Genomic DNA, 72,089 nt, shown 5'->3' with positions numbered 1-72,089 from the left:
CAGCAGATAGTTAAAATAAACTTATTTTACATTACAAAACATACACACGATTAACGGTTCCATTAGATCCAATTACACCACTAATAATTACCAAAATATATAAATTCACAAAGTGAGTAAACGATATACCTTTCCTGAAGAAACGGATTGTAGGAGAGAAACTTACGATCAATAGTATGACCGTCTCTTTGGATAGTCCACACTACACTTCAAACAATCGCCAATGGATGCTAGTCCAAACTCAAGTAATAAATTAATCAACCCTTGATTAATTGTGTGAGACAATTAATATAATGATACTCCGTATATATATTAAGACTTCTCAAAATGAATCAAAAGAAACTTGAAGTTTTATTTGTGTTTGTTTACGTTGAACAAAGACAACATAAAATAGATCACCTTATTATTTTCTTTCCTTGACTCTCTCATTTAAAACCAAAGGCCACATATATCTATATATATGTAATAAAGTGGTATACTTTTAGTCAGTTGATAATCAACTGATGGAGCAAAATAACATTATTAATTTCTATATTATGGAGTAAGTAATCAACTTTAAAATTGGTTGAAAAGAAATTGTCACTAACAATTGCATATCTTATCTTTAGCTTTTCCTTTTTGCTTTTCACTTTTGCATTAACTTTTGTTTGCCACCAACGAATTGACATTTATTTTGACAAACAAAATTGCATTTATTTTGTTACTTGATTATATATATACATCATATATATATTTCATTTGACGTCTAGGTGTATATGTGTGTGACTCCGAATGCTCAAATAAATTTAGCCATATAGTTATATGTTGTACCTTGCACATTAATCTTACACCGGTTACTAAAACGGTATTGGAAACTAATACGGTTAAGGTGTCTATAGCTAATGTGGCAGGTACACGTGGTGAAGCTAAGATGACTATAGAAAATCCTTCTTGCTGGACTAGATGAGAATAACATGGATGATGAGTAGTATACTAGATTACACCTAAATGATGATGATGTGTACTGTGTGATGATACAAGTGAAATGAATGAGACTACTAAGTTTATGAAAATAAAAGATTCTAAGGGAGCAAGCACTCTCGATACGAAGGTCTCTAATGATTAGTTTTGTAACATGGAATATACGGGTTTTAAACCTAATCCCGAAACAAGAGGAGGTTCGTGATGTAGTGGTGAGTAATAGTTTACGTGTGTGTGCTATCCTGGAGTCTCACATGAACATAAATAATCTTGCTGACATTTTTAATAAAGTTTTTGCTCGATGGATGTGGACCTCAAATAATAGCACATGTGTGAGTGGTACGCATATTATATTGGGGTGGGATCCTTACATTGTTGATGTTATGGTCCTAAATATCGCTAACCAACTCATGCATTGTTTAATTAAGACAGTGGTTGATGATGAGCGCATTTTTGTGTCTTTTGTGTATGCTAATAATCATTATGTTGATAGACGTGTTTTATGGAAAGATCTTGACATGCATATAAGGTTTGTTGGCAATTACCCATAGGTGATGATTGGCGACTTTAATGTATCTCTGAGATTAGAGGACTCATCGATGGGGTCATCAAATCTACTATATCGATGAGAGAATTTAAATAGTATTGATTCTATTGGTATGTTGGATGTCAATCATATAGGCATGCACTTTACATGAAATCAGAAGCCAAATGCGACCTCAATATTACTAAGGAAGTTGATAGGGTTATGGAAAATGGCATATTCCTTCAACGATATGCAAATGCATATGCCATATTCCAATCATACAACATTTCGAATCATTCTCCAGTATCTTAAAAATCCCTAAAGAAGTTAAGCAACGTACGAAACAGTTCAAATTTACAATTTCATTACTTAAAATGGGGAATTTAATGATAAGTTGGCGAAGGGGTGAAAAACTAAGGTTGCTGGTTGCGCCATGTATAGAGTTGTTAAGAAAATGAGCTTGTTAGAAAAACCGTTGAGAAAAATTGCATGGAAGAAATGTAACCTTCATGGTTGAGTTATCAAACTTCGTTCTAACCTTAATGAAGCGCAAACCAAGTTGGATAAAAGCCCAGATTCTGTGAATGCTAGAGAGTGAGTGATGTGCGTAGAGGTGTATACGAAATAGCTTATATTTTACTAAGAAATACTATTAAAGACGATACAATTTTACACAAGTTATTTATTTATTTATAAAGTGGATATACCTAAACCTTGCTACAACACTTATAGGCAGTGTACCTAATCGTACAGTAGTGTAGTTTTTAGTAAGTCCGGTTCGTTCCACAGGGAGCTAGCCAAGTTTAACGCTATATTTTTAAAACTATATATATATATATATATATATATATATATATATATATATATATATATATATATATATATATATATATATATATATATATATATATATATATATATATATATAAGTAGTATTATTATTATAAAAGGGGGTTTTTACCGTTTAATGACCGGTTTGTCGATTTTAAAACTTTAGTCGCAGTTAAAACCTAATGTAAAATATTAAAAATATAAAAAACTTAATTTAAAGCGTAAAGTAAATGACAATAATTAAAGTGCGATAATTAAAATGGCGATAAATAAAATGACAATAAATAAAAGTGCGATAATTAAAAAGTACGATAATTAAAAGTGCAATTAAATACAATGATAGTAAATAAAAATGCGATGAAATATGAAATAAAGGAATTATGCTTATTTAAACTTCCGTAATCATGATGTTTGACGTGTTGATTTTAGTTTATTACCATGGGTTAATTGTCCTTTGTCCTGAATTATTCAATATGTCCATCTGGTTTTTGTCCATAACAGTCCATCAGTCATAAATATAAAGTGCGAGTGTCCTCGTCAAATTATCCTTATATCCGAAGTCAAATATTCCAACTAATTGGGGACTTAAACTATAATTATACCAATTTTTCTTATATATAATTCACCCCTGTTTTAATAAGTCCATTGACTAATAATCCATTCCCGTGTCCGGTTAAATGAACGATTATTAGTACTTATAAATATCCCTCCCATCGTGTCCGATCGAGTGTATGTAGTTATTTATAGGTACGTCCAATTGTAAATCTTTTATATTAAATTAACGAACTATCATTCAATTAAACAAATATAAAGCCCATTAATAGCCCATAGTCTAATTTCCACAAGTGTCGTTCTTTTGTTCAAACCCCAATTATGGTACAAAGCCCAATTACTCCGTCTTTAATATTTAGCCCAACATCACGATTACTTCAATTTAAATAAGCATAATAATAACTTAGCTACGAGACATTAATTTAAAAAGATTGAACATAACTTACAATGATTAATAATAGCGTAGCGTTACACGGACAGAATTTCGACTTACACACTTACAACATTCGCTAACATATCCTTATTATTATTAAATTAAAATTAAAATTAAAATTATAAATTATATATATATATATATATATATATATATATATATATATATATATATATATATATATATATATATATATATATATATATATATATATATTACGTAGAGAGTGAGAGATAGATTAGAAAAAAGATGTCATTTTTCGTGCAGAATTCGATGCCTTTTATAGGCCCACGTTGTAATGTAGAGCTCCGCGAGTGCGGATGTTTTCTTCATAAAAGCTCCGCGAGTGCGGAGGTCAGGAATTCAGCTCATAGATTAAATTCAAAACGTGGGCTGCGTATAATTATATTATATAATAATATATATAATTAATTATATATTATATTATATTCTTATGCATAGTTGACTTGTAATTTTTAGTCCGTTGCGTCGCGCGTTGAGAGTTGACTCTGGTCCCGGTTTCGGATTTTCGAACGCCTTTTCATACAATTTAATATCTTGTACTTTGTGTTTCACGGCTTGTATTCTTGTAATTTTTAGACGTTTCTCATCAATAATTTGAACCACTTTGATTGTACTTTGTACTTTTTAGCTTTTTGATCATTTGCGTCTTCAATTCGTCGAATCTGTCTTTTGTCTTCACCTTTTATTATTTAAACGAATATCACTTGTAAATAGAACAATTGCAAGTAAAAGCTCGTCTTTCTTGAAGGATAATGCTATGAAATATATGTTCATTTTTAGCATTATCAAATATTTTCACACTTGAGCGTTGCTTGTCCTCAAGCAATATAGTCTTGAAATAAAAACATACTTGAATCACTTCTTTATTCTTCACACTTTGTACATCAGTGATTTCTATACGGCGGTATGAACAATAATAGTAATGTTGTGGTTTACAGTCCCACATGACTATGAAAATTTAGATCCTTTAAGGAAATTGGATCTTTATGAAAACATTTGATCTTTTGAAAATTAAATCTAGCTTTTACCCTAGATAAGTTTTCCGGAATAACCCTTCACGGGTGTTTGCAAACTGTTTTTGTGGGTTTGGTGGGTTTCAGATTTGAAAATTTTAGCTCAAAACTTGCGGTTTTGTGTCACCCACTTGCTAACCTTGTATTAGGAAAGCAACACGTCCAGTATACTTGCTCCGTATACCTTTCGGTAAACTACCGTCCGGTTGTAAAGGAAAGCGTTGAACAAGCAACTGTTAAGGCAATGTCCCGTGACATGCTTTTGATTATGGTCTATAACGTGTCGAATGCAATTACTCTCCTTTGTAGGAGAAATAGTAAAGATCACCCTATAGTTTTTCGGTCTGGCACAAGGTCCTGTCTTTGACCATGCTATGCAACCACCGTTCTTACGGTTGACACCCGATTTGGTTCAGGTGACCTAATGAATTCCAGGTGAATTCATAGGATTTTACGTTCAATGGTAATGAACGTATTGAAAATAGGGTTTTCAGAAAACAAATCGGTTTGTAATTTGATCAAAATATTTTCTCGTTCAAGCTCAAGTTTAGATATCATCAAATTCCATGAGTTTGAATTCTCAATCTTTAAGGTCAATCTCAAGGATTGAGTAATATCATTCTTAAAAGCTGATTTTTGATCTTTAAAGGAGATTATCCTTTCTGGGGATCTGATTCATTAGTCTTATAAGCTAATTTGCATGGTGCCCCCCATTGTACGAGATAGATCCTCTCATGGTTAGGATAAGTCTGACCACTTGGCGACCCTGTTTGATGCTGAGGTCCGTGAATTTCCAGCTGATTTTTGAGAAAACTTTTCAAGGTTTTTCGTAGACTCTACAACTAGTCTGGACGACAACTTCCTGACCTAAATCAAGAAGCGCGTTTCTTTTTCTCTCAGAAGACTTTACTTCCTTTTAAATTTCATTTATATTACAATAAACTTGGTAAAGCTGATTAAAATTGTCCAAAACAAAAGTATCTTCAATTATTTTGTACAAAAATATGTGACATATGTTCTAAATAACTTGGTAAATTTTTTCCACACTTGGCTTTTATTTTCTTTTCTTTGCCTTTTTATTGTCCTCTATTCCATTTAAAATGAATTCTAACATTTTGGGTTGTTTCTCAATTTATGTCCTTTCTGAGGTAACGATAATTTCGGTGTTAACACCTAGTTTTATCGTTCATAAATATGTATAAACATGATTTTGAATTCATTTATTTGAAAAGTTTGAAAATTTTTACTAGAATTGGGTAGTCAGTATATAAGACTAGGGCTGTTCTTTATTATCAGAGAGCACTAGATTCTAATACAACTACTGCGTTACTAGTATTTTTAATGGTAACCAAGTGTATAAGTCAAAAATTTTAATAATCCGAAAGAATTTAACCCCTTCCCACACTTAAGATCTTGCACTGCCCTCATTTGCAATAAATCAGTACAATTTAAATTATTGAGGGTGATTAGTGTAGAAAAATGATTAAATTTTACCAAAGTTTCCAAACATATTGGCGTTTGTTTGTTGAATGATAAATGGTGCACATCATTTGTTCATTCCTACAGTTGTTATTTCACATATATTTTGCACCTTGTCGTCAAAATTAGTTGCTTTTGCTGAACTTAATGCCAGTCTTTGAAAATGCGCTGTTTTACCCTGTTTTGTACATGAGATAAACTACAAACATATATATACATATTTTTGAAGTTGGGTATATCACCCCACATTCACAAATTATTAAAATCTAATAATAAAAGTTAGAAAATTATAAAAACAATTATAGTATCAAAAGAAATATTAAAAGTATAAAATTACAAGTTACCAAATAAATAAAAATAAGCATAAAAGAAAATCAGGGTTGATAAGGATGGTGCCAGTAGGGATCCCATTCATAGCCGTATGTGCTGTAGAATGCTTGAGCTGGGTCATATGTAGGGTACGGTGGTCGGGTCTGTATAGTCCAGGGAGGAAATACGGGCAATGGAGTAGCAATGTAGTTTGCATTTATGTGTGCACGATGACTTATGATTTGGTTTTGATGATACTGCCAATCTTGAAATGCTCGTTGTCTAGCCATTTCATACTCATGATGAGCCATAAAAAGTTGCATTTCTGTCATCTGATTCCCCCCTCCCGCATTACCTTGCTGCTGATCTGTAACGACCAGACTTCGTTTTACCAAAAACACGCCCTAAAAAAAATATATTCTGGGACAGTACATTTAGATGGCGTCCAGTTATCAGGACGGCGTCCAGCTCTGAAGGACTGGACGGCATCCGAGCCCTTGGGACGGCGTCCAATTGAACTAAAAGTTCCTGATCAGTTTTTCAAATTCACGCGAGCGGAAAACCCGCTTCCCGACACTTTTAAACGAAACAACATTCACAACACATCATATTAAGTAAAACTAAGAGATTTCTGCAATGAAAATAAGTTTTACAACACCGAGCCCACAATGACCCGTTTTACAAATAATGTAGCGATTTTGACCCATTTATCTCTTTAGACGGATTAGGACTCTATAACCCAACCCAATACCAAGAGCATAATCCCGGAGACTACCAAATCCCCAATCCGCGTCCATATAACCAAAAGCTACCCCTTCGAGCCCAAGCGCTCCTACGCATCTAGTCTAACAACTAGCTAGCTTCATAACACAATACCTGTAAAAAGGTAAACAACGAGAGGGGTAAGTATAAAGCTTAGTGAATGCAATAATTATACACATACATATATAATATACCTACTTGCAAACACTTACTCATATACCGCATACATGCTAGCAACACAATTAGCTTATAATCACAAATATAAAGCTATATACCTCCAATACCACAAGCTAGCACAACAATAGCATATATGTAACCCGAACAATATAGTATGTTACACTACAACACAATAACCATGGTTATCCTAGTTACGACGGACACACATACACACTAATCGGTTATCCTAGTTACGATGGGTAACTACAACCAATGACAATCTCAATAATGCACCCACCGCGTAGGGTGACTAAGTACGCGCCGAACTCGTGAGTTGGCTCACTCACTTAACTAACCGAAACTACCGTAACAATTTTTGACTCACAACGAATCCAATGTGACAACAAGCACATCACCCGAGACTACTATAACCTAGGAACCAATAAAAGATTCCTAACTCGTCCCGATTCTACCCCAACCATGCCACGTTTCCTCCGCTCGGTACTCGTCACGTCATGCTTAGTGTCAAGATACACTTTTGTAATAATGGTGATCGGTCATTATTACAAATGCGTACCTTACCATTTCCACATGGTCACGCAACGTATGTTACCCGGACTGACGCAACATTCACACAAAATAACACGCGATAACTCCTAGTACCCGAATGACCAAAGTCCTTACCGTGAACTTGATCACTCAAAACCGCCAAACATACGAATCTCTCCAATAGATTCATCCCTAGGATACCTCACAAAAGATACCTATATATATATACACACATATATACAATATAATAATAAATGTACACAAGTACACCGCAACCACAAGTTAACCTACATCCTAGGTGACTATCGCTAAAACAATGCCCAAGTTCGCCTACTTACATTAGGCACTAGCTATCTAAGGCACTAATTCACATATGAAATAAGGCCCCACATAATCACACTTTGGACAAAAACAAGTCCTAGTTAGTCACCTACTCTAAGGCACTAACAAAGCTCGATCCGACCCGTATTCCTACAAGTCCCGCAAATAACGCACAACCGCCAATAAGTCTAAGACTAGGCACCTATTCCAAGGTCACCTAATTCCCTTAGACTATGCTCTGATACCACTTGTAACAACCAGACTTCGTTTTACCAAAAACACACCCTAAAAAAAAAATATTCTGGGACAGTACATTTGGACGGCGTCCAGCTCTGAAGGACTGGACGGCGTCCAAGCCCTTGGGACGGCGTCCAATTGAACTAAAAGTTCCTGATCAGTTTTTCAAATTCACGCGAACGAAAAACCCGCTTCCCGACACTTTTAAATGAAACAACATTCACAATACATCATATTAAGCAAAACTAAGAGATTTCTGCAATGAAAATAAGTTTTACAACACCGAGCCTACAATGACCCGTTTTACAAATAATGTAGCGATTTCGACCCATTTATCTCTTTAGACGGATTAGGACTCTATAACCCAACCTAATACCAAGAGCATAATCCCGGAGACTACCAAATCCTCAATCCGCGTCCATATAACCAAAAGCTACCCCTTTGAGCCCAAGCGCTCCTACGCATCTAGTCTAACAACTAGCTAGCTTCATAACACAATACCTGTAAAAAGGTAAACAACGAGAGGGGTAAGCATAAAGCTTAGTGAATGCAATAATTATACACATACATATATAATATACCTACTTGCAAACACTTACTCATATACCGCATACATGCTAGCAACACAATTAGCTTATAATCATAAATATAAAGCTATATACCTCCAATACCACAAGCTAGCACAACAATAGCATATATGTAACCCGAACAATATAATATGTTACACTACAACACAATAACCATGGTTAACCAATCGAACGAGGGAACGGTATTTAAAAGACCGTCGGAGTTCATAACAACCATTAGTGCACTTAACACGTCGTACACTAACCCCAAGGGTGGCATCTTAACACGTCGATACTTCACCCTAGGTGGCGTCTTAACACGTCAACACTTCACCCCGAGTGGCGTCTTAACACTTCGACACTTCACTCTTCCTTTACTTGAGGTGGCATCTTAACACATCGATACTTCACCTCGAGTGGCACCTTAACACATCGGCACTTCACCCGTTAATCTCTTGGAGTGGCATCTTAGCACATCGATACTTCACTCCGGGTGGTGTCTTAACACATCGACACTTCACCCCAGATGGCGTCTTAATACATCGACACTTCACCCGTCATATTACTTTGAGTGGTGTCTTAGCACGTCGACACTTCACTCGTCACGTGAACGTGGTGTCTTAGCACATCGATACTTCACTCCGGGTGGTGTCTTAACACATCGACACTTCACCCCGGGTGGCGTCTTAACACATCTCACGCTACAACAAATAAATACATTATATACCTACGCATATAATTATTCCACTCACCTCGAAATGCCCGCACAAGTCAAAAGTGTAAAACGCCTCCAAACTCAACCGAGCAAACTTTTACCTATAATACACATATAGATATACACAAAGTCAACATACATTCTCTACAAGAGAATTCGACTCCAACACCCTTAACCAAGGGTTTACACCTACTTCCACAAACCGCCCATTTAGACACCTAAAGTGGACTTCACCAATTACCACTACGGGTGGTAATTCCGACCCATTCAAACAAATACAATTTAACCAAAATTATACTTGACACCATTTAACCCAAAATCACTATCCACGGTTACTTTCATTCAAAAACGCCACTTAATACCTAACAAAAGCGTTTAACAACCATTTGACCAAAACTAGCGTCATTACCAACTTTGACCCATCAAAGTCAACCCCATTTAACACGTGAATCAAACATTTATATACTTGATTCATCAAATCTTGACTCAAAACTTAGTTTGATAACAATTTGAGGTTAACACCCATTTTGACCAACTAACATGTCCTTATGAACATATATACACTAACACATTTATAATCTAGTGATTTACACCCAAAACCATGATTAATTCGTCATCAAACCCTAACCCACCAATAACGGGTCAAAATCCATCTACTAACCACAACAAACCCATTTCACAACCATTAAAGGGTTCCTAACAAAATCAAGCTCAAAACCTAATTTGCATATCAAAATCAACAAAATGAAATTCGGAGTTGGGACTTACCAACATTACCACAACGTAGCCGTGAACGAGGTGAACAACATTAACCCTCGAGACTTGACCCGATTCACCCTTCATCTTCCTCAAATCGAGCTCTCTCTCTCTCTATGCTCCTCTCTCTCTCTCTCTCTCTAGGTGGAAAATGGGTGAAAGAGGTGAAAAATGAGGATAAGGGTGAGTTTAGATCAGTTTTGATGGCCCAAACGACCCCCAAGTGAAAAGACCCGAATACCCTCTTTTAAAAGCTTCAAAATGTCACAGCTGGCCCATCAAGCCTTTTAGACGGCGTCCAAAAAGCTTAGACGGCGTCCAGATTAACTGACTCAGTCTTCTGAACTTGTTTTGGTCGTAACTTTCAAACCGTTACTCCGTTTTCGATGAATCAAATATCGTTGGAAACGTAATGAGATTTACTTTCTAATGGTAAGGTTTTAGAACATTAATTCCAACTTTATTCGGGGATCAAAATATACGCTTACATGCCTCGTATTTCGAATGACGTTCGAAATAACGCGTAACTGAAAAACGGGTGTTACATGATCTCTTTCGACCTGTGGGTGCGGGCCATTATATGGTGATGCAGCGTTATGTCGTTTCTTTAAAACCTTAGCACCATGATATATACTTTCAAACCAATTGGATCACGGGGTTCTGGTGCTACAATTATTAATCCCCCCGACTTCTATCGACACCGAGATACTCAGCAATTAAAGTAACAAAGATACCACCTCCGATTATACCATTAGGCCGTATACTCTTAACTATAGCTGATAAATAATAACCCACACAATAAGGTATACTCACAGCGCTCTGTGGGTCTCGAATACACATGAGATAAAATAAATCATTCTCATTTACTTTCTCTTTGTTCTTACCTCGCCGTGTAATCGAATTTGCTAAGAACCTATGGATTACTCTTAGCTCAGCTCTATCAATATCAGTATAAGAGTTATTCCCCCCACGAAATCGGTTATGCCTAGTCATTCTACTCCATATTTCATTCATATCAAAAATTTCATCAACCCTCCTACCATTAACTATCAACCTTTGACAATCAGTAGATGCTAGTTCCTCAGGCGTATATATACACAAAGCCTGAGCCATGTCTAGTAGAGATATATGGCGCATCACACCTCCTAATAAAAATCTAATAAAGCTACGATCGGTTAAGGTAGCTACTCGATCATTTATTTCAACACTACATAATAACTCCACACACCATTCTCTATGTACACGCCTACGTATATTAAACAAACGTTCCCAATCAGTAAAAGTAGAATTACCATACCTTTGTGTAAGTAATTCTCTAATTGGACCGGCCAATCCCACTATTTATAATGGTTTCCAATCTATTACTCTGGGTACTTCAACAACATTAGACTGAAGGATGTGCAAGTTCCTCTGGTATTTTGGATAATCTATCCAATGTCGGCCAAACCTTAAATTATGATGTAAATCTGCCAACTCTATATTTGAATATGAAATGAATTGATGCGGTAGATTTTGTCTATATTGGTCGTTAATCTCCTGTTCTTCTGCATTCTCAGGAGGAGCATTGTGAGCTGATTGTAACATCCCGCGTTTTTCCGTTAAATTTAATTTTAACACCGTCTTTTTTTTTTAAAACATAATCTTTCGTATTTAAATTAATAGTTTCCGTGAGTAACGTTCATTATATTTCCGCTATTTAATTTTGACATCACCCGTTTACTCGAGCGTTTTAAAATATTCGATCGGTTAAATCCCGCACCCGCTTCTAAACTCGAGGGACTAAAATTGACACGGGGCAAACTAGTTGACTAGGTCAACTAGTCCACCCCAATCACCACCATTCAATCCCTCCATCTCTCTCTCTTTCTTTCTAGCAAGAACACACACACAAACACCCAATTCAATCATTCATCATCTAAATTCAATCTTGGAAGCTCACAACAAATCCGACTACATATTCTTGATCCTCTCATCATTCTCTACGATTTGATACTAACTACACCGAGTTTGGGTAACTTTCTAAAAACTCTAGATTTCTATAAATTCGTGTTTTTGACTTGAAATTGTGTTAGTTAGTGTCTATGGCTCGTGTATAACATGAATATATGTTTTGTTTGCTCGATTTGTGGTTTGGAGTAACTAGTTTGAGCTTTTGAAATGGGTTTGCTTAATCCTTGATTTTGGATGAGTTAATGTTGTTAGATTGTTAAAGTGCATGTTTTAATTGTGTTACTAGTATCATTAGCTACATTTTGATGTGTAGGTTGATTAAGAAAACTTCAAAAACCCGATTAAGGATTTTGTGATATTTGACTAGGGTTTGATAGACTTTGAAATGAACTTTTGATGCGTTGAATGCTTGTTAATGTTGTTAGTAAGTGTTTAGATGCAATGTATGCTTAATTACCTTCGAAACGGCATATCGTATGTGTAAATTGGATTCCCGAATCATAAAATACGTTTTACGAACTTGAAACTTTGAAAATAAACCTTTCTTGATCAATTGACGAGTTTTCGGTTATTGTAAATGATGTTTTTGTTTGATGATATGTGGTTAGTTGTATTGCTCGTCAAAATACCCTTCCAAGGATATAAGATACATGTTTTGGTTGTTTGCGGATCATAAATGGTGAATGTTTGATGTTTGGTTCGTGCATACTTTGAAAAACTGACCAGAAATCTCTGCCCAGATGGTGGCGCGGCGCGCCCCATCCCCGCGCGGCGCGCAGATGTGCCTGGTCAGATTCTGACCTCCTCGTCCCATTTCACGTGAAATGTTTGACTAGCTATCGACCTCCGATTCACATGAAACTTATTCTAATATGCTTATATATGAATAACTAGCATAGAAAAATAGTTCGGGACTCGACCCGAACGCGTTGACTTTTTCGTTGACTTTGACCAAGTTTGACTTTTAGTCAAACTTAACCAAACTTTTATACAATCATTCCAACATGCTTTTATACTTGTTTCTTGTATGAAGCTTGACAACGTGATTCACATGCTATACTTAATCGAGTCGTAACGAGCCATAGGACTAATTGAACACATTTCACCCGACTTTGTGTCGTAACCGGTTAATTGATATAACTTACTTGTTTAGGTCAAGGCTAAGCAACTTTCATGCACACGTTTACTTTGTGAAGTACATTTATACTCGTGCACTCGAGGTGAGATCATAGTCCCACCTTTTCAACAACTTTTTATACTTTTAAATTGTGGGCTGAGAAACATATACTTTGTTACATTTTGTACTACTTACTTTTATACTTTGAACACAAGTACAAGGAAAACAAACATTCCACAGCGAGTTAGAACAAAAATCCTCAATTCGATTATCATTAGTTACACTTGCAGGGTGTAAGCGAGAACTTATATTGTGTGGCCATACGGGTTTGACAAACCCTCATTACGGACGGTTCGCTACCGTCTACGGATGAAATATATTTTCGAGAAACAGTGTATGTTCTAACACTATTGTGATGGGGTTCTATGGAAGGAAACGTTAAGTCTTAATAATTGGGTGCTCGCGAACAATACTTTTGGAATGCAAACGATTTTGATAATCAACTATGGGAATACTAAATCTTGTGGTTCAAAAACAACGTTTACAAATACATCTATGATTTCACCAACGTTTTTCGTTGACAGTTTTCTATATGTTTCTCAGGTTCATACTTGGCTATTTGATACATGCTTCCGCGTACACTCATACTTGCTTGGGGTCAAGCATACATGCATACACTCTGATTATTTGCTTGGAGTCAAGATACATACATACATACGCTAGTGATAGCACCTTTGGATTCAAACTTTTGTTTACATACTTACGCTATTTATAGCAACTGTGGTTTCAAACTAATTATGTCGCAAGTTATTTCATTCATACTTTATAACTTTGTAAACTTAAACTTATTGTCGATCCGTTTGTTAAACTAAACTTTGTACCTTTCAAATGAACGCGACATAATTTTGGTCAAACGAGTCTCATATAGGGACTACGACCACGCAACGGGACGTAAGTTAACGACGCCGTCAATAACGGCTTTGGTCGGGTCGTTACAAGTGGTATCAGAGCGTTGGTTGTAGGGAACTAGGATGTGCATTAGTGTGTCTAACAGAGTCGTTAGGACGCATTAGTGAGTCTAGACTACAACCGGATAGTTAGCATTTGCATTCTGACATACATTTGCTATAGATAGCACTTACTTGACTACTTGTGCATTATACTTGAATCATTCTTAGGCAAACTTTTTAATGGTACCCAACCTTCATCATACGAACTCGTATTCCGCCACTTTTTGGTAACACACGTAAATTCATGATTCATACACGTATGGATGACGACGACTTCATTAGTCACACTTGTTCGGGAACTCTGACTCCTTGGTTGTTATTTCCCCCGTCTCATCTTACTATCCATGAATATTGTAAAGTCACTGTCACTACTCTAGATGAGTATCGTCATCACCATTTATCGCTACGGTTGCGTATTACTTGTTATCATGACTCGTTACTCTTTTCATACCTAAATACAATATTGTCTGACTCGAACCACATTGACGTGAACAACCAACTATACACTTCCCTCGGGGAACGCATCTTCAGAGTTGCACCAATTCTTTCGATTTAATACGAGTCACGTTTGAGACGTCGTTACATTTTGTTTATCTTAGATTTTCGCGATGACACGAACTTGAATCTATGGAGTGATGTGGGAATGGAGGTATGAGTTAGCATAATATAACTACACTCGATCAACGTAGTTATATTACGGTAAGACATACCAAAGTTCTAGTGACGCGTGATGGTGGTTAGACTCGATCAACCTAAACACCACCATGTGCCATGTACATGACTTCATCTTTTCAGGTTTGGACATCCGAAAACTCCGAGAATATTTATAACAACCATACCGGGGATACACCTTCAATTATTGACAAATTATATTTATGCTTCCGAATGAATTACCGATTCCATTCGACTTCAACCGTATGTCACACGGGTATACTAGCTCGTCCTCGCGCAGTCTTGTTGACTAACTACAATTTACTCGTTATGCTCGCATCGAGGCGGAAACTTCTCTCGCCTTACACTCGTAATTCTGGTTCAGGAAATCTTTCATTTTAAATTCTCAATGGAGGGAGACTCTCCACGTTATACTAGTATTCACCTCGAGGGTGAATAGTTCCGACGAACGTTTTTCATTCAGAAACCGAGGAGAACTTGCCCCGACGAACGTTTTTGGAAACCGATAAATCTTTCGCGACGCGAATCTTCTTGAGAAACTTGTCCTAGCTAACGTTTTCAATTCCTAGCAAACTTGTTCAATATGCCTTAGGGAAATGTACCCCGTTTCGGATCGAGATCCTCGTTTCACTTCTAGATTTTGGAGTACTTTACAAAAAGCCTCGGGACCGCATTTAGACATGAGTACCGCGTACCATCCACAACCCGACGGACCGAACAAACATGCGATTTAAACCTTGGAAACCATAATACAAGTTTGTATTACCAACTTCAAATTTACTTGAGAAAAGTATTTTCCTTTAACCGAATCCTCGTACTACAATGATTTTCATTCGAGTTTTAACGTCACTCCTTTTGAAACCACATACGACCGGAAACGTCATTCTCCTTTGTCGAACCAAGTAAACGATGATCAAATCACCGGGGCCGAGGTTATTCATGAACAACCGAGAAAATTTATTCATATTCAGGTAAAACCCTACGCGACTCGTAATCACCAAGAGCTACGCCGATGTTAGACGTAAACATTTCAAATTCCACGTGGGAAACCGCGTCACGTTAAGAGTCGCACCTTGGAAAGGTGCAATCCGTTTCGGGAAAACGTAGGAAGCTAAATCCGCGATATTTTGATCCTTTAAATTCTTGGGGTGTTTTGGACCCGTCGCTAGCCGTTTAGACTTTTCCGACTCATTTTGGGTCTCCGTTTATCCTACATTCGATGTATCAACTCAAAGACGTGTTTGGCGAAACAAGAACTTGTCCTTCCTTTTCGATAAGCTTACTATCGACGATAAACTTCATTCCTAGGAGGACCGGTTGAAACCATGAATCGTGAAACCAAACTTCAATCCAACGTAAAAATCCCGACCGTCGAAGTTCGTTGAAATACCCTAGGACGTACTTCTCCCTCACTCGTAGAATTGGCAACGCAAGATCTCGAGGAAGATTCAACAACTACTACTTTCAACTAAATTTCGGGACGAAATTTCTTTTGAGGTGTGGATAATGTAACATCCCGCGTTTTTCCGTTAAATTTAATTTTAACACCGTCTTTTTTTTTAAAACATAATCTTTCATATTTAAATTAATAGTTTCCGTGAGTAACGTTCATTATATTTCCGCTATTTAATTTTGACATCACCCGTTTACTCGAGCGTTTTAAAATATTCGATCGGTTAAATCCCGCACCCGCTTCTAAACTCGAGGGACTAAAATTGACACGGGGCAAACTAGTTGACTAGGTCAACTAGTCCACCCCAATCACCACCATTCAATCCCTCCATCTCTCTCTCTTTCTCTCTAGCAAGAACACACACACAAACACCCAATTCAATCATTCATCATCTAAATTCAATCTTGGAAGCTCACAACAAATCCGACTACATATTCTTGATCCTCTCATCATTCTCTACGATTTGATACTAACTACACCGAGTTTGGGTAACTTTCTAAAAACTCTAGATTTCTATAAATTCGTGTTTTTGACTTGAAATTGTGTTAGTTAGTGTCTATGGCTCGTGTATAACATGAATATATGTTTTGTTTGCTCGATTTGTGGTTTGGAGTAACTAGTTTGAGCTTTTGAAATGGGTTTGCTTAATCCTTGATTTTGGATGAGTTAATGTTGTTAGATTGTTAAAGTGCATGTTTTAATTGTGTTACTAGTATCATTAGCTACATTTTGATGTGTAGGTTGATTAAGAAAACTTCAAAAACCCGATTAAGGATTTTGTGATATTTGACTAGGGTTTGATAGACTTTGAAATGAACTTTTGATGCGTTGAATGCTTGTTAATGTTGTTAGTAAGTGTTTAGATGCAATGTATGCTTAATTACCTTCGAAACGGCATATCGTATGTGTAAATTGGATTCCCGAATCATAAAATACGTTTTACGAACTTGAAACTTTGAAAATAAACCTTTCTTGATCAATTGACGAGTTTTCGGTTATTGTAAATGATGTTTTTGTTTGATGATATGTGGTTAGTTGTATTGCTCGTCAAAATACCCTTCCAAGGATATAAGATACATGTTTTGGTTGTTTGCGGATCATAAATGGTGAATGTTTGATGTTTGGTTCGTGCATACTTTGAAAAACTGACCAGAAATCTCTGCCCAGATGGTGGCGCGGCGCGCCCCATCCCCGCGCGGCGCGCAGATGTGCCTGGTCAGATTCTGACCTCCTCGTCCCATTTCACGTGAAATGTTTGACTAGCTATCGACCTCCGATTCACATGAAACTTGTTCTAATATGCTTATATATGAATAACTAGCATAGAAAAATAGTTCGGGACTCGACCCGAACGCGTTGACTTTTTCGTTGACTTTGACCAAGTTTGACTTTTAGTCAAACTTAACCAAACTTTTATACAATCATTCCAACATGCTTTTATACTTGTTTCTTGTATGAAGCTTGACAACGTGATTCACATGCTATACTTAATCGAGTCGTAACGAGCCATAGGACTAATTGAACACATTTCACCCGACTTTGTGTCGTAACCGGTTAATTGATATAACTTACTTGTTTAGGTCAAGGCTAAGCAACTTTCATGCACACGTTTACTTTGTGAAGTACATTTATACTCGTGCACTCGAGGTGAGATCATAGTCCCACCTTTTCAACAACTTTTTATACTTTTAAATTGTGGGCTGAGAAACATATACTTTGTTACATTTTGTACTACTTACTTTTATACTTTGAACACAAGTACAAGGAAAACAAACATTCCACAGCGAGTTAGAACAAAAATCCTCAATTCGATTATCATTAGTTACACTTGCAGGGTGTAAGCGAGAACTTATATTGTGTGGCCATACGGGTTTGACAAACCCTCATTACGGACGGTTCGCTACCGTCTACGGATGAAATATATTTTCGAGAAACAGTGTATGTTCTAACACTATTGTGATGGGGTTCTATGGAAGGAAACGTTAAGTCTTGATAATTGGGTGCTCGCGAACAATACTTTTGGAATGCAAACGATTTTGATAATCAACTATGGGAATACTAAATCTTGTGGTTCAAAAACAACGTTTACAAATACATCTATGATTTCACCAACGTTTTTCGTTGACAGTTTTCTATATGTTTCTCAGGTTCATACTTGGCTATTTGATACATGCTTCCGCGTACACTCATACTTGCTTGGGGTCAAGCATACATGCATACACTCTGATTATTTGCTTGGAGTCAAGATACATACATACATACGCTAGTGATAGCACCTTTGGATTCAAACTTTTGTTTACATACTTACGCTATTTATAGCAACTGTGGTTTCAAACTAATTATGTCGCAAGTTATTTCATTCATACTTTATAACTTTGTAAACTTAAACTTATTGTCGATCCGTTTGTTAAACTAAACTTTGTACCTTTCAAATGAACGCGACATAATTTTGGTCAAACGAGTCTCATATAGGGACTACGACCACGCAACGGGACGTAAGTTAACAACGCCGTCAATAACGGCTTTGGTCGGGTCGTTACACTGATGATGTAGCGTGAGGGTACGAAATAGTATTATTTTTACTAGGAAATACTACAAAATATGACACAAGTTTTATTAATTTACGGATGGGATATACCTAAACCTTGCTACAACACTATAGGCAGTGTACCTAATCGTAGAGTAGTGTAGTTTTTAGTAAGTCCGGTTCGTTCCACAGGGAGCTCGTGAAGTATAACACTATATTTTTTTACACACAATAATTGTAAAAATACAATATATATATATATATATATATATATATATATATATATATATATATATATATATATATATATATATATATATATATATATATATATAAGTAATATTATTATTATAAAGGGGGGTTTTTACCGTTTAATGACCGGTTTGTCGATTTTAAAACTTTAGTCGCAGTTAAAACCAAATGTAAAATATTAAAAATAAATACAAGACTTAAATTAAAGCATAAAGTAAATAACGATAATGAAATTGCGAATAATAAAAGTGCGATAAAATAAACTTGCGATAATTAAAAAGTACGATAATTAAAAGTGCAATTAAATAAAATAACAATAAAAATGCGATAATTAGAAGTGCAATTAAATATAAAATAAAAGAAATTAAATATGAAATAAAAGAATTATGCTTATTTAAACTTCCGTAATCATGATGTTTGACGTGTTGATTTTAGTTTTATGCCCATGGGTTAATTGTCCTTTGTCCTGGATTATTTAATATGTCCGTCTGGTTTTTGTCCATAACAGTCCATCAGTCATAAATATAAAGTGCGAGTGTCCTCGTCAAATTATTCTTATACCCGAAGTTAAATATTCCAACTAATTGGGGACTTAAACTGTAACAAGATTTTAATACTTTGTTTAATAATTACACCAGGATGTCGACTGAGTGTAACCCAAGGTTTTAATATTTTGTTATCAATTATACCAAGTGTCCTTGTACATAATTTCACCCCTGTTTTAATTATTCTAGTGGCTATTAATCCATTCCCGTGTCCGGTTAAATGAACGATTATTCGTACATATAAATACCCCGCCCATCGTGTCCGATTGAGTGTATATGGTAATTTATAGGGACGCCCAATTGTAAATCTTTATATTAATATTAACAAACTATCATTTAGTTAAACAAATATAAAGCCCATTAATAGCCCATAGTCTAATTTCCACAAGTGTCGTTCTTTTGTCCAAACCCCAATTATGGTACAAAGCCCAATTACCCAATTTTAGTAATTAGCCCAACATCATGATTACTTCATTTTAAATAAGCATAATAATAACTTAGCTACGAGACATTAATGTAAAAAGGTTGAACATAACTTACAATGATTAAAAATAGCGTAGCGTTACACGGACAGAATTTCGACTTACACACTCAAACGATCTCTATCATAAATCTTATTATTATCATAATTTAAAATTAAAATTAAGATTATTGTTATATCTTATTAAGTTAACATTATGATAGAGATATAGAATATAGATATTGATAATTGATATAGATATTTGATCGATATATAGATAAAAAAAAAGGATAGAAAAAGTTCTCGTTCAATTGATCGTTACATAGCCTTTTATAGGCGAAATTAGAAATTGAATTTTCATTTACGACCCCTGAACTATGCTCAATTAACAACTTTTTATTATTTAATATTATTCTTATTATGAATTATTTAAATATTATATTTTATTCTTGTGCATAGTTGACTCGTAATTTTTACACCGTTGCGTCGAGCGCTGAAAGTTGGTTCATGCCCCGGTTCCGGATTTTCGAACGTCCTTTCGTACAATTTTATATCTTGTACTTTGCGTTTTGTAACTTGTACTCTTGTCATTTTTATACATTCTTCATCAATAATTTGAACCTTTTTGATTGTATCTTGTACTTTTGAGCTTTTTGGACCTTTGTGTCTTCAATTCGTCGTTTTCGCCTTTTGTCTTCGCACTTATTTAATATAAACGAATATTACTTGAAAATGGAACAATTGCAACTAAAATCTTGTATTTCTTGGGGGATAATGCTATGAAATATATGTTCATTTTTAGCCTTATCAATATTCCCACACTTAAGCGTTGCTTGTCCTCAAGCAATATAGTCTTGAAAAACACTTGAATCACTTCTTTATTCTTCACACTTTGTACATCAGTGATTTCAATACGGCGGTATAAACAATGGTAGTAACGATGTGGTTAAAGGTAGGTGTGTCTTTTATAGTTGCCTCGGGTTTAGGTCAACGACACTGGCAATCAAATAGCCGATTTACTTTTGGTTTCCAAAGCAAAGTGCACATTTGAAAGGCGGTTTACAGTCCCACATGACTATAAAAATTTAGATCCTTTAAGGAAATTGGATCTTTATGAAAACATTTGATCTTTTGAAAATTCAAGCTAGATTTTACCCTAGACAAGTTTTCTGATTTGATCCATCATTGATGTTGCAAAATATATTTGTGGATCATTATTTTGGCTAAAACTTTTAGGCTCGTGTAATCCACTGCTATCCCGGTATCGGAAAGCACACATCCAGTTTACTTGTTCCGTATATTACCTTTCGGTAAACTACCGTCCGGTTGTAAAGGAAAGCGATGAACAAGAAACTGTTAAGGCAATGTCTAATGACATGCATTTATTCATGGTCTAATTACGTGTCGGATGCTAGTACTATCCTTGGTAGGAGCAATAGTAAAGATCATCCAATGATTTTTCGGTCTGGCACAAGGTCCTGTCTCTGACCATGCTATGCAACCACCGTTCTTACGGTTGACACCCGATTTGGTTCAGGTGACCTAATGAATTCTGTTGAATTCCCAGGATTTTATGTTCAATGGTAATGAACGCATTGAAAATGGATTTTCAGAAAACAAATCGGTTTTAATTTTGATCAAAATATTTTCTCGTTCAAGCTCGAGTTTAGATATCATTGAATTCCATGAGTTTGAATTCTCAATCTTTAAGGTCAATCTCTAGGATTGAGTAATATCAGTCTTAAAAGCTGATTTTTAATCTTTAAGAAGATTATCCTTTCTGGGGATCTGATTCATTAGTGTTATCAAGCTAATTTGCACGGTGCCCTCCCCATTTTACAAGACAGACCCTCTCATGGTTAGGATAAGTCTGACCACTTGGCGACCCTGTTTGATGCTGAGGTCCGTGGATTTCCTGCTGATTTTAGTGATGACTTTTCTAGGTTTTTCGTCAACCTACAGCTGGTCTGGACGACAACTTCATGACCTAAATCAAGAAGCGCGTTTCTTTTTCGGAAGACTTTACTTCCTTTTAATGATGGAATTGATTCATCGTGTAGATCCATCTTTCTTTGAAAAGTATTATAGTAAATCGGGTAAAACTGATTAGTATCATCCAAAACAAAAGTACCTGCAATAATCTTGTACAAAAATATGTGATAGATAGTTTTTAATTGAATAACTTGGTACATTCTCCCCACACTTAGTTTCTTTCTTTGCCTTTTTATTCTCCTTTATTCCATTTTAAATGAATTCAAGCATTTTAGGTTGTTTCTCAATTTATGTCCTTTCCGATAATTTCGGTATTATCACCTAGTTTTCACCGTTCATAAATATGTATAAACATGATTTTGACTTCATTTAATTGAAAATTTTTCAAATTTTCACAAAATTTGGCAAATAAACCAAGTATAAACCTGAGAGAATTTATAACCCTTCCCTACACTTAAGATCATGCAATGCCCTCATTTGCATGAAATCAGACTATAATTTAAATTCATGAGGGTGATTAGCGTAGAAAAGTGATTAAAAATACCGAGTTTGTAATTACAAAGCTCGTCGAATGATAGATGGCGCCTCATCGTTCATTCCTTCATTTGTTATATCATATTTGTTGTTTTGCGTCTTGTCGTCAAAATTAGTACCTTTTGCTGAACTTTAATGACAGTCTTTGAAAGTGCGTTGTTTTACCCTGTTTTGTACATAAGATAAAATACAAACATATATATATATATATTTTTGAAGTTTGGTTTATAACCCCACTTTTCAAAAATTTATAAAGTATAATATTTTTGGCATACTTTAAATCAATAAAATTAAAAATAATGATAACAAAATTTGTCGCCCCGCCCTCGGGTAAAGTAATTTCGGCTTAATGACCTAGTCTTCAACTCACGACGAATTTTAGAAATCATTTTTTCAACTTAATGAATTAAAGTAAATTTTGTTTTTAAAAACTTAAATTAAAATGCATATTAATTTCATAAAAAACCTACAAAACAAAAATTCAGAATGGAGGGAGAAAACTAGTTCTTTAGTGTCTGCTAGCGGAAAAGACCAATCGGATTCCATTCTCGGAACTACATGAGAACAGAACAAATAACTTTAGACAGCATTATCTTTTTAGAACATTCGAATCTCCCCACACTTAGGTAGCTGTGGTGTTGAAATTGTGATTAACTTCATTGTCAATTTCTCTTGGTCCATAATCAACTTGCCTATCTGTGACTTTTTCTTTAAGCCAGTGCCCGGCTTCTTCCGTAATATCCCATAATTCAACTAGCTTCGCCCTTTCTTTAGGCGACAGATTGGATACTAACCGGTTACATAACTTAAAGTTCCCCTTACTTCTAGCATCAATAGCCCGTTTAAAAAGTTTCTTCATTGAACTGTTAATAATGGGGTCATTTAATTTCGTATCAATAACGGGGTTCTTTGTTATCATGTCATCATTAGGTGTTACTTCATTTTCCCCACACTTAGGCGTTTTATTATTATTAAGCACTACCGTTGGAGTTGGTAAAACAACATGGTTCTTACCAATCATTTTTTCTGGTTCAACGGTTTTGGTTGGTGGAGATTTAGACTTTCGAATCATAAAGGTGATAGATTTGTCACCACTTTTAAGTGTCATTCTTCCATTTCCTACATCAAATAACGCCCCGGTGGACGCAAAGAATGGTCGACCTAAAATTAGAGGAATGTTTGGGTCCTCTTCTATGTCAATGACAATGAATTCGACTAGAAAGGTTAAATTACCTACTTGAATGGGTAGGTTGTCAGCAATTCCAACTGGGTGCTTAATGGTTTGATCAAAGAGTCGAACACTCATATCCGTTGGACTTAACTTACCTACACCTAATCTCTTATATAAGGAAAGAGGCATAACACTTACACTTGCACCTAAATCTGCTAGTGCATCATACATGACACAATCACTAAGTAGACAAGGAACAATAAATTCACCCGGATCACCTACCCTAGGTGGAGGTTTTGGTGGAACTGTCTTCACCGGGTTTATATTTATGGCTTTTGTTTCTTGCACTTTCTTATTCTTTTTCTTCTTCTTCTTTCCAGAGGTATCACAATCTTTATTACCTATCACTTGCTCATACTCAACTCCTTTTCTTGGAAACGGGATGGGTGGTTTGTATGGTGCCACCATTGGCTTTACATACTCGGGTGGTGGTGGTGTAACTTCTTCATTGTTACTCTCATCTAAAACCTTCCCATCTTCTGGTGCTGGTTTTTCAGAATTCGTTGAAACCATATTAACATTCTCATTCCGAGGATTTACTTCAGTATTACTCGGTAGCTTTCCTTGTTCCCTCTCACTCATCATGCTAGCAAGAGTACCTACGTGTTTTTCTAGATTCAAAATGGAAGCTTGTTGAGTTCTTAATGACTGATCAAACCTCTCGTTCGTTTGGGTTTGAGATGTAATGAATTGTGTTTGAGATTCAATCATCTTTGCCATCATTTCTTCTAGATTTGGCTTTTTCTCTTCGGGTTGTTGTGGTGGTTTATACAAGCTAGGTCTTTGTTGATTGAAAGTGTTGTTTTGAGTCGGTTGGTTATTCGGACCTTGTTGGTTATACCAGTTATTTTCGGGTCCTTTTGGATTGTAAAGAATGTTTTGATTTCGATTTAAGTTTAGCCTTGGCGGTTGATAATTATTTTGATAATTATTTCCCGGCCTTTGGTTCATATAGGAAACATTCTCTCGTTGTTCCATCGTTGGTTCAATGTGACAATCTTTCAATAAGTGTGGTCCACCGCATTGCTCACAACTGATTCGTATTGCGTGAATATCTTTATTCATCTTTTCCATTCGTCTTTCGAAAGCATCTATTTTTGCGGAAACGGAATCAAAGTCATGGCTAGAATCGGCTCTAGCCGCTTTAGATGATCGAAAGATATCTTTTTCTTGGTGCCACTCATGCGAGTGGGAGGCTATGTTATCAATAATTTTGTAAGCTTTAGTTGCGGTTTTCTTCATAATGGATCCACCGGCTGTTATGTCGATGTCTTTTCGTGTAGCAACGTTGACACCTTGGTAGAATATTTGTACTATTTGGTAAGTGTCTAAACCGTGTTGAGGACATCCTCTCAACATCCTTCCGAATCTTGTCCACGCCTCATATAATGTTTCATTTGGCTTTTGCGTGAACGTAACAATTTCTCCTTGAAGTCTCACGGCTTTGGATGCCGGAAAGAATCGTTTAAGAAATTTTTCAACTAAAACATCCCATGTGTCAATCGCCCCTTCAGGTAACGATTCTAACCAATCTTTGGCTTCTCCCTTTAAAGTCCAGGGAAACAACATGAGATAGATCTGCTCATCTTCCACTTCTCGGATTTTGAATAGTGTACAAATTCTATTAAACGTACGAAGATGTTCGTTTGGGTCTTCATTCGGCGCACCACTGAATTGGCATTGATTAGTCACCATGTGTAGAATTTGTCCTTTGATTTCATAATCTGGAGCATTAACTTCTGGTTTAATAATGGCATGATCTTGGCCCGTGCGTGTAGCTCTCATTCGGTCTTCCATACTTAGAGGTTCTAGATTTTCCATGATTGGAAGTGTTGTATCTGAATCACTAGAGGTTTCTGATTTAATGATTTCTTTCCTCAACAATCTCTGTTTGAATGATTGGTGGTTCCGGAGGAAAGTTTAATGGTTCGGGATCTACAAACCGTTCCTGAATATTCTCCGGATTCTCAATTGTGAGGTTTGTTTCAAAAACTGGATTATCAGAAATTTGAGTTTGAGGATTTGGTCGACTTGATGACGATTCTAAAGAAAAATCAACGGCGGCGATATTCGTTAAACGATGTCTTGATCGAGTTACAGGTGGTGAACGTATGACCGGCGGCGAACGTCTTGCTCGGTGCATTCACTGAATATCCTATTAGTTTTTAAAAAGGAAAGAAAAATTATAATAAGTTATCCAATTAATAGACTTTTCTGATTTTGCCCACGTTTCGAATAGCCAAAAGATGCAGCAGAGGGGCAGGATTCGTTTGGTCTCAATATAATTGAGTACTGTTTGGCTCCAATAACCCGGTCCACGTACAAATCCAACTATTACTACGAACCAGAAAATTTTGATGTCTATCAATTTAACCACTTAAAATAAATTTTCGTAATTTTAAGAAATTTAGAGAAGAAGTAGAAAAAATTCTAAGTCCTAAAAACTAGAATGGCGAGAAATAAGAGAGAAAAAGATTGCGCGTCGAAAAGTGTCGAAAAATGAAAAAGACGAAGAGTGGTTTGTAAACACGCGGTTAATCCAACCTTATAACTATCACTATCTTAAAATTAAAACTACAAATAGAGATTACTAATTGGAATTGTAATTGATACATAGGTAAACGGCGTCGAAAGATAAATAAAAATAAGAAAGTAGCACGAAAAATAGCGTCGCAAAATTTTAAGGCACCTAAATCTTAGTCTAAAGAAAAAGCACTTAAGGGATTTTACGGCAAAACTAAAAATTCTAGAAGTAAAAATAACTATGGCAAAACTAAACTTAATACTAAAAGTTGCGAATATAGTCTAAAAATCTAAAGGTAATAAAACTAAAAAAAAAAAAAAAATTATAGACAAAATCTTAAAAATATATTTTTTTTTTATAAATTTTTTTTTTTTTTTTACGTTTTTTTTTTTTTTTTTTTATATTTTTGCAAATATAAATTAAAAATATAGCGTTTTAGTGCTCCCCGGCAGCGGCGCCAAAAACTTGATGATGTAGCGTGAGGGTACGAAATAGTATTATTTTTACTAGGAAATACTACAAAATATGACACAAGTTTTATTAATTTACGGATGGGATATACCTAAACCTTGCTACAACACTATAGGCAGTGTACCTAATCGTAGAGTAGTGTAGTTTTTAGTAAGTCCGGTTCGTTCCACAGGGAGCTCGTGAAGTATAACACTATATTTTTTTACACACAATAATTGTAAAAATACAAATATATATATATATATATATATATATATATATATATATATATATATATATATAAGTAATATTATTATTATAAAGGGGGTTTTTTTACCGTTTAATGACCGGTTTGTCGAGTTTAAAACTTTAGTCGCAGTTAAAACCAAATGTAAAATATTAAAAATAAATACAAGACTTAAATTAAAGCATAAAGTAAATAACGATAATGAAATTGCGAATAATAAAAGTGCGATAAAATAAACTTGCGATAATTAAAAAGTACGATAATTAAAAGTGCAATTAAATAAAATAACAATAAAAATGCGATAATTAGAAGTGCAATTAAATATAAAATAAAAGAAATTAAATATGAAATAAAAGAATTATGCTTATTTAAACTTCCGTAATCATGATGTTTGACGTGTTGATTTTAGTTTTATGCCCATGGGTTAATTGTCCTTTGTCCTGGATTATTTAATATGTCCGTCTGGTTTTTGTCCATAACAGTCCATCAGTCATAAATATAAAGTGCGAGTGTCCTCGTCAAATTATTCTTATACCCGAAGTTAAATATTCCAACTAATTGGGGACTTAAACTGTAACAAGATTTTAATACTTTGTTTAATAATTACACCAGGATGTCGACTGAGTGTAACCCAAGGTTTTAATATTTTGTTATCAATTATACCAAGTGTCCTTGTACATAATTTCACCCCTGTTTTAATTATTCTAGTGGCTATTAATCCATTCCCGTGTCCGGTTAAATGAACGATTATTCGTACATATAAATACCCCGCCCATCGTGTCCGATTGAGTGTATATGGTAATTTATAGGGACGCCCAATTGTAAATCTTTATATTAATATTAACAAACTATCATTTAGTTAAACAAATATAAAGCCCATTAATAGCCCATAGTCTAATTTCCACAAGTGTCGTTCTTTTGTCCAAACCTCAATTATGGTACAAAGCCCAATTACCCAATTTTAGTAATTAGCCCAACATCATGATTACTTCATTTTAAATAAGCATAATAATAACTTAGCTACGAGACATTAATGTAAAAAGGTTGAACATAACTTACAATGATTAAAAATAGCGTAGCGTTACACGGACAGAATTTCGACTTACACACTCAAACGATCTCTATCATAAATCTTATTATTATCATAATTTAAAATTAAAATTAAGATTATTGTTATATCTTATTAAGTTAACATTATGATAGAGATATAGAATATAGATATTGATAATTGATATAGATATTTGATCGATATATAGATAAAAAAAAGGATAGAAAAAGTTCTCGTTCAATTGATCGTTACATAGCCTTTTATAGGCGAAATTAGAAATTGAATTTTCATTTACGACCCCTGAACTATGCTCAATTAACAACTTTTTATTATTTAATATTATTCTTATTATGAATTATTTAAATATTATATTTTATTCTTGTGCATAGTTGACTCGTAATTTTTACACCGTTGCGTCGAGCGCTGAAAGTTGGTTCATGCCCCGGTTCCGGATTTTCGAACGTCCTTTCGTACAATTTTATATCTTGTACTTTGCGTTTTGTAACTTGTACTCTTGTCATTTTTATACGTTCCTCATCAATAATTTGAACCTTTTTGATTGTATCTTGTACTTTTGAGCTTTTTGGACCTTTGTGTCTTCAATTCGTCGTTTTCGCCTTTTGTCTTCGCACTTATTTAATATAAACGAATATTACTTGAAAATGGAACAATTGCAACTAAAATCTTGTATTTCTTGGGGGATAATGCTATGAAATATATGTTCCTTTTTAGCCTTATCATGAGCCTGAGATGCGGATGAAGATTCACCCCTTTCAGTCTGCAAAACACATTAAACACAATTTTTGTGTATCCAAATATGCATTAGTGTTAGCAAAATCATAAATCAAAACAATCATAATGACATATTTAATCCATATTAAACTTTATACGCATTTTCATAATATTAACAATTCTACACTTTTATAAATAAACATATATGAAAATGTATACAATGTTCTTTAACTTTGATCTCAAATAACATGTCAAAATAATCATTACTAACAATTAAACAAGTTCCAAATGGCATTCATATCAATTAAATCGAGTTCATGCAATTTTTTATTCAAAAAGTCCACTTTAATACTTGAAAATAATGTTTAGGATCAAAGTTTTGATCATTTAGCAACCTAAACATGTTACACTACTCAATTTAGTATAAACTAACAACAAAATTCGGCCATAACCTGTTTATATCAAAAAGCTCCAATTTTGCTCAAGAACACAAACCCTAGATTACTCAAAATTTGAAGTTTAAGGCTTCTAATTATGTTAAATAGCATCAATCTAGGTTATACAAGTATAATACACAAACAATTTAAGCATAATTAAACTAGAAATCATCAAAATCAAATTAGGTATAAATTTATTCAAGAACACTAAAAATCCGAATTAAAGAGTGTTTAGATGTAGAAATTACCGATCTCCTTGAGTAACTTCTTGGTAGGATCCTTCTCAACATGATTTTAGCAAAAAATTTGTTGTTTAACGGTGAAAAATCGCGATTTTTAGAGGGTTTTTGTGGGTTTTTTCGCAGAAAAATAAGTGTGTGTGTGTGTGTTGGGAACTGGTCTGTTCGACCAGTTAACCCATCTGGGTTTTGCTACCTCCACGAGTGCGGATATAGGTCTCTTTAAAGTACTGCAAGTGCGGTTTTTTTTTTAATAAAAACCTTTAACTAATAAAACATAGATTAATAAATTTTAAAAATTTTGTTTCTTTTTAGGAGTGAGGGCATTTCGGATCGTTGTCCTAGTCCGTTTCTCGACAAAATTTTAAAAATTTGTCATTTCAAAGCGTTGTTTTAAAAGCAAAGATTTTGGGTTTTATTTTTTTAATGTTTTTGACATACTTTAATTCAATAAGATTAAAAATAATGATAATAAAAGTTCTCGTCCCACCCTCGGGTAAAGAAATTTCGGTTCAACGACCTAGTTTTCAACTCACGACGAATTTTTAGAAATCACATTTTTAACTTAATGAAATAAAGTAAATTTTTATTTTTAAATTCACACCAAACTTAAATTTAAAATGCATAAAATTAAAAATTCATATTATTAAAATTAAAAAAAATCACACCAAATTTTTTTTATTATATTTTTGTTTTTATACACACAAACTTATATTAAAAATATTAATTTTTCAAATATTTACAAACTTAAATATATTGATTTTAAAAAGTTTTTAGTATTTATATATTAATTTTAAAAACAAGGTAAAAATTAAAAATCTTTTTGGTCTTTTATTCCACTTTAATCAATCAAATATTATCAAAAATATACGCCCCTCTTTTCGGTAAAGTAATTTCGGCTATATTACCTAGTTTTACTCCTGACGAATTTTTGAAATATTTTGGGTTGATTGATTAAAGATATTTATACCTTAAGAATAAACGGTAAATTTCGCAGTGATGTAATAAATTTTTGTATGATATCAATAATTTCGGTTACGCATACCTAATTTTATTGAATACCAATTTAATACTTTATAGCGAATGATTCAGCGTTTATTATCAAAAGGTTAAAAGCAATAAAAATAAAAATAAAAACTGTACATACTTACCTGTGAGATAGAATTCTCAGAGACCTGCTTTAGCCGACTCATAGGAGAGTCGTGTGATTTGGTTTTCCATAGCTACGTAAGCATAACCTCGATTCTTTAATATCTTTTCTTTTAAACATATGAACGGTCCTTCTCTGCATAGAGTAACAAATTCGGTATTTGAATATGTTTGATTATTTGAACATTTACCTTCGTGTGACCATTTTCCACATTTATAACATCTTTCAAGGTATTGCTCTTCTTTTTGTTGCGAATTTTGATTTTCCTTTACCAAAATGTATCTTATGATGATCTTTCCTGAGTTCTTTTCTTACTCCGTCCATTTTATCTCTTATGAATGATACCAGTTCACTCGGAAGTGTGTCATTATTACGTTTAGTAATCATAGCGTGTAGCATTAGACCATGATTTAGATCAAAGGAATTCTTCATCTCGTAAGACCTAAAAAAAATAAAAATTCAGAATGGATGGAGAAGACTAGTTCTTTAGGGTCTGCTAGGGAAAGACCATTCAGATTCCATTCTCGGAAACTACACGAAAACAGAATATCTAACTCTAACATAAATATATATTACCCTAAAAAGATTCGAACCTTCCCACACTTAGTTAGCTGTGGTGTCGAAATTGTGATTAACTTCATCTTCAACTTTCATTGGATTATCTATGTAATGTTTAACTCTGTGACCATTAACCTTAAATTCAATTCCATTTGAATTTATTAATTCTACTGTTCCAAATGGAAAAACTCTTTTGACTATGAATGGTCCAGACCATCTTGATTTCAATTTTCCAGGAAATAGCTTGAATCGTGAACTGAAAAGAAGAAATCTGTCTCCTTCTTTAAATTCTTTTGAACTTCTGATTCTTTTATCATGCCATTTCTTCGTTCTTTCCTTATAGATTAATGAATTTTCGTATGCTTTATGTCTTAATTCTTCTAATTCATTTAATTAGCTTAACCGTAGACGTCCGGCTTCATGTAAATCAAGATTACATGTTTTCAAAGCCCAAAATGGTTTGTGTTCAATTTCTACTGGAAGATGACATGTTTTTCCGTAAACAAGTTTAAAAGGTGTGGTTCCAATTGGAGTTTTGTAGGCTGTTCTAAAAGCCCAGAGTGCATCCTCCAATTTCATGGACCACTCCTTTGGATTTGATCCTACGGTTTTCTCTAGAATACGTTTTAATGCTCGGTTAGTATTTTCAACTTGTCCACTTGTTTGTGGATGATAAGCAGTAGAGATTTTATGAGTTACTCTATATCTTTTGAGAACTTTATCAAGTTGATTATTACAGAAATGAGTACCCCGATCACTTATTAAAGCTTTCGGTGTTCCAAACCTAGCAAAAAGACGTTTTAAAAAGTTGACTACAACTCGTGCATCGTTAGTTGGGAGAGCTTGTGCTTCCGCCCATTTAGATACATAATCAATGTCAACGAGAATGTAGAGATTATTATGAGATTTTAGAAATGGACCCATAAAGTCAATACCCCAAACGTCAAATACTTCATATACTTGAATGACATTTTGTGGCATTTCATCACGTTGACTTATTTTTCTGGCCCTTTGACAAGCATCACAGGATTTGCAAAGAAGGTGTGCGTCTTTGAAAATTGTAGGCGAATAGAATCCAGCATCGTAAACTTTTCTTGCTGTAAGTTGAGGCCCATAATGCCCTCCTGTTGGTCCTGTGTGACAATGGTTTAAGATTTGACTGGCTTCATCCCCGAATACACATCGGCGTATTATTCCATCGGGACAACTTTTAAACAAATGTGGATCTTCCCAGAAATAGTGTTTTATATCACTAAAGAATTTCTTTCGTTTTTGGTACGACAACCCCTTTTCAAGGAATCCACATACTAAGTAGTTTGCATAGTCTACAAACCATGGAATTTCACTATAATCTATCTTCAATAGATATTCATCAGAAAAGTTATCTTGTATGGCCGATTCATTTAGAACTTCTAATTCAGGATTTTCAAGACGAGAAAGATGATCAGCGGCGAGATTTTCTGCTCCCTTTTTGTCTCAGATTTCAATATCGAACTCTTGTAAGAGTAAGATCCAACAGATTAATCGTGGTTTGGCATCTTGTTCGAAAATAGGTATCTAAGAGCGGAATGGTCGGTATAGACCACCGTTTTAGCTAGAACGAGATATGAACTAAATTTGTCAAAAGCAAAGACAATAGAAAGGATTTCTTTTTCAGTAGTTATGTAATTCGTTTGTGCTCCTTGTATTGTCTTACTAGCGTAATAAATAGGTTGAAATCGTTTTTCAATCCTTTGTCCTAAAACGGCTCCCATTGCAAAATCACTTGCATCTCACATAAGTTCAAATGGTAGATTCCAATTTGAAATTATCATGATCGGTGCATTAGTGAGTTTTTCTTTAAGAATATTAAAAGATTTGATGCATTCATCTAAAAATATGAATGGAGCATCTTTTTCTAGGAGTTTATTCATAGGAGTGACAATTTTAGAAAAATCTTTTATGAAACGTCGGTAAAAACCGGCATGCCCTAGAAAACTCCTAACTCCTCTAACATTGGTGGGATGTGGAAGTTTAGTAATTACATCTACTTTAGCTCTATCCACTTCAATTCCTTCCTTTGAAATTTTATGACCAAGAACGATGCCTTCTTTAACCATGTGTGATGACCCGGAAATTTCTGACCAAATTTAAACTTAATCTTTGTATGATTAACATTTCCGACACGATAAGCAAAGTCTGTAAAACTGAATCTCAAAATTTTTGAACTACTTTCATATATTCAAATACCTTTCGGTTATTCTTGACGATTCGCGAACAATTATATGTATATAGATACATATATATATATATATACTATAACTTGAAAACGTAATAATGTATTAATTGTTTGATACCGTACATTAAACTTATTGGTTTAAATATTTATTTGAATATATATGATAAGTTGGAATATTAATTATATGAATAACTTGCGATGTATATTTAAAACGTGTGTATGAATGTTGAAAATATATATTAACTTGATCATAAAATGATTTGTTATTATATATATATTAACAAATAGCGAGACGATGATTTATAAAAGTAAATGACCAAAATACTCGAAAGTTTAAGATATACTTTGAGTGGTATAGTTTAGGGATAATTTAAGGCTATATTTTGACAAAGGTACGTGACACGAAACGTAAATTGCGAGTTTTCTGAGCGTACGAAAATGCGTTCGAGAAACCGAAACTGGGACATAAGTCGAGTGACAACGTACGAGTCATCGGAACGAAAATTACAAGTCAACTATGCACATGAATTTAATATAATATATAATTAATTATTTAAATTATATATATTATATATATTATATTTAATTATGTCGACAAACAAGAAAACAAAAAATATGTGAGCTGTATCTGACGGCCATGCGATCGCATGGGAAATAGGCATAAAACCCATGCAAGTGCATGAGCTCATGCAAGTGCATGAGATTTGCACTAAAATCCCCTGCACTCGCATGGGGTACTTTTTAAAGCCAAATGCTATAAAATCTCGATTTGGGTTCCAGTTTCTTTCCTAATTCATTTTACTCCGTATTTATATTATTATTATTATTATTATTATTATTATTATTATTATTATTATTATTATTATTATTATTATTATTATTATTAAGATTAATATTATTATTAATCTTATTATTATTAATATTATTAATTAGTATTATACATAAAATACTACGACGAGGTTATGAGCGTGTCACTTTCAAAATGGTTTTACGAGCGAGATAGAGCTAAGGAAATTATGGGTTATTACTAAGGAGGTTATGGGTATTGTTCGAGGGTTATGCTCGTAAAGTCAAACCTAGTATTTATCATCTCTGTTGCGTCTACGTACTTTTCTGAAATATTGAATCACAATATTGATACGTAAGCATTTATATTTTATCTATTATAAATTAATAGTGTATACATGTCTAGTGCTCGAGTATATATATTTATACATGTTTGTATGCTAAATTTCGTCGTTAAACAGTTTATAATGAATCACGAATTAAATACATATATTACTGGTAAAAGGTATATGATATACATGTTTTCGGAAAGCTGGCGAAAAATCAATAACTTTTCATTTAGATATCGAATAGTTTCGATGAACGGATTAAAAGATATGATCAACTGAATTATGATTGACGTTTATTAGAATTGCTTTTGAATTAGCAATTAATATTTAAACAACTTGTTTACGAGATTAATAAAATGGGTTTTTAAATATTATCAACCAAGTAAATGAATCCTTATATAAGGTACATCACATTTTGTGAACTATTGTCAAAATTGACTTTTTGAAACGACTTTGGATAACTTTTGTATGTCGATCTCGAGCATTAGGATTGTGATACACTATGACCTGACCATGCTTGATAGACATTTATTGACCAACGTATGTTTTCTAGGTTGAGATCTACGATTATTTGATATACCGAGTTTCGGTCACATTACGATGAACAACTGTATGTGCTGCTAAGGTGAGTTTCATTGATCCCTTTTTAATTGCTTTTGCAATCTATATTTTTGGGCTGAGAATACATGCACTTTATTTTAAACGCAATGGATACAAGTACATACTAAATTCTACACCGAGTTTGAACCGAAAATCCCTTAGCTTTGGTAACTAGTAACTGCCGGTTATAAGAACTGGTGGGCGCGAGTAGTAGTATATGGATCCATAGGGCTTGACATCCCCGTCCGAGCTAGAGCACTAGCCTTTTAACGAACGTGTGTTATTTGAGTTTAGGACACATTGGTTTGCGTGTATTAAAACGAATGGGGTATTTATCATTATAACGTTAAAGCTTAGTTACCAGGGTGCTCTGTTATGTAGAATCTATTGACAAACTTTTGATAAACGTTTCTGGATGAAACAACTGAAATCTTGTGATCCACTTTTATATACAGATTATGCGAATCACTAAAACTATGAACTCACCAACCTTTGTGTTGATACTTGTTAGCATGTTTATTCTCAGGTTCCCTAGAAGTCTTCCGCTGTTTGCTTATATGTTATACAAGCTATGTGCATGGAGTCTTACATAGCATATTTTTCGAGGAAACGTTGCATTCCCCAAATCATCACCATGTATCTTATTTTGACTACATTGTCAACAGAAGTACTATTGTAAACTATTATTACGGTGATTGTCTATATGTAGAAATCATCAGATGTCGAAAACCTTTGATTTATATATACATTTATGGTGTGCCTTTTCAAAAGAATGCAATGTTTACAAAATGTATCATATAGAGGTCAAATACCTCGCAATGAAATCGATGATTGACGTGTTCGTCCATATGGATTTGGAGCGATCATCACACCATGAAATGACATTTCTCCCAATTAAGAACTAGATTTGATTGTTCGCATCTAATAAGCATTCGTTCAAGATTGACTAGACATGATTCAAATGTATCACCTAAGACTGAAAAGTCATCTATGAGAACTTCCATGCATTCTTCTATCATGTCATGAAAAATCGCCATCATGCACCTTTGAAAGGTTGCAGGGGCATTGCAAAGTCCAAATGGCATGCGTTTGTAAGCAAAAGTACCATAAGGGCACGTGAACGTGGTTTTATCTTGGTCCTTGGGTGCTATTGGAATTTGAAAGTATCCGGAAAAACCGTCAAGAAAACAATAGTAACTATTTCCGGCTAATCTTTCCAACATTTGATCAATGAAAGGTAAGGGAAAGTGATCTTTTCTGGTGGTGTCATTTAATTTTCTATAATCAATACAAACACGCCATCCTGTTACAGTCCTAGTAGGAATAAGCTCATTTTTTTCATTTGTGATAACAGTCATGCCACCCTTCTTAGGTAAGCATTGAACTGAGCTTACCCATGGACTATCAGAGATTGGATAAATTAAACTTGCATCTAGTAGTTTAATAATTTCTTTCTTAACAACATCTTGCATATTAGGATTTAGTCTTCGTTGGCGTTGCACATACGTTTTATGACCTTCTTCCATAAAGATTTTATGTGTGCAATACGAAGGACTTATGCCTTTAATGTCATGAATCTTCCATGCAATAGCTGGTTTATGAGCTTTTAGCACAGAAATGAGTTGAGATTTTTCATTTTCAGTAAGAGAAGACGATATTATTACAGGTAATTCAGATTCACCATGTAAATAAGCGTATTCCAAATGGTTTGGAAGCGGCTTTAACTCTAATGTCGGTGGTTCTTCTATCGATGATTTGTATCGATATCTGTCTTCCTCTTTTAACATTTGAATTTCTTCTATTGTTGGTTCATAACCATTAGCCATAAGTGCGGCTAACATTTCAGCTTCATCAATTGGTTCAGTTCCTTCTCCTAAAGAACATTCTCCCGTTCCTTGTAATTCTGGAAATTCTTCTAACAATTCTGCATGTGAATCTATAGTTTGAATATAATAACATGTATCATCTGCAGATTGCGGTTGTTGCATGGCTCTATCAACAGAAAAGGTAACACTCTCGTCCTCTATACTTAGGGTCAGTTTCTTACCGAACACGTCTATTATTGCTTTAGCCGTGTTTAAGAATGGTCTTCCTAATATGAGAGGAACTTAAGAATCTTCTTCCATGTCCAAAATAACAAAATCTACTGGAAATACTAAAGTACCAACTTTAACTAGCATGTTCTCCATTATCTCTCTAGGATATTTTACTGATCGATCAGCTAGTTGTATACTTATTCGTGTTGGTTTCAATTCTCCAAAGTCTAGTTTAGCGTATAGTGAATACGGCATTAAATTTATACTAGCACCTAAATCTGCCAATGCTTCTATTGAACTAAGACTACCCAGAAAACATGGGATCATGAAACTTCCTGGATCTGATAATTTTTCTGGTATCTTATTCAACAGCACTACAGAACAATTAGCATTCATAGTAACAGCCGAGAGTTCTTCCTTTTTCTTTCTATTTGTGATTAGATCTTTCATAAATTTAGCATATCTAGGCATTCCTGAAATCACATCAATGAAAGGAAGATTGACATTTATTTGTTTAAACATATCCAAGAATTTGGATTGCTCGGCTTCAAGTCTTTCTTTTCTCATTTTACTCGGGTAAGGAAGTGGTGGTTGGTATGGTTTAACATAAGGTTTTGCCTTAACTGTGTTATCTTCATTAACCTTTTCAACTACCGTTTCTGTTTCCTTATCTTGCTCAGATTGTGGTTCTTGTGGAGTAGGAATAGAGTCATCAGAAATTACAGGTATTTTAGGTGGTTTAAGTGTAATACCACTTCTCGTGGTAATAGCTTTAGCTGTTTCATTCCGGGGGTTAGCATTTGTATCGCTAGGTAGACTTCCCGGTTTTCTTTCACCTATTAACCTTGCTAGGTTACTTACTTCTTGTTCCAAATTTTGAATAGAAGCTTGTTGATTTCTAAATGCTTGAGCATTTTGTTCATTGGTTTGTTTCTGAGATGTGAAAAATTGAGTTTGAGATTCAACTAGCTTCAACATCATATCTTCTAAATTTAGCTTTTTATCATCGGTTTGTGGTGGTTTATTTTGAAAAATAGGTCTTTGCTGATTGTAAGTATTATTAGATACTTGTTGATTGCTAGGACCTTGTTGGTTGTTGTATGGAACATTTCGATTATAATTCTGGTTTTGATTGTAGATTGGTCTTGGCGGTTGATAATTATTCTGATAATTATTTCCAGGCATTTGGTTTATATATGAAACATTCTCTCGTTGTTCCATTGTTTGTTCAATACTGAGACAATCTTTTGTCAAATGTGGTCCTCCAGACTGCTCACAACTAATTCGTATTGAGTGAATATCTTTAGTCATCTTTTCCATTCGTCTCTCGACAACATCTATCTTTGCGGAAATGGAATCAAAATCATGGCTAGAATCGGCTCTAGCTGCTTTAGATGATCTAACGATATCTTTTTCTTGGTGCCACTCATGTGAGTGGGAAGCAGTGTTATCAATAATTTTGTAAGCTTCAGTTGCGGTTTTCTTCATAATAGAACCACCAGCAGCTATATCGATGTCTTTTCGTGTAGTGATGATCCTTGGTAGAATATTTGTACTATTTGATAAGTGTCTAAACCATGTTGCGGACATCCTCTCAATAACTTTCCAAATCTTGTCCACGCTTCATATAAAGTTTCATTTGACTTCTGCGTGAACGTAACAATTTCTCCTTGAAGTCTCACGACTTTAAATGCCGGAAAGAATTGTTTAAGAAATTTTTCAACTAAAACATCCCATGTATCAATCGCCCCTTCCGGTAACGATTCTAACCAATCTTTGACTTCTCCCTTTAAAGTCCAGGGAAATAACATGAGATAGATCTGTTCATCCTCCACTTCTCGGATTTTAAATAGAGTACAGATCCTATTAAAGGTACGAAGATGTTCGTTTGGATCTTCCTTCGGTGCACCACTAAATTGGCATTGATTAGTTACCATGTGTAGGATTTGTCCTTTGATTTCATAATCTGGCGCATTAATGTCTGGTTGAGTAATTGCATGACGTTGGCCAGTGCGTTTAGCTCTCATTCGGTCTTTCATACTTAGAGGTTCCAGATTTTCCATGATTGAATTTGTTGAATCTGAATCACTAGAGGATTCTGATTTAATGGTTTGTTCCTCGACAATCTCTGTTTGAATGATTGGTGGTTCCGGAGGAAAGATTAATGGTTCAGGATCTCTGAATTGTCCCTGAATATCCTCCGGATTCTCAATTGTGAGGTCGGGTTCAAAAAATAGATTATCGGAAATTTGAATCGGAGTACTTGGTTGACTTGATGACAATTCTAAAGAAAAATCAACGGCGACAATATTGGCTAGATGTGTTGATCGAGTTACAGGTGATGAACGTATGAAAGGTGGTGAACGTTTTGCTCGGTGCATTCACTGAATATCCTATTAGTTATAAAAGATAAAAATTATATAAGTTATCAAATTAATAGACTTTTCTAATTTTGCCCACGTTTTGAATAGCTAATAGATGCAGCAGGTAGCCAGGACCCTTTGAATCGGAAGCCCACAACTCGCCACTAACAAATCCAACTATTACTACGAACCAGAAAATTTTGGATGTCTATCAATTTAACCGCTTAAAATAATTTTTCGTTGAAATTTAAAGAAATTTTAGAGAAGAAATAGAAAAAAAATATTCTAAGTCCTAAAAACTAGAGCGTCGAGAAATAAGAAAGAAAAAGAGCACGTCGAAAAAACGTCAAAAAATAAAAGGCCGAAAAATAATAAAAAGAACGTAGCGCGTCGAAACTTAAAAGTCTAAAAACTAAGAATTAAAAGTTGCGTCTAAAAGTATTAAAGCTTAAAAGGAATACTATATCCAAAACGGCAATAACTTAAAAAGGTACTAAAATATATTAAAACGGCGTCGCAAAATTCTAAAGCACTTAAATCTTAGTCTAAAGAAAAAAGCACTTAAGTGATTTTACGGCAAAGCCTAAAAATCTAGAAATTAAAATAACTACGGCAAATACTATATCTTAAAACTAGTTACGAGCGATAAAAATACAAATTACGTACTAAATAATAAAAATATACAATTTATAAAAAAAACAAAAAATGATAAAATCACTAATTTTTATAAAAATGTTATTTTTATATTATTATTTTTATAAAAGTATTAATTTTATAAATAATAAAACTAATTTAAACTAAATATTACAAATTAAATAAAATTAAAACTAATTAATAAAATAACAAACCCTAATTAGGGTTTAATAATAATAATATTTATTAAATTAAACCCTAAATCGTAATAATTTCTGTCCAATCTTTGACCTGTCAGAAACCTCCGATAGTGCGGATCCCACCTGGCAAAAAGTACCGCGAGTGCGGATGATACAGATTCAGCTGAGGTGTAGGTCAAATTCGTGCAGGTTCAGGAATTTTTTTTTTATTTTTTATTTTTCTGTTTTTAATATATATAAAATATAAATATAACTTATTACTTTTTGATAACTTTTTCACAATAAATAAAAAAATAAACTTTTTAATTTAACTAAACTTAAAAATATATAGATATATTTTTCTTTTTCTTGTATTTTTAATATTTAAAACGTATATTTTTACAGAAATAGATTACGACTTAATAAAAATCTTTTTTGTTTTTTTATAGCGTTGCGCTTTCGGCGTTTAGGGTCCCCGGCAGCGGCGCCAAAAATACTTGATGTGCGTAGAGGTGTATACGAAATAGCTTATATTTTACTAGGAAATACTATTAAAGACGATACAATTTTACACAAGTTATTTATTTATTTATAAAGTGGATATACCTAAACCTTGCTACAACACTTATAGGCAGTGTACCTTATCGTACAGTAGTGTAGTTTTTAGTAAGTCCGGTTCGTTCCACAGGGAGCTAGCCAAGTTTAACGCTATATTTTTAAAACTATATTTGTATATATATAAATATATATATATATATATATATATATATATATATATATATATATATATATATATATATATATATATATATATATATATATATAAGTAGTATTATTATTATAAAAGGGGGTTTTTACCGTTTAATGACCGGTTTGTTGATTTTAAAACTTTAGTCGCAGTTAAAACCTAATGTAAAATATTAAAAATATAAAAGACTTAATTTAAAGCATAAAGTAAATGACAATAATTAAAATGCGATAATTAAAAGTGCGGTAAATAAAATGACAATAAATAAAAGTGCGATAATTAAAAAGTACGATAATTAAAAGTGCAATTAAATACAATGACAGTAAATAAAAATGCGATGAAATATGAAATAAAGGAATTATGCTTATTTAAACTTCCTAATCATGATGTTTGACGTGCTGATTTTAGTTTATTACCATGGGTTAATTGTCCTTTGTCTTAGATTATTCAATATGTCCATCTGATTTTTGTCCATAACAGTCCATCAGTCATAAATGTAAAGTGCGAGTATCCTCGTCAAATTATCCTTATATCCGAAGTCAAATATTCCAACTAATTGGGGACTTAAACTATAATTATACCAATTTTCCTTGTATATAATTCACCCCTGTTTTAATATGTCCATTGACTAATAATCCATTCCCGTGTCCGGTTAAATTAACGATTATTAGTACTTATAAATATCCCGCCCATCGTGTCCGATCGAGTGTATGTGGTTATTTATAGGTACGTCCAATTGTAAATCTTTTATATTAAATTAACGAACTATCATTCAATTAAACAAATATAAAGCCCATTAATAGCCCATAGTCTAATTTCCACAAGTGTCGTTCTTTTGTTCAAACCCTAATTATGGTACAAAGCCCAATTACTCCGTCTTTAATATTTAGCCCAACATCACGATTACTTCAATTTAAATAAGCATAATAATAACTTAGCTACGAGACATTAATTTAAAAAGGTTGAACATAACTTACAATGATTAATAATAGCGTAGCGTTAAACGGACAGAATTTCGACTTACACACTTACAACATTCGTTAACATACCCTTATTATTATTAAATTAAAATTATAAATTATATATATATATATATTGATAATGCTAAAAACGAACATATATTTCATAGCATTATTCCTCAAGAAAGACAAGCTTTTAGTTGCAATTGTTCTATTTACAAGTGATATTCGTTTAAATAATAAAAGGTGAAGACAAAAGACAGATTCGACGAATTGAAGACGCAAACGACCAAAAAGCTCAAAAGAACAAAAGACAATCAAAAAGGTTCCAATTATTGATAAGAAACGTCTCAAATTCACAAGAGTACAAGATTCAAAACGCAAAGTACAAGATATTAAATTGTACGCAAGGACGTTCGAAAAACCGGAACCGGGACCAGAGTCAACTCTTAACGCTCGACGCAACGGACTAAAAATTACAAGTTAACTATATATATAAATATAATATAATATATAATTAATTATATTAATTATATATATATTATATATATATATTTAAAACCGTCGGCAGCAGGAAACTCCAAGGGTGTAAACTGAAAATACCTCTCCGCGACTCGCGGAGTTTGAAGGGCTTTTTGCCGCGAGTCGCGGAGCCCCAAAAATCATTCCTGGCTATAAATCAACCCGAATTCTGATCAAAAAACACATCATTTTTTTTCTTCTCTTCATACGAAGTAATATATTTATATTTATAATTTATATTTTAATTTTAATTATAATTCTAATAATAAGGGTATGTTAGCGAATGTTGTAAGGGTGTAAGTCGAAATTCTGTCCGTGTAACGCTACGCTATTTTTAATCATTGTAAGTTATGTTCAACCTTTTTATATTAATGTCTCGTAGCTAAGTTATTATTATGCTTATTTAAAACAAAGTAATCATGATGTTGGGCTAATTACTAAAATTGGGTAATTGGGCTTTGTACCATAATTGGGGTTTGGACAAAAGAACGACACTTGTGGAAACTAGACTATGGGCTATTAATGGGCTTTATATTTGTTTAACTAAATGAAAGTTTGTTAATGTTAATATAAAGATTTACAATTGGGCGTCCCTATAAACTACCATATACACTCGATCGGACACGATGGGCGGGGTATTTATATGTACGAATAATCGTTCATTTAACCGGACACGGGAATGGATTAATAGCCACTAGAATAATTAAAACAGGGGTGAAATTACATTCAAGGGTAATTGGTGTAATTGTTAACAAAGTAGTAAAACCTTGGTTTACACGCAGTCGATAACCTGGTGTATTCATTAAACAAAGTATTAAAACCTTGTTACAATTCGAATCCCCAATTAGTTGGAATATTTATCTTCGGGTATAATAATAATTTGACAAGGACACTTGCAATTTATATTTATGACTGATGGAATGTTATGGACAAAAACTAGACGGACATATTGAATAATCCAGGACAAAGGACAATTAACCCATGGGCATAAAACTAAAATCAACACGTCAAACATCATGATTACGGAAGTTTAAATAAGCATAATTCTTTTATTTCATATTTAATTTCCTTTATTGTATATTTAATTGCACTTCTAATTATCGCACTTTTATTTATTGTTATTTCATTTTATCGCACTTTTAATTATCGTACTTTTTAATTATCGCAATTTAATTTTTATCGCATTTTTATTATTCGCAATTTCATTATCGTTATTTACTTTACGCTTTAATTTAAAGTCTTGTATTTATTTTATATTTCACATTAGGTTTTAACTGCGACTAAAGTTTTAAAATCGACAAACCGGTCATTAAACGGTAAAAACCCCCCTTTATAATAATAATATCACTTATATATATATTTGTATTTTTATAAAAGTAAACTAATATAGCGTTGAGCTTTGCTTAAAGATTTCCCTGTGGAACGAACCGGACTTACTAAAAACTACACTACTGTACGATTAGGTACACTGCCTATAAGTGTTGTAGCAAGGTTTAAGTATATCCATTCTATAAATAAATAAATATCTTGTGTAAAATTGTATCGTATTTAATAGTATTTTTCTAGTAAAATAATAACTATTTTATATACACCTCGCGAAACATCAAGTATTTTTGGCGCCGCTGCCGGGGAAATATCTTAAAAGCCGGAAGCGCAACGCTAATATAAAAAAAAAAAAAAGATTTTTATCTACTTTTATTAAAAGTCGTTTTTGTAAAAATTACGTTTTAATCATTCAAAAATATAAAAGAAAAACAAAAATATAAGTATTTTTAGGATTTTGTTAAATATTTAAGTTTTATAAGTTTCTTTATCTTTATTTTAATTTATAAAAATATAAATTTTATTAAAAATCGTTTATTTAAACTAAAAACAAAAAAAAAAAAAAAGAAAATAAAAAAAAAAAAAATAAAGAAAACGCGTAAAAGTGAAACCTGTCAACTGTTTTTCTGAACCCCGCGACTCGCGGGGTTTTCCTCTTTATTCACCGCAACTCGCGGAGAGCCTCTGACACACGGACAAAACCCTAATCACGGGTTATTTTTAATTATTATTATTATTAAAACCTAAATTATTATTATTATTATTATTAGTTTTAATTTACTTTTACTTTTTATTTATATAATTTAGTTTTAATTAGTTTTATAAAATTGTAAAATTAATAGTTTAGTAAAATAAATAATATAAAAATAATATTTTTATAAAAATTGTACTTTTTACAACTTTTTGTATATTTTTATATTTTGTACCTTTTTAATCGTTGTAGCGTAATATTTGTATTTTTAGCTCATATTTAATTTTAAACTTAGTTTTTGCTATAGTTATTTTTACTCCTATATTTTTAGGCTTTGCCGTAGAATTCCTTAAGTGCCTTTTCTTTAGACTAAGATTTAGGTGCTTTAGAATTTTGCGACGCCTTTTTAAGTTTTAGTTTCTTTTTAAGTTATTTCCATTTGAGACTTAGTTTTTCCTGTAAGCTTTAATATTTTTAGACCTTTTACTATGTACCAATTATCATTCCAATTAGTAATTTCAATTTGCGATTATAATTTTAAGTTAGTTGTAGTAATAAGGTTAAATTAGTTAAGTATTTTTAAGTTTTTATAAGTTTCTTTTATTTTTCCATCACCTTTTATTTTTCAACCATTTTTTTTCTTTTTCGACATTTTTCGACGCGCAATCTTTTTCTTTCTTATTTCTCGCTATTCTAGTTTTAGGACTTAGAATTTTTTTTTTTTTTTTACTTCTTATCTAAATTTCTTAAAATTACGAAAATTTATTTTAAGTGGTTAAATTAATAGACATCAAAATTTTCTGGTTCGTAGTAATAGTTGGATTTGTACGTGGACCGGGTTATTGGAGCCAAACAGTCCTCAATTATATTGAGACCAAACGAATCCTGCCCCTCTGCTGCATCTTTTGGCTATTCGAAACGTGGGCAAAATCAGAAAAGTCTATTGATTGGATAACTTATTATAATTTTTCTTTCCTTTTTAAAACTAATAGGATATTCTGTGAATGCACCGAGCGAGACGTTCATCACCTTTTGTACGTTCACCACCTGTAACTAGATCAAGACATCGTTTAACAAATATAACCGCCGTTGATTTTTCTTTAGAATCGTCATCCAGTCGACCAAGTACTTCAGTTCAAATTTCCGATAATCCAGTTTTTGAAACAAACCTCACAATTGAGAATCCAGAAAATATTCAGGAACGGTTCGTAGATCCTGAACCATTAAACTTTCCTCCGGAACCACCAATCATTCAAACAGAGATTGTTGAGGAACGAACTATTAAATCTGAAGCATCTAGTGATACCGATTCAACAAATTCAATTATGGAGAATCTGGAACCTTTAAGTATGGAAGACCGAATGAGAGCTAAACGCACTGGCCAAGGTCACGCAATCACTCATCCAGACATTAATGCGCCAGACTATGAAATCAAAGGACAAATTCTACACATGGTGACTAATCAATGCCAATTTAGTGGTGCGCCGAAGGAAGATCCAAATGAACATCTACGTACCTTTAATAGGATCTGCACACTATTTAAAATCCGAGAAGTGGAGGATGAACAAATATATCTCATGTTATTTCCCTGGACTTTAAAGGGAGAAGCCAAAGATTGGTTGGAATCGTTACCTGAAGGGGCGATCGATACATGGGACGTTTTAATTGACAAATTTCTTAAACAATTTTTTCCTGCATCTAAAGCCGTAAGACTTCAAGCAGAAATTGTTACGTTCACACAGAAGCCAAATGAAACTCTATATGAGGCGTGGACAAGATATGGAAAGTTGTTAAGAGGATGTCCGCAACATGGTTTAGACACCTGTCAAATAGTACAAATATTCTACCAAGGATGCGACATCACTACAAGAAAAGACATAGATATAGCAGCTGGTGGTTCTATTATGAAGAAAACCGAAACTGATGCTTACAAAATTATTGATAATACTGCTTCCCACTCACATGAGTGGCACCAAGAAAAAGATATCATTAGATCATCTAAAGCAGCTAGAGCCGATTCTAGCCATGACTTAGATTCCATTTCCGCAAAGATAGATGCTTTCGAGAGACGAATGGAAAAGATGACTAAAGATATTCATTCTATACGAATTAGTTGTGAGCAGTGTGGAGGACCACATTTGACAAAAGATTGTCTCAGTATTGAATTAACAATGGAACAAAGAGAGAATATTTCATACATAAACCAAAGGCCTGGAAATAATTATCAGAATAATTATCAACCGCCAAGACCGATTTACAATCAAAACCAGAATTATAACCGAAATATTCCATACAATAACCAACAAGGTCCTAGCAATCAACAAGTATCCAATAATACTTATAATCAGCAAAGACCGAATTTTCAAAACAAACCACCACAACAAACCGAAGATAAAAAGCCGAATTTAGAAGATATGATGACGAAGCTAGTTGAAACTCAAACGCAGTTTTTCACATCTCAAAAACAAACCAATGAACAAAATGCTCAAGCATTTAGAAATCAACAAGCTTCTATTCAAAATCTGGAACAAGAAGTAAGTAACCTAGCAAGGTTAATAGGTGAAAGAAAACCAGGAAGTTTACCTAGCGATACAAACGCTAACCCCCGGAATGAAACAGCTAAAGCTATTACCACAAGAAGTGGTACAACACTTAAACCACCTGAAATACCTGTAACTTCTGATGAAACTATTCCTACTACACAAGAACCACAACCTGATCAGGATAAGGAAAAAGAACCGGTAGTTGAAAAGGTTAATGAAGATAACACAGTTAAGGATAAACCTTATGTTAAACCATACCAACCACCACTTCCTTACCCGAGTAAAATGAAGAAAGAAAAACTTGAAGCCGAGCAATCCAAATTCTTGGATATGTTTAAACAGATAAATGTAAATCTTCCTTTCATTGATGTGATTTCAGGAATGCCAAGATATGCTAAATTCTTGAAAGATCTAATCACGAATAGAAAGAAAATGGAAGAACTCTCGGCTGTTACTATGAATGCTAATTGTTCAGCAGTGCTGTTGAATAAGATACCAGAAAAACTATCTGATCCAGGAAGTTTCACAATTCCATGTTTTCTGGGCAGTCTTAGTTCAATAGAAGCATTGGCTGATTTAGGTGCTAGTATAAATCTAATGCCGTATTCACTATACGCTAAACTAGACCTTGGAGAATTAAAACCAACCAGAATAAGCATACAACTAGCCGATAGATCAATAAAATATCCTAGAGGGATAATGGAGAACATGCTAGTTAAAGTTGGTACTTTAGTATTTCCAGTAGATTTTGTTGTTTTAGACATGGAAGAAGATTCTCAAGTTCCTCTCATATTAGGAAGACCATTCTTAAACACGGCTAAAGCAATGATAGACGTGTTCGGTAAGAAACTGACCCTAAGTATAGAGGATGAGAGTGTTACCTTTTCAGTTGATAGAGCAATGCAACAACCACAATCTGCAGATGATACATGTTATTATATTAAAACTATAGATGCACATGCAGAATTATTAAAAGAATTTCCAGAATTACAAGGAACAGGAGAATGTTATTTAGGAGAAGGAAATGAACCAATTGATGAAGCTGAAATGTTAGCTACACTTATAGCTAATGGATATGAACCAACAACAGAAGAAATTCAAATGCTAAAAGAAGAAGACAGATATCGATATAAATCATCGATAGAAGAACCTCCGAAATTAGAGTTAAAGCCACTTCCAAACCATTTGGAATACGCTTATTTACATGGTGAATCTGAATTACCTGTAATAATATCGTCTTCTCTTACTGAAAATGAGAAATCACAACTCATTTCTGTGTTGAAAGCTCATAAACCAGCCATTGCATGGAAGATTCATGATATTAAAGGAATAAGTCCTTCGTATTGCACACATAAAATCCTTATGGAAGAAGGTCATAAAACGTATGTGCAACGCCAACGAAGACTAAATCCTAATATGCAAGATGTAGTTAAGAAAGAGATTATTAAACTGCTAGATGCAGGTTTAATATATCCAATCTCTGATAGTCCATGGGTAAGCCCAGTTCAATGCGTGCCTAAGAAGGGTGGCATGACTGTCATCACAAATGAGAAAAATGAGCTTATTCCTACTAGGACTGTAACAGGATGGCGTGTATGTATTGATTATAGAAAATTAAATGACGCCACCAGAAAAGATCACTTTCCCTTACCTTTCATAGATCAAATGTTGGAAAGATTAGCCGGAAATAGTTACTATTGTTTTCTAGATGGATTTTCCGGATATTTTCAAATTCCAATAGCACCCGAGGACCAAGAGAAAACCACATTCACGTGCCCTTATGGTACTTTTGCTTACAAACGCATGCCATTTGGACTTTGTAACGCCCCTGCAACCTTTCAAAGGTGTATGATGGCGATTTTTCACGACATGATAGAAGAATGCATGGAAGTATTCATGGATGACTTTTCAGTCTTCGGTGATACATTTAAATCATGTCTAGTTAATCTGGAACGAATGCTAATTAGATGCGAAAAATCAAATCTAGTACTTAATTGGGAGAAATGCCATTTCATGGTTAAAGAAGGCATCGTTCTTGGACATAAAATTTCAAAAGAAGGAATTGAAGTGGATAGAGCTAAAGTAGATGTAATTGCTAAACTTCCACATCCCACCAATGTTAGAGGAGTTAGGAGTTTTCTAGGGCATGCCGGTTTTTACCGACGTTTTATAAAAGATTTTTCTAAAATTGCCACTCCTATGAATAAACTCCTAGAAAAGGATGCGCCATTCATCTTTTCAGATGAATGTATCAAATCTTTCAATATTCTTAAAGAAAAACTCACTAATGCACCGATCATGATAACACCAAATTGGAATCTACCATTTGAACTAATGTGCGATGCAAGTGATTTTGCAATGGGAGCCGTTTTAGGACAAAGGATTGAAAAACAATTTCAACCTATATATTATGCTAGTAAGACATTACAAGGAGCACAAACGAACTATACAACTACTGAAAAAGAACTCCTTGCTATTGTCTTTGCTTTTGACAAATTTCGATCATATCTCGTTCTAGCAAAAACGGTGGTCTATACCGACCATTCTGCTCTTAGATACCTATTTTCAAAACAAGATGCTAAACCAAGATTAATCCGTTGGATCTTACTCTTACAAGAGTTTGATATTGAAATCCGAGATAAAAAAGGAGCAGAAAATCTCGCCGCTGATCATCTTTCTCGTCTTGAAAATCCCGAATTAGAAGTTCTGAATGAATCGGCCATACAAGACAACTTTCCTGATGAATATCTATTGAAGATAGATTATAAAGAAATCCCATGGTTTGCAGACTATGCAAACTACTTAGTATGTGGATTCCTTGAAAAAGGATTATCGTACCAAAGACGAAAGAAATTCTTCAGTGATATAAAACACTATTTCTGGGAAGATCCACATCTGTTTAAAAGTTGTCCCGATGGAATAATACGCCGATGTGTATTTGGAAATGAAGCTAGTAAAATTTTAAACCATTGTCACACAGGACCAACAGGAGGGCATTATGGGCCTCAACTAACAGCAAGAAAAGTTTATGAAGCTGGATTCTATTGGCCTACAATTTACAAAGACGCACACCTTCTTTGCAAATCCTGTGATGCATGTCAAAGGGCCGGAAAAATAAGTCAACGTGATGAAATGCCACAAAATGTCATCCAAGTATGTGAAGTATTTGACATTTGGGGTATTGACTTTATGGGTCCATTTCCAAAATCTCATAATAATCTATATATACTCGTAGCCATTGACTATGTATCTAAATGGGCGGAAGCACAAGCTCTCCCAACTAACGATGCACGAGTTGTAGTCAACTTTTTAAAATGTCTTTTTGCAAGGTTTGGAACACCGAAAGCTTTAATAAGTGATCGGGGTACTCATTTTTGTAATAATCAACTTGAGAAAGTTCTTAAAAGATATGGAGTAACTCATAAAATTTCCACCGCATATCATCCACAAACAAGTGGACAAGTTGAAAATACCAACCGAGCTTTAAAACGTATTCTAGAGAAAACCGTAGGATCAAATCCGAAGGAATGGTCCATTAAATTGGAGGATGCACTCTGGGCTTTTAGAACAGCCTACAAAACTCCAATTGGAACCACACCTTTTAGACTTGTTTATGGAAAAGCATGTCATCTTCCAGTAGAAATTGAACACAAAGCATTTTGGGCTTTGAAGACATGTAATCTTGATTTACATGAAGCTGGACGTCTACGATTAAGTCAACTAAACGAATTAGAAGAATTAAGACATGAAGCATACGAAAATTCGTTAATCTATAAAGAAAGAACGAAGAAATGGCATGATAAAAGAATCAGAAATTCAAAAGAATTTAAAGAAGGAGACAGAGTTCTTCTTTTCAATTCACGATTCAAGCTATTTCCTGGAAAATTGAAATCAAGATGGTCTGGACCATTCATAGTCAAAAGAGTTTTCCCATACGGAACGATAGAATTGATGAATTCAAATGGGATTGAATTTAAAGTTAATGGTCACAGAGTTAAACATTACATACATGGTCCGATGGAAGTCGACAACGAAGTTAATCACAATTTCGACACCACAGCTAACTAAGTGTGGGGAGAATCAAGTCTTTAAAGGATAATATGTATTTCTGTTAGAGTTAGATTGTCTGTTTTCGTGTAGTTCTCGAAAATGGAACACGTATGGTCTTTCCCTAGCAGACCCTAAAGAACTAGTCTTCTCCCCCCATTCTGAATTTTTATTTTTTTTAGGTTTTTACAAAATGAAGACTGCCTGTGAACTAAACCATGGTCTAATGCTACACGCTTTGATCACTAAACGTAATAATGACATACTCCCGAGTGAAATAGTATCAGTAATCAGAGAAAGAATGGACGGAGTTAGAAAAGGATCCAGATGCGAAGATAATAAGTTACAATTTGGTAAAGGAAAATCAAAATCCGCAGCGAAAAGAAGAGCACGACACCTAGAAAAATGTCACAAATGCGGAAAATGGTCACATGGAGGTAAATGTTCAAATAATCAAACCTATTCAAATACCGAATTTGTTACTTTATGCAGAGACGGACCGTTCATATGTTTAGAAGAAAAGACAATGAATGCTCGAGGTTACGCCTATGCAGCCATGGAAAACCAATTAAACCGACTATCTTATGAATATAATAGATCATATAACTAAGAAATCTATTTCACAGGTATGTCTGTACAGTTTTTATTTTTATTTTTATTTTTAACCTTTTGATAATAAACGCTAATTTGTTCGCTAAAAAGTATTAAATTGGTATTGAATAAAATTAGGTTTGGCGACCGAAATTATTGATATCATTCAAAAATTTATTACATCACTGCGAAATTTAACGTTTATTCTTAAGGTATAAATATCTTTAAACAATCAAACCAAAATATTTCAAAAATTCGTCATGAGTTAAATTAGGTCTTGGAACCGAAATTACTTTACCGAAAAGAGGGGCGCATATTTTTGATAATATTTGATTGATTAAAGTGGGATAAAAAGACAAAAAGATTTTTAATTTTATTTTTACCATATTTTTAAAAATTAATATTTAAATCTTAAATTAATATTGTAAACTTTGTAAAAACAATATTTTTAAAATTGTAAATATTTGAAAAATTAATATAAGTTTGGTATGAATTTATGAATTTTTAAATTAAGTTTGGTGTGAATTTTTAAGTTTTAAAATATGAAATTTTAATTTTATGCATTTCAAATTTTAAGTTTGGTGTGAATTTTGAATTTTTAATATTAATTTTGAATTTTATATTTATGTTGTGTGAATTTAAAAACAAAAATTTACTTTATCTCATTAAGTTAAGAATATGATTTTTAAAATTCGTCGTAAGTTGAAGACTAGGTCTTTGAACCGAAATTGCTTTACCCGAGGGAGGGACGAGAACTTTTATTATCATTATTTTTAATCTTATTGATTTAAAGTATGCCAAAAACATTAAAAAAACCCAAAAATCTTAGCTTTTAAAACAATCGCTACAAAAAGACAAATTTTAAAATTTTGTCGAGGGACGGACTAGGACATCGATCCGAAACGACCTCGTCCTAAATAACAAGGGAAACAAAATTTTAAAATTAATTTCTTAATTGTTTTATAAGTTAAAGATTATTAAAAAAAAAAAAAAAAAAAAAAAAAAAAAAAAAAAAAAAAAAAAAATAACTCCGCGACTCGCGGAGTTTTGAGTGAAAACCTCCGCGACTCGCGGAGGGACAAAATTACAGAAAAAAAATATAACCAGCTGCACGAACAGAATAACACACACACACATACTGCACTTCGAAAAAACCCGAAAAAACCCACAAAAATCATCCCAAAAACTCAATTTTTCACCGTTAATCTTCAAATTTTTCACTACAATCATGTTGAGAAGGATGATATCTAGGAACTACTCAAGAAAACAGGTACAATTACACCCCAAATCACCTTTAAATCCGAATTTTAGTGTGTTCTTGAGCATATTTTCATAATTTAAATTTTGTTAATTTTTAGTGTAATTATTGTTAAATTGTTAGTATATTATGCATGTATAACCTAGATTGATGCTTGTTAACATGATTTGAAGCCAAAAACTTCAAAATCTTTAGAATCTAGGGTTTGTGTTCTTGAGCAAATTTGGGGCTTTTTGATATAAACAGGTTATGGCCGATTTTTGTCATGAATTGTTGCTAAATTGAGTAGTGTAACATGTCTAGGTAGTTAAATGATCCAAACTTTGAGCCTAAACATGATTTTGAGAATTAAAGTGGACTTTTTCAAGTCCAAAATTCATGAACTTGATTTTTGAAAGATAATGCCATTTGAGACTTGTTTATTTGCTAATAATGATTATTTTGACATGTTATTTGAGTTGAATGCTTATGAACTTGGCGAAAGTTTTCGTATATGCTTATTTGAAAAAGTGTAGATTTGATAAAAATGTGAAAATAAGCTTAAGTTTGATATAAATTGATAATGTCATTGTAATTATTTTGATTGATGATTTTGCTGACACTAATGCATATTTGGATGCACAAAATTTGTGTTTGATGTGTTTTGCAGAATGAAAGGGGTGAATCTTCATCCCAAGCCCGCCATGCTCCTGCTGAGAACTTGGAACAACAGGAGATAGATAACTACTACAAGCAGGATGTACCTCATCCAGTCATGACCTTTTCAGATATGCACTTGGAACAGTTACACCCGAACCTGCGATTTGACAGACTTTGGATAGATTATCCAAAATATCAACGGGGTTTGCATACTCTTCACTCTAAGGTTGTTGAGGTACCAAGGGTCATAGAATGGGGACCCTTGGAAGCTGTAGAATTGGCCGGGCCAATTAGGGAATTACTGGTACAGAGGTATGGTAATTCTTATTTTAATGACTGGATATGTTTATTCACCATACGCAGACCTGTATATAAAGTATGGTGTGAAGAGTTGTTATGTAGTATAGAGTTGAATGATCGGGTAGCTAGTTTAACCGATCGTTCTTTTATTAGATTTTTGTTAGGCGGTTCGATGCGCCACATGTCTTTACTGGACATGGCTCAGGCTTTACGTATATATACGCCTGAGGAATTAGCGTCTGCCGATTGTAGAGGATTGATACTAAACGGTAGGAAAATAGATGAGAATTTTGATACACACGGTGTGTGGAGTCAAATGACAAGCCACCACCGTTTTAAAGGGGGAAACTACTCTTATTTGGATATAGATAGAGCCGAATTAAGAGTAATACATAGATTTTTAGCTAATTCGATTACACAAAGGGGTAAAAACAAAGAAAAGGTAAATGAACAAGATTTGTTTTACCATATGTGTATTCGAGACCCACACAGCGCTGTAAGTATACCATATTGTGTGGGTTATTATTTATCAGCTATGGTTCGGGGGATGCGTCCACATAGCATAATAGGAGGTGGTATTTTTATTACTTTGATTGGTGAATATCTCGGTGTGGATATAAGTCGGGGGGGATTATTAGTAGAAGAGCCGGAACCCCGCGACACTATAGGTTTAAATGTATACCATGGTGCGAAAGTGTTGAAGCGGCGAAATAACGCCGCAGTACGATACAATGGTAGACATCCACAGGTAGAGAGAAACCAGGAACAAGGTAATGTAGGAGGGGGGAACCAGATGCAAGAAATGCAAAGGTTTATAGCTTCTCAGGAATACGAAAATGCTAGACAGAGAGCATTTGAAGATTGGCAAGTTCATCAGAACCAGATCATAGCGCATTGCCAACACATAGGTAGAAACTATATTCCTACACCGAAGCCCGTCTTCCCTCCTTGGTCGATAGAGATGCAGCCACCATATCCTACGTATGACCCTGCCGAGGCATTCTATAGCACTTATGGTTATGCGTGGAACCCCTATTGGTACCAATATCATCCTTAGTTTACTTATTTTTATTTTTATTTTGTAATTTGTAATTATTGATATGTTTAATATTTTTTGTTAATATTGTAATCATTTTTATAATTATCTAACTTTTATTCTTAGATTTTAATAATTTTTGAATGTGGGGTAATAAACCAAACTTCAAAAATATGTATATATGTTTGTAGTTTATCTTATGTACACAACAGGATAAAACAACGCATTTTCAAAGACTGGCAGTAAGTTCAGCAAAAGCAAGTAATTTTGACGATAATGATGCAAAATATATGTGAAATAACAACAAGACGGAATGAACAAATGACGTGCACCATTTATCATTTAGCAAACAAACGCCAATATATTTGGAAACTTTGGTAAAAATTTAATCATTTTCACACAAATCACCCTCAATAATTTAAATTGTTACTGATTTCTTGCAAATGAGGGCATTGCAAGATCTTAAGTGTGGGAAGGGATTAAATTCTTTCGGATTTTAAAATTTTTATATTTTGCACTTGGTTACCATTAAAAATACTAGTAAAGCAGTAGTTGTATTAGAATCTAGTGCTCTCTGATAAAAAAGAACAGCCCTAGTCTTATATACTGACTACCCAATTCTAGTAAAATTTTTTAAAATTTTCAATTAAATGAATTCAAATCATGTTTATACATATTTATGAACGATAAAACTAGGTTTTAACACCGAAATTATTGTTACCTCGGAAAGGACATAAATTGAGAAACAAACTAAAATGTTAAAATTCATTTAAAATGGAATAGAGGACGATAAAAAGAAAAATAAAAAGCCAAGTGTGGGAAAATTTACCAAGTTATCTTAAACATATGTCACATATATCTGTAACAAATAACTGAAAATACTTTTACTTTGGACTAAACTAAACTGTTTTACCCAATGAAAGAAAAGAAGAGATGGATCTACACGATGAATCAATTCCATCATTAAAAGGAAGTAAAGTCTTCCGAAAAAGACACGCGCTTTTTGATTTAGGTCATGAAGTTGTCGTCCAGACCAGCTGTAGGTTGACGAAAAATCTAGAAAAGTCATCACTAAAATCAGCAGGAAATCCACGGACCTCAGCATTAAACAGGGTCGCCAAGTGGTCAGATTTATCCTAACCATGAGAAGGATTTATCTCGTACAATGGGGAGGCACCGTGCAAATTAGCTGGATAAGACTAATGAATCAGATCCCCAGAAAGGATAATCTCCTTAAAGATTAAAAATCAGCTTTTAAGACTGATATTACTCAATCCTTGAGATTGACCTTAAAGATTGAGAATTACAAACTCATGGAATTCAATGATATCTAAACTCGAGCTTGAACGAGAAAATATTTTGATCAAAAATACAAACCGATTTGTTTTCTAAAAACCCTATTTTCAATACGTTCATTACCATTGAACGTAAAATCCTAGGAATTCACCTGGAATTCATTAGGTCACCTGAACTAAATCGGGTGTCAACCGTAAGAACGGTGGTTGAATAGCATGGTCAAAGACAGGACCTTGTGCCAAACCGACAAATTATAAGGGTGAGCTTTACTATTGCTCCTACCAAGGATAGTAATTGCGTCCGACACGTTATAGACCATAATCAAAAGCATGTCACGGGACATTGCCTTAACAGTTGCTTGTTCAACGCTTTCCTTTACAACCGGACGGTAGTTTGCCGAAAGGTAATATACGGAACAAGTAAACTGGACGTGTTGCTTTCCAAATACAAGGTTAGCAAGTGGGTGACACAAAACCGCAAGTTTTGAGCTAAAATTTTCAAATCTGAAACCCACCAAACCCACAAAAATATTTTGCAAACACCGGTAAAGGGTTATTCCGGAAAACTTATCTAGGGTAAAAACTAGATTTAATTTTCAAAAGATCAAATGTTTTCATAAAGATCCAATTTCCTTAATGGATCTAAATTTTTATAGTCATGTGGGACTGTAAACCATATCGTTACCACCATTGTTTATACCGCCGTATAGAAATCACTGATGTACAAAGTGTGAAGAATAAAAAAGTGATTCTAGTATTTCAAGACAATATTGCTTGAGGACAAGCAACGCTCAAGTGTGGGAATATTTGATAATGCTAAAAACGAACATATATTTCATAGCATTATTCCTCAAGAAAGACAAGCTTTTAGTTGCAATTGTTCTATTTACAAGTGATATTCGTTTAAATAATAAAAGGTGAAGACAAAAGACAGATTCGACGAATTGAAGACGCAAACGACCAAAAAGCTCAAAAGAACAAAAGACAATCAAAAAGGTTCCAATTATTGATAAGAAACGTCTCAAATTCACAAGAGTACAAGATTCAAAACGCAAAGTACAAGATATTAAATTGTACGCAAGGACGTTCGAAAAACCGGAACCGGGACCAGAGTCAACTCTTAACGCTCGACGCAACGGACTAAAAATTACAAGTTAACTATATATATAAATATAATATAATATATAATTAATTATATTAATTATATATATATTATATATATATATTTAAAACCGTCGGCAGCAGGAAACTCCAAGGGTGTAAACTGAAAATACCTCTCCGCGACTCGCGGAGTTTGAAGGGCTTTTTGCCGCGAGTCGCGGAGCCCCAAAAATCATTCCTGGCTATAAATCAACCCGAATTCTGATCAAAAAACACATCATTTTTTTTCTTCTCTTCATACGAAGTAATATATTTATATTTATAATTTATATTTTAATTTTAATTATAATTCTAATAATAAGGGTATGTTAGCGAATGTTGTAAGGGTGTAAGTCGAAATTCTGTCCGTGTAACGCTACGCTATTTTTAATCATTGTAAGTTATGTTCAACCTTTTTATATTAATGTCTCGTAGCTAAGTTATTATTATGCTTATTTAAAACAAAGTAATCATGATGTTGGGCTAATTACTAAAATTGGGTAATTGGGCTTTGTACCATAATTGGGGTTTGGACAAAAGAACGACACTTGTGGAAACTAGACTATGGGCTATTAATGGGCTTTATATTTGTTTAACTAAATGAAAGTTTGTTAATGTTAATATAAAGATTTACAATTGGGCGTCCCTATAAACTACCATATACACTCGATCGGACACGATGGGCGGGGTATTTATATGTACGAATAATCGTTCATTTAACCGGACACGGGAATGGATTAATAGCCACTAGAATAATTAAAACAGGGGTGAAATTACATTCAAGGGTAATTGGTGTAATTGTTAACAAAGTAGTAAAACCTTGGTTTACACGCAGTCGATAACCTGGTGTATTCATTAAACAAAGTATTAAAACCTTGTTACAATTCGAATCCCCAATTAGTTGGAATATTTATCTTCGGGTATAATAATAATTTGACAAGGACACTTGCAATTTATATTTATGACTGATGGAATGTTATGGACAAAAACTAGACGGACATATTGAATAATCCAGGACAAAGGACAATTAACCCATGGGCATAAAACTAAAATCAACACGTCAAACATCATGATTACGGAAGTTTAAATAAGCATAATTCTTTTATTTCATATTTAATTTCCTTTATTGTATATTTAATTGCACTTCTAATTATCGCACTTTTATTTATTGTTATTTCATTTTATCGCACTTTTAATTATCGTACTTTTTAATTATCGCAATTTAATTTTTATCGCATTTTTATTATTCGCAATTTCATTATCGTTATTTACTTTACGCTTTAATTTAAAGTCTTGTATTTATTTTATATTTCACATTAGGTTTTAACTGCGACTAAAGTTTTAAAATCGACAAACCGGTCATTAAACGGTAAAAACCCCCCTTTATAATAATAATATCACTTATATATATATTTGTATTTTTATAAAAGTAAACTAATATAGCGTTGAGCTTTGCTTAAAGATTTCCCTGTGGAACGAACCGGACTTACTAAAAACTACACTACTGTACGATTAGGTACACTGCCTATAAGTGTTGTAGCAAGGTTTAAGTATATCCATTCTATAAATAAATAAATATCTTGTGTAAAATTGTATCGTATTTAATAGTATTTTTCTAGTAAAATAATAACTATTTTATATACACCTCGCGAAACATCATATATATATATATATATATATATATATATATATATATAAAACGTAGAGAGTGAGAGATAGATTAAAAAAAGATGTCATGTTTCTTGCAGAATTCGATGCCTTTTATAGGCCCACGTTGTACTGTAGAGCTCCGCGAGTGCGGATGTTTTCTTCATAAAAGCTCCGTGAGTGCGGAGGTCTGGAATCCAGCTCATAGATTAAATCCAAAACGTGGGCTGCGTATAATTATATTATATAATAATATATATAATTAATTATATATTATATTATATTCTTGTGCATAGTTCACTTGTAATTTTTAGTCCGTTGTGTCTCGCTTTGAGAGTTGACTCTGGTCCCGGTTCCGGATTTTCGAACGCCTTTTCGTACAATTTAATATCTTGTACTTTGTGTTTCACGGCTTGTATTCTTGTAATTTTTAGACGTTTCTCATCAATAATTTGAACCACTTTGATTGTAGTTTGTACTTTTTAGCTTTTTGGTCATTTGCGTCTTCAATTCGTCGAATCTGTCTTTTGTCTTCACCTTTTATTATTTAAACGAATATCACTTGTAAATAGAACAATTGCAAGTAAAAGCTTGTCTTTCTTGAAGGATAATGCTATGAAATATATGTTCGTTTTTAGCATTATCAGTGAGCAAGCAAGGTCCTGAACGATTACACAGAGGCTGCTTTGGACGAAGAAAAGTTTTTGAAACAAAAGGCTAAGGTAGAATGGTTAAGGGTTGGAGATAGCAACTCATGATTCTTCCACAATGTCGTGAAAAGTAAACTTACAAAGAACGCATCCATGTTGTCATGGGCGACGATGGTAATATGATAGAGGGTTCTGCTGTCCTGGATTTTTTTGTTTAACATTATGAGTCATTCCTTGGGTCTGCTATGAATGTCAAACATATTATTGAACCTCGTGGATTGTTTCAGCGCACCATTACTTCTGAAAAGGCATAATATGTGATTCGAGAGGTGACTGAGGATGAAGTGGAGAATGTAATGTTTGATATTGGAGAAGATAAGTCCCTAAGGCTTGATGGGTACTCAGCTACTTACTTTAAGAAGTCGTGGGATATTATTGGAGGTGAGGTTTCGCATGCTATCTTAGATTTTTTTGAAAACGTAAGCTTTTTAAAGAGATAAATCAGACAATTATTGCACTATTTCCAAAGGTTAGTAATCCTTCAAAGGTTACTGATTATATGAAAATTTCATGTTGTAATGTGATTTATAAACGCATTGGTAAGATTATTACTAATCTCATTAAAGATTGTCTTGATGATATTTGTGGATGTGAATCAACCAGTCTTTATTCCGGGACGTAGAATCTCGGATAATATATTACTTACTCAGGAGCTTATGCATAATTATCATCTATCTACCGGTAAGTCCCGATGTGCATTTAAAGTAGATATTCGAAAAGCCTATGATGCGGTTGATTGGGGGGTTTTTAGAGGCTATTCTTCATCATTTCGGCTTTCATGAGGTTACGTTTAAGTGGATTATGACTCGTGTTACGATGACATGCTTCTCTATTGATATAAATGGAAATCTTCATGGGTATTTAATGGGCAAGAGAGGGCTACATCAGGGTGATCCAGTATCACCTTATTTGTTGTTCTAACACTTATGCTCTGAAAGAAGGTTTCTACTAGATTTATGTATCTTCCAAATGTGAGGAGCAAAAGATAATCAATTTGTGTTTTGCGGATGATCTTTTCCTTTTCTCCTTAGCTCATGTTGATTCTTTGAGTTGCATAGCGGAAACTCTTGAGGAGTTTAAGAGCTGTTCGGGGTTTGTTCCAAGTATGGCAAAGAGTACCGCTTTCTTTTCGGGGATTTTGGATATGCTAAAGCAGCTCATTCTTGTAGTTCTCCCATTTGATGATGGTAAGTTACCAGTTAAATACTTGGGGTGCCTCTAGTATCGTAGAGCCTCTTACACATGGACTGTAAAGAATTGGTGGAACGTTCCAAATCTAAGATTCAAAATTGGCATAATAAGTTTTCATGTTTTGCGGGACGTGTCCAACTTATCATATCGGTCATTAATTCTATGCAACAATATTGGTACTCGGTAATTGTAATTCCTAGTGCTATCATTAAAGAAATAGAAGCTTTAATGAGGGATTTTCTGGTGGTGTCTAGGTGGTATGAAACAGGACAAAGAGAAAGTTAATTGGACTGAGGTGTGCGTACCAAAAAGGAAGGTGGACTTGGAATTAAAAGATTGAAGGAATGGAATATCGCACTTATGACTAATCTTATATGGCATATCTTAACCAACAAGAAGTCTCTTCGATCAAGTGGATTCACTCATATAGATTAAAAGGGCGAAGTTTTTGGGATGCTCCATTACCTGAAAGGTGCTAGTATTGGTTGGAGAAAGACTACGGGGATTAGATATATCGTTCAACCACACGTTATTAGAAAATTTGGCAATGGAGGTGATTCGTTGGCTTGGTTTGATACATGAAGCGATTGTGGTATGCTGATAATACGGTTTCTTGTCGAGACATCTCTCGGGCAGGTATGCACATCCGTTGTACTGTTCGCAAGTTCATCACTATGTTTAATGGTGTGTGGCCTCCAAATTGGATAGTTTGATACCCACCTTTGTGACATATCTAGCTCCCTACGTTATCAAATGATGCATACCTGCTGCAATGGTCAGATGTTGAAGGAAAGTTATGTATATTTTCGGTACAGGTTGCTTAGGATACCATTCGAACTAGAAGGAACCATGTTAATTGGCTTGGCCCAGTTTGGTATGCCCAACGTATACCTAATTCATTCCTGGTTTGGTTGCCTATGGGTGAGAAACTAAAAACTCAAGACAAATTAAAATCGTGGGAAGTGTTTGATGGGAAAATGTGTGAACTAAGACATCGTTTATGAAATATATAACCAGATATATATAACCATATTCGCATAAGCATTTAGTTTTTGGATGCTCATATTCCAAACAGATATAGACTTCTATTAAAACTTGTATATCTATCTCGATAGTTGGTGATTCATGGAAGGATGTGGTTCGGACATTGGAGCTGTATGTAACAAAACGGTCAGCTGCTATCATCGTTACAAAGTTGCTATTTGGAGTGTCGGTCTATTTTGTTTGGCAAGAGTGCAACAATCGATGTTTCAAAAAGAAAAGAAGATCCGATAAATCAACTTGTAGAGGTAATTTTTATTATGATTCACTTAAAGTTTATGTGAATTCCTTGAAAGAAGTCTAAACATGCGCAACTAATGAAATCAGTGTGGAAGATATCTTCAGTTTCTTTTTGTGTCTGTTTGGTGCATAATCGTAAGGTTATTTTGGTGTTTTTTTTATTGGTTTGGTGTGCTTAGTTGTTTTGCTAAACTTTGGTTGTCTAGCGACGGGTTTCCTCTTACAGTTAGTTTTTGTTCATCATTGTGAATATTTATATCAATAAAAATTTTTTGGTACACCCTTTATCCAAAAAAGAAAAATACAAATTAAATAACATTATTTAAAAAAGGATCAAGACATGATGAATTAAAGTCACAACAACATATTTATTTTTTATATGAAAAAATTTCAAAAGGCATTGCAAAAACGAACACCTAATTGGCTGAATGAAATTATATATATATATATATATATATATATATATATATATATATATATATATATATATATATATATATATATATATATATATACATATACATATGTTGTGATATCATAAAAGTTATGCTCATATGGCCGACAATGTATTCTACATCTTTATCAATCCACCAAGTAAAAGACAAATTTGAAATCTTGTGAGTAGATTTTATACAGTAAAGTTTAGTATTATAAATACCAATTAAAATGTAAGGATATGATGCGCCGATACTTTCATAATAGAAATTATTTTCTATTTCTCTTCTTTATTCTTTGTCCATATTTATTAGTAAGAAGCCTTGTTGCTAAGAATAGACCACTAAATGTAGTTATAAACTACTAGATTTATAACACGTTATCAGCACGAAGTGCTCCGTATAATCAAGGTTTATCTAAGCAAGCACAAATCACTAATCAAGGTAAGAAATTCTTTAACGATATCTTTTATTATTTATTATTAAGGTAAATATTATTATCATCATAAGTAAAATTATATTTCTGTAATCTAACTTTTATTAACTTCACTAACATTTATATTTATGTTATTTAAGTTATATATGGTCGGTTATACCGCCTGAATTATATTTCTGTAATCTAACTTTTATTAACTTCACTAACATTTATATTTATGTTATTTAAGTTATATATGGTCGGTTATACCGCCTGAATTATATTTATGTAATCTAACTTTTATTAACTTCACTAACATTTATATTTATGTTATTTAAGTTATATATGGTCGGTTATACCGCCTGAATTATATTTCTGTAATCTAACTCTTATTAACTTCACTAACATTTATATTTATGTTATCTAACATTTATGATTACTTATGCAATTAATCATTATTTATTTCATGCATACTAATGTTTATTCTTAAAATTTATTATTTATGCATAATATGTTTATTCTCTTAATCTTCGTATTTATACTAAATGTATTTATACTAAATGTATTTATAGTACTCGTATTTGTACTAATAAAATTCTTTTATTAAAATTATTATTAATACAACGAGTACATAACAGTCGTTAACGTCAACTAACAACGTTACAACGGTCATATATACATAACGGTTGTTAACGTCAACTGACGACGTTACAACGACTATATTTTTCAAATATAAAATAAACATCTCCTTTTTCACATTTTCAAAAATCAATCTTCATTTTCTCAGATTACCACTCTCAAAAAGTTTTTTTTTGTAAAGATGATTCACACAAGGATGATTTTTCCTATTGTATTGGTCATACTAACTATCATCATTGTTGCTAATATACCACCGGGTGAACCTATATTCTATCCTGCTCTTGTGATTTTCTCATTTGTAATCATGTTATTATTCTGTTGTTTGCTACTTATGAATTTAAAATGATTCTAATTTCATTTTATTATTTGTCTATGAATAGAAGTTGATTATGATTATGATTTATGTTGTTCATCTTTTTGTTACTAGAAAATGTCGAATTTGAAAAGGCTTAAATTTTCTCCTTTAGAATCAAGTGGGAACAACTACTTAACATGGGTTATGAATGTAGAAAAACATCTCGAATCAATCGGTATTTTAGAAACCCTGAATGAAAATAACAATTGTTCTGAACAAGAGAAAGCAATAGCAAGTATTTTTCTTAGCAAACATATTGACGAGTCCTTAGAATCTAAATATTATATGATCGAAGATCCAAGTGTATTATGGAAAATACTCAAAGATAGATATGATATTAATTATCAAGAAATAACGGTGATCCATGAAAGAATAAAATTGAAGATGTTAGTAGACGCACTTATAAGAATCCCGGAGATTCTTATTAATGATCTGGTAACGTGGATCACCAGTCTATTATTTCTTGAATACATGAACATCTTGTTTATCTCTACAAATAAGTCCCAAAAGAAAAGAAAACGAGAGTGAATCTGTTGAAAAATCTTAATTAAATAAACCCTGAGCTACCTTGAGACTTGAATGGTTTGAATTTTCTAAGATGCCTAGCTTCTTATGTATCACTCATAAATAAATGGTTTTAGACCATAACGCATATGTTTATTAAGTGTTATCTTTTATGTACTTCAGATTGTAACTTGTTTGCAGGTAATATAATTTGATTATCTTGCTGAAATATAACTCATTATTTGCTTATCTTATTTGAAGTTTTAGTATGAATCCTGCTGAAATACAACATCAGTTAAATGGTAAAGGCCTATGTATTGCAGATAGTGGTAACATACACACACATTATGATCAAATCTAAAAAATATTTCATTGATTTAAATCAAATGAAGGAATTATAAATACTATATCAGGTCTTGCAAATTTGATAAGAGGAACAGAAAAGGCAAAAATTCATATTACCAAATGGTACGAATTTTCTGATAAACAATGCTTTGTTTTCTCCTAAATCAAAGAGAAATTTTTTAAGTTTCTCTAATATAAATCATAATGGATATGATTATCAGTCAATGATAACCGGAAATGAGAAATACCTATGTAGCACCGAAAAGCGCATATGATGAAAAGCGCAGCGCATATGATTAAAAATGCAGCGCATATGATGAAAAGCGCATATGATGAAAAGCGCAGCGCATATGATGAAAAGCATAGCGCATATGATTAAAAGCGCATATGATGAAAAGTGTATATGATGAAAAGCGCAACGCATATGATTAAAAGCGCATATGGTGAAAAAGATATATGATGAAAATCGCATATGGTGATTAATGAAAAGCACATATGGTGATTAATGAAAAGAATATTGAGAAAGAATCACCAATGTTTCTTGAAAGAATTCAAGGTTATATATATGGACCAATTCATCCATCATGTGGACCATTTTGATATTTCATGGTTCTAATAGACGCATCTAGCGGATGGTCTCATGTTTGTGTGTTATCAAGTCGTAATATGGCATTTGCAAAGTTTCTTGCACAAATTATTAAATTGAGAACACATTATTCTGATTACACTATTAAAAGGATGAGACTTGATAATGCTGGTGAGTTAACATCTCAAGCATTTAATGATTATTATATGTCTACAGGTTTTGTTGTTGAACATCCAGTTGCTCATGTGCATACACAAAATTGGTTTAGCTGAATCAATAGATAAACGCTTGCAGCTAATAACTAGATAATTGGTAATGAGTACAAAACTCTCAAAATTTATATGGGGACATGTAAATTTACATGATGCGACATTAATTCGCATTAAACTAAGTACAAGTCATAAATATTCTCCATTACCAAATTAATTTTGGTCGAGAGCCAAATATTTTCCATCTTAGAATATTTGGTTGTGCAGTGTATTTTTAATTGCACCACCACAACAAATGGTTCCTCAAAGAAGGATTGAAATATATGTTGGATATGAAACATCTTCAATCATAAGATATATTGAATCCATGACGGGTGATGTTTTTATAGCACGTTTTTCCTGATTGTCATTTTAATGAAAAATTGTTCCCTAGATTAGGGGGAGAAATGAAAAAATAAATAAAATGATGTTGCATGATGTGAACATCAATTAAGGTATCTTGATACTTGCACAAAAGAATGCGAAACAAAAAAATTCAAAAAAAAAATGCATATGCAAGAACTTGCGAATAAATTGCCCGATGCATTTACAGATACAAAAAGGAGTGACTAAATCATATATACTAACAGTAAATGCTTCAGCTAGAATTGAAATTCCAAAAGTTGGCACTAATGTCACTCATGAGTATTTGCCACGTCTGAAACGTGGAAGACCAATTGGTTCTAAAGATAAAAATCCTCGAAAAGGAAAATCAGCTGATAATGAGGTAAAATAAATTGTTCAAAAAGGATCCACAAATCAATACTCCTTCTGTAGAGGATATTGATGATGAAAATACAGAAATTGCAATAAAATATGTAATATTATATAACCGAAACGAAATGACAAATATTGATGAGAATTTTTCAAATAATGTTACAATGACATCATGAATAAAGATGATGATCTGGAACCAAAATCTGTCATTAAATGTCAATATAAGACATGACTAAGCTCAATGAAAATGAGCAATACGAGCTGAATTAGAATCGCTCAATAAAGGAAAAGTTTTCGGATCAATCGTTATTCACTTTTAAAGATGTGAAATGTATGGGGTACAAATGAGTTTTTATCCGAAAAAAGAAATGAGAAAAATGAAGTTACATGGAAAGGCTAGACTTAAAAAACCAGGAATGGATTATGAGGAAAACTTATCCTCCTGTAATGGATGAAATTACTTTTAGATACTTAATCAGCTTGGCAGTTTTTAAAAATTTAGAAATGCATCTCATGGATGTTGTTACCGCTTATCTATATGAATCACTTGATAGTGATATATACATGAAGGACTTAAGGTATCAGAAGCATCTAATGCAAAACCCAAGGAAATGTATTCCATTAAATCACAAAGATTTTTATATGGGTTAATACAATGGTATAACTGATTAATTGATTACTTGATAAGAAAAGGGTATACAAATAATCTTATTTGCACATTTTTTATTAAAATAAAAATGTTCTGATATGTGATGGTAGTTATTTATGTTAATTATCTTAAATAAAGAAATCTATGAATCCATTTAACTTCTAAAGAAAGAGTTTGAAATGAAAATTCTTGGAAAAGCCAAGTATTACGTTGGTTTGCAAATTGAGCATATGTATAATGACCTACTTGTATATCAAACAACTTATACCAAAAAAATTTTAAAACATTTTAATATGGACAAGACAAAATCATTAAGTACTCATATGGTTGTTAGATCACTAAATATTGACACAAATCAATTTCGTCCCCGTCAAGATCTTCTTGGATTAGAAGTTCCATATCTTAGTGAAATTGGGGCTCTTATATATCCTACAAATTGTACAAGAACTGGCATTTATTTTGCAGTTAATTTGTTGGCAGGGTTCAGCTCACAGCCCTACCAAAAGACACTGGAATGGGATCAAACACATATTTCGATACCTTCGAGAAACTACTGATTTAGGATTATTTTATTCTAACGAATCAAAATAAGATTTGGTTGGTTATGTAGATGCAGGTTATTTATCTAATCCACATAAAGCTAAATCTCAAAATAGATATGTATTCCTAAATGGAGGTACTGCAATATCATGGCATTCTCAAAAACAAACACTTGTTGCAACATCATCAAATCATGCCGAAGTGATTGCATTACATGAAGCTACTCGGGAATGTTTTTGATTGAGATCAATGACACAACTCATTACTAATTCTTGTGGACTAGAACGTGATAAAAGTCCAACAACTATCTATGAAGATAATGCAGCTTGCATAGCACAGATGAAAGAAGGGTATATCAAAAGTGACCGAACAAAACACACACCTCCTAGATTCTTCTCATACACTCAAAATCTCATTAAGGACAACAAGATTGAAATGAGATATGTTCAATCCAGCAAAAACTCTGCTGATATTTTCACGAAAGCACTTCCAACTACTATTTTCAGAACACACGTTCATAACATTGTCATGAGACATGCTCAAAAGATGTGACAGCTGAAGTGATGTCTACTTGAGGGTGAGTCAACTCCATGCTGCACTCTTTTTCCCTTAGCTAAAGTTTTTCCCACTGGGTTTTCTATAGCAAGGTTTTTAACGAGGCAGTACAAGTTGTTCTATAATGAAACAAAATTGTCATCCAAGGGGGAGTGTTGTGATATCGTAAAAGTTATGATCATATGGCAGATAATTTATTCTACATCTTTATCAATACACCAAGTAAAAGACAAATTTGAAATCTTGTGAGTAGATTTTATACAGTAAAGTTTAGTATTATAAATACCAATTGAAATGTAAGGATATGATGCGCCGATACTTTCATAATAGAAATTATTTTCTATTTCTCTTCTTTATTCTTTGTCCATATTTATTAGTAAGAAGCCTTGTTGCTAAGAATAGACCACTAAATGTAGTTATAAACTACTAGATTTATAACAATATATATATATATATATATATATATATATATATATATATATATATCTTCTATCTTACTAATCCGGTAAGTTAATTCCACGTGGCGCAACCAGATTCCTCCTCAGCAAATTCTTTTTTCTCAGAATTTTGAATTAAAAAATTGGTTAATTTTGTATAGCTGACGTGTGTCCCTAATCAATCACATACGGATTAAATCAAACCTATTTTTCTCTCTCTTCAAACCGTCGCTCTCCTCCCAAAATTAGGGTTACCTTCAATTTCATACGCCACCGATCAAATCTCATTCAAAAAGATCGATAAATTAAATCGTCGTTCATCAACCATGAGTCGGCATCGATGTTAATTGGGATGATTTGGGGTGTTTTCAGGTAATCGATTTTAGGTTTCTATACTACTCACGTTATCAGATAAAAGCATTATAAATGCTAATACATCTCATGATTTGATTCAAAGGTATGTTAATCCACAAAAATTGTTCATCAGCAAATATATGTATATGTATTTTAGTAAATGTCACCATGATTTTAAAGTTGTATTCGAGAACTCATGTTTTTGGATTGTTACAAACAGTTGGTACCACAATATTGACAGGGGTTTTGTGATTGCTCTTCGTCTTGGATCCTCAATTTCAGGTATATATACTCCTAAAAAGTTTATTATTTTGGTTCAAATAACACAGAGTATTTTTTGTATTGAATTTAGCATATGCTTTTGTTGGCGTTCCATTAATTTGTGAGTTTGTTTATTCCTACTAATATAGTGATTTTTACTTATGTGATGATTTGTATTTGTATTATTTGACATTTTTGTAAATAAATATCGGTTGTAGTTCTTGAAATTAGTTTGTTTCACATGGTCCTTTTAGAGGTTCAGAAGAGAAATATTTAGATGCTTTCTATCAATGAGGTATATTCATATTATTCAAATTTTAATATTATGTTATTTTATGCATTAGCTTTACTGTTTGAAATGTTCAAGTATTCTTAAAATTGTGTATTATGTTGTTTGTAGGACAAATAGTTTATGGTTCCAGCATACTCATGTTACTATCAATCATAATATTATTTTTGGTAAATAATATTAAATTATTAATTTTAGCTTTGTAAAAATAATATTAACAAGTAAATATGAAGGTGGCAATATGGGCGACTGTATATGGATGAATGTAAATATGATACTTTTTTTTTGCTTCATATTTGAAACTAATGCTTCACTTGATTGAATAAATTAACAGTGGTTTCATTGTTGGGTCAACGCTGTGGGTTGAATGTACAAGTCAGTTTATTGAATATATGTCAAATACAGAAGACACTACATGTTATTGTGATATTTCAATTGGAACACTATCAAGGTATGTCCACAAAACACATATTTTGTTGTCAACGCATAATTGTTATTATCTTTAAATTCACCATTATTATGTCTTCACCTAACAGGCCACAGTTAGCACCGACTGGGTTTTTACAAAGGTTTTGATTAACGCAGTTCAGTCTGACATATCGAATTTTTGATCAAGGCCAGTTTCAGTAGTTCTTTTATCTATACAATATATCATCAGGTATATTCATATTCATCAATATATCACCGCAAAAATGATGGATTCAACATCGATATAAATTTTGTTTTACAGTTCAGCGGCGGTTCAACCAAACGATCGACGATTTTTGTATAATTTTTTTTATTTTTTTTGCAAATGTGTTACATTGAAACTGGTATGAACATTCTTCTTCAACTCGATCAATTCCATGTATAGGGTTTTTATTGGTTTTTGTATAACTTTGTAGTTTGACAAATTAGTTCAGTGAATTTGTGTGAACGAGACATGAGATATACTATATAGTAAAGTAATACGAGTATATAATACATTATTATATATTGTTGGGTCTTTGATAATTAAGAATATTTTAAAAATAATTTTTACTGTCTTTTATGCAGCCACTGATGTGTCTTTATGGATGAACAAGAAGATATCAGTCAGTGTACCTGCGGAGCTACTGCAGTCTGGGTGTTTTTCGAATTGCTTGATTACCATTTGCTTATTTCGGTATGCTACTTATCTATACTCTCATTTGTTGTGCACTTCCCGCTGTACTAAAGCTTTGATGATCCGTGTTCATAATGTTTAATTAAGTATTAGTTAATTCAAGTTGCACATGACACTTAGTCTGATATTGATATCACTAAGATATTTACTATTTGCATTTGCTTCTAATAAACATTTAACTTTTTATTCATATCATATAGGTTGGCTCATTTTTGTGATTGTCGTTACCTTTTATTACTGAAAAAAATAAACAATATGGTTAATTATGGACTAGGTTATAGATGTCTTTAAACATCTTTAAACATTATCTTTAACAATCAGTAAGAAGACCTTTCAGTCTGCATTAGACGATTTTTCAACAATGTAGTCATGCCGAAATTGTACTGGAGAACGATGAGGCTGATAACGGTGATGGATCTTTCGATTCCAAGCCTGATGCAGGTGAGTAGTGTTACTTTTATGTACATAAAGATTTGTAACAAGACTTAGATGATCTATATATATACCTCTAACTACATAGCTGCTTACATTAAGGAAAAGCAATATATATTTCATTTGGATAATCAAAAGAGGTTGGTGCTTTACGGTCCGAATGACAAAGATTTGTAATATTCGGTTAAATGGTTTACTTAGGGTGTGTTTGTTTGCATCTGAATGGTACCATTCGGAGCTGAGCACTGAACCAGTAAGTGTTCAGACTGTTTGTTATGTGCCTCTGAATGAGAGATTGGTACTGAACGAAAAGAAAAACTCTTTGAATCGTTCGCCTCTAATACCCATTATGAACCATCCAGTACATTTATATTTACTCTAATACCCTTTTTATTTCTCTTTTGCATCTGCTAGCTCATCACATATGTGCTTCCTTCTTTAAAATCGATTGAAGTTTTTCATCAGGTAAATTCAGATTGATCTCGAATTTTATAACCCTAATTTTTATTTTCTCTTCAATTATCATGTATATACATACACGCACATACCTGTATATACACCCTACTATTCTTTTTTTTTCTTTTTTTTAAAGTTGTTACTTTAATGTAACGACTATGCTTTTGAAGAGCTATATGAGTTTTGACTTTAGATTCTTATACTTTTGGATATGAGTTTTAACTTTATACCTTTAAGTATATCAAGTTGGTGATTCAATGGAAGTGCTGATTTTGATTTTAGGAGACTTTGGTTGGTACTAAAGCCTACAAGTTATGGTGGTTCCAAAGCCCGAGGTCAGACGGGTT

At 33.3% G+C, this 72,089-nt stretch overlaps 1 protein-coding gene across 1 annotated transcript in view; it reads right to left on the bottom strand.

The window, feature by feature from the left end:
- LOC139844874 (uncharacterized) overlaps positions 1-161 on the bottom strand; it is a 2,879-nt gene extending 2,718 nt beyond the window's left edge. The window contains exon 1 of the mRNA XM_071835095.1: positions 130-161. The gene's annotated coding sequence lies outside the window, so the exon portion shown is untranslated. The remainder of the gene's footprint in view (positions 1-129) is intronic.
- Positions 162-72,089: the final 71,928 nt, after the last annotated feature.

Source organism: Rutidosis leptorrhynchoides, chromosome 4 (genome assembly GCF_046630445.1).
Source record: "Rutidosis leptorrhynchoides isolate AG116_Rl617_1_P2 chromosome 4, CSIRO_AGI_Rlap_v1, whole genome shotgun sequence".
In the NCBI taxonomy this organism is placed as follows: Eukaryota; Viridiplantae; Streptophyta; class Magnoliopsida; order Asterales; family Asteraceae; genus Rutidosis; species Rutidosis leptorrhynchoides.
Note: the sequence above shows the minus strand (reverse complement) of the source record. Positions and strands in the feature narration are given on the sequence as shown.